Below are 72089 nucleotides of genomic sequence, written 5' to 3' on the forward strand. Positions count from 1 at the left end.
CTCAAATAAACCACAACGCGAAACAAATTTCAAACACAAAGGGTTATTGAAGAAACAATCATAAAGTTTTTTTATATATTTTAATGCGCAAACTAACAGTCTACTTGTCCTAGTATTAGAGTGAGAGGAAACTTCGTAATTAGAACTCGGCTATAAAATAACCATCAAACTTACCCGAGACGAGCGTAGTAAATCTTTTTAACATTGTAACTTTCGAGATTTAGTTCTTATCCCACAGTATTAAAGGTTATAATTCAATGATTATAAGTTTACGAAATGCATTGTACAAGGTGGTATACGTCTATAGTCCAACCGCTTCATAAATTACGTTTCGTATGACAGAGCATGTTGTTGCATGCGTTTTTACGATCGAAAACACGAGCGATATGATTAACTCGATAATTCTCTAAGGTCGTCAGGTGTTTTTTGTACCTTACTGTTACGGGTATTATTTCAAATGTGTCGCAGTTGTGTATTCAACAAATAAATAATGTACACGTGTCTTGAAGCGAACGAATGTTTTTGCTCTTGTATAAGAAAACGAACAATCGATTTCAAGGTACAATCTGATGGCCTTCAGGCTAGACTGGTCTCCATACGTCACTGGAATTAATACGATAAGAAGTTGTGAAATAAAACACAACTTTAAATAGACATAAATATTCTTTTTTATAGACCTGAGAGCACTGAGACCATAGACATCCGTAACACCAGAGCAAACTGCATATGCGTTGACAGTCTAGTGATCTAGTGTTTTCTATACTAAAATACAGTGGAACGATTTGTATTTTTGTATGTATTGAATTAAATCAAAAACTACTCGCCCGATTTTAAAAATTCTTTCACCCTTAGAAAGGTAATTTATCTGTAAGTCACATAGGCTATATTTTATTATTATATTTTTAATTTCACGCCGACGAAGTCGCGAGCAACAGCTAGTATCTTATAAACAGCATCCTTTAATATATTTTACGCTTATATATTTATGTATTTAACCCTGTAGACTTAAAAGTGTTATAAATTACAATATTATAACTTCGGCTCATTAACATGGGAGTCTTATAGCTTAAATGTAACTATGTAACATTCGTTATTAACTCTGTTGATATATAACATTTTATAAGGCACTCCATCAGAATTTACTGCCTGTGCTAAATGAAAAGATTCTTTGTAGACACTCCTTTTTGATTTTATGATCTTTTTGATGTGGTATACTTGCGTTTTCATCAATAAAAACACGCAGACTACAAGGCTTACATCTGAAGAAATTTATTGAGCCGTCTTTTTATTTCGTTCGTATAATAATGTGTGTTTATTACCTTTATACATTCCAGTATTATGAGCGTAGTTTACAAATAGATGTAATGTGTTTGTTTTATACCGCGGCTAGTTCTTGTTTATGCAAATATTATGTTGTTTCGACGATAAACAGACATTTAACATTTCTTAAATGAAATGAATAAACGGTTTATTTATCTTACATTTCTATTATGTACTAAAATTAGTGTTTTTTTAGCATTATGATTGAGAAAATTTTGTTCGAAATTCTCGCCGTTTCATCGTAGATGTAGATGGCACTACCGTATCCCCAAATTAGGTGGAAATTTACTTAGTAAAATATATTTAAGAAACCGTAGACCTTTGAGTTGATTGTTCATAAACACGTGTAAAGATTGCGCATATGCGTTAATTTATAATTACAAGTAACGTGGGTTGGCATTTTAATTCGTGGTGAGTGAAGGCGCGCCGGACACGTGCGGTGGTCACGACCATCGCACAACGCCCCTCCCCCTCCCCGACGCCCTCGGGACGTCACGATTACCGCCATCACGATTTCTCAACATCGACACACGAACCACTTATACCGACAACATAATATAAATACTATAGCACCAGCTGCTAAGTGAACACAAGTAGAGAAGTTCTATTGTTTTAAGACGTATCAAAAATTCCAATTGCTTGTGAGTTTCACCATTATCACCAGCGCACAATACGTTCCCAATGAAGGGCTCGGGGCGTACCTAAGTAAAGGGTGATCAGACCATAGTCATGAAATTGCTCGACCATAATCCCACAAGATATCATCGATAAGATGCGATATCATCAAGAACTAATTAGATGAGTTTCCGTACATCGTGACATCCAAAGCGTATTTAACCAGGCTTAAGGTACACGATGTTTGAGTAATTTGATTGTTTGTATGATACAATGTCGTGCAGGTCGGAGGTCGAGACCGGGCGAAGCAGTTTATCAACTTGCAAATTCATTCGATCGGCCAGCTGGCTGCCGAGCCGCTGTCAAAACAACCTCGGTACACGCCACGCGCCACAACCATTACTAATTCTGAATTTAATTTTCGTTTCAATCAAAACACGACGACGCACTTCGTACTTTCGAAATTGTCTACTGTCAACAAAATTTCTTTAGCATTTCTTTTGATTACGAACACCAAAGGCATAGGATCTCTATTTTATGAAGGGTGGACCTTCAACAATAGTTTCTTAGAGTCTCCATATATCTAAAGCCACATCTAACAAATTCGCTAGTCCATTCATCGCAAATAATAGACAATCGACACGAATTCTTTGAATAATGATTTAAAAATTGTCTATTGAATGCGTCGCAAACGTTGAAGACATTTCGGCGACTCGATGAGTCCCGGAAGCACGTGACCCGCTTTGCATACGTTCACAACAATGGGTCGGCGCTCATTTGGCATGCGTTATTGCGTCACCACTTGACGTCTGTCACCGCCGCGCCGCGCTGACCAATACGTGGCAAAGATGTCTACAAACATTGGACTAACAAAGACACCATTATTTCTGCGTATCACGACTGCAGCTGTGCAGTTTAATTTGAAAAATGTGTTATTTTAAGCGGAAGGATAAGCTAAAAACTAAAAAAAATGATATCAACTGGAATACTGTATTTCATACTCACAAAAGAAATTTAAACGAATATCGGTAATTTTATGTCCGTGTCATCACAACATTGTGTTTTTTCTTTAAGAAATACTTTCGCAACCTTAGCCTGATTGAAATTTGTATTCGAAACGTTTCTATTTGTACAATGAGCAAAAAGCTTTTGTCAATCCGCAAGCCGATACCGTCAGCTGAAGTGAAGTCGTCACCCATATCGCAGCATCTCAGCCGCGTGTCCATTGTCCCGCCGCTCACGGCGCGCGTGCCCTATCTGCTCGCGGTCGCGGCTCGTTACTCCCACAACGTGACGGAGATGCTCAAGATTGCAGCTTATGTAATTGTACCGTATACTAATGGCAATTACGATTACTCCATATGGAAATGTCAAATTAATTAGTACTTAATCTGCGTAATAAACCGAGTAAAATGTCTACTTAATATTTCAAACATGAAAGTTTACTAAAAAATAATGCCGTGTATTCAGTAATGATATCCGCTCTAATGAGTCGATCAAATCGTTAGCTTACCAAAAAGCTTGTTAGTACAGTGCGAGGCAGAAGTGCGAATGTGTTATATGAGCAGAGAAGCACACAGAGCACATATGTTGTAGCAATGTGCCTCGCACGTGGGGTGGTGGCAACAGTGACGCCCCTGTCGTCACCGGGCCTGCTCAATGCCAGCCTTGTCCATGCACATGATGTGCACATGCCGACGTTCCGGACCGGTTAATACCAAAATCGGTGATGTACTGAATGTCATTTCAATTTTTTGATATTTAAAATTATCAGAAACAATTCCTGAGCGTTACTTCGGTGTACTTTAATTTAGATCGAATATTCATAAGCTAATATTACGTAGTTAAAATACTTTTACTAATCAGTATAATATAGGAACAAGTAAGTTTTTCAGCAAAGCCTAAAGATAGGTACTTTTCTTAAAATAGAATGTTACGAATCGCTAAGTTCCAGAACAACAGCCCCCTCTGTATACAAATCTAACCTTTATAAGCAGCGATATTATCTGACTATTCAAATTAAGAATACACGACGATACACACACCATTGTCATTATGTAATTAAAATTGCAAACACCACTTGCTTAGCATCACCGTCCGCCGGAAACCTTGCATGATTATTATATTATATACACGATTATTTTTAGCGTCGGCGGTTCTGAAGTGTCCGCTATCCATTGATATTCGAATCATAGACGCTGCCGATATGCCGATAATATAAGTATGTGCTTCAAATTCCGTAATGTCCGTCAGAATACGACGTGCATGCATGATTTTATGACGCAAACTAAACGAAGTGTAGAGTCAAGAATGCGAAAATCTAAAAAATTATAGATTCTAAAAAGTTGAGAATAAAAGTTCATGTTTGACCAGTACTTTTTAATTTTTATTAAGATTTGTTTGGTTTTCTGATTCAAATTGCAAAAAACTTGATCTTTGTACGAAGATTCTATGTGAAACTAAAGTGTGTACTGCGCAGAACGGAAGATGAATAAGGCATGCGGAACGGTATAATCTTGAAATTTACAACTCATTTTGTAAACGGTATCGCTCATTCAATTATTCCTTGCGATCCATCAAAAACAAAAACAACTGAAATACGCCATTCCTACGTCGGCTTATATGATGTGTTTCAAAGGTGATTTATTATAAACTGCTTTACGACAAGGCACGAAAATTTGCTTAACACTCGTATCGACATGTGTACTTTCCTCCCGAAATTAATAGACAAATCTCCTGCAAATTTTGTAGATGTTAACAGAAAGCTCGCAAAGTTCCATACTAGGCACCAGATCCATCTCTCAAATTGTATATGACTACGTGATTGTAGAATAAAATAATTGGTGATAAGACTTAAAAACAATATGGATTTAAAAACATTGAATACAAAAATTAACAAGATATTATGGTACAATAAATACAGACTATAACTCGGCAGTGTATATTATATTGTAGCAGAAACCAGTTACAAAATCCAGTGTGCCGTACGTTATTTTTTATAGTATCTAGAGCATTTTAACATTTCCATGAATAAATGTTTAAAAAACAACTAGGAAACGACCTGTCGCTGTCAGAGGGGCATATCTCGAAAACAACGTCAAGTGGTGAATATTATGTAAATTTCGCAATTCAAACGCGCTGTCCGCTAGATTATGTCGGCCATGAATGTGCTGATAGAGTTACCGCGTGATAGATCGCGACGCGCGTCTATCCGTCAGTCTGTCCCGGTTAGTTGGCATACGCAAAATTTGATTCTTTTTTACATGAATTTTGAAGAGAAAAATCACACAAATCTCTGATAAAGTGTATGATATAAAAAGATTCAAATCATGTGATGCATAGTTTGCTCACATAGTCGCACGTAGATTACGGCGAAAAGCGAGTATTTGCTTCTTGCTACCCTTGTGGTAAGCTTATTGTTAAAATGCAATATTCAGATCAAAAAGAATAAAGGATAAAACAAGGGAATTATATTTTCAAACGAAGTATGAGTAAGAATTTAGTAATATGTATTTGTGGCACTGAAAACTTTGAAGAGGCCGCCGCCATCTGCCTGACAGATTGCTCCTCCGACAAGATTTCCCAAAATTCTGCAGCGCACGTGCACGTGAGAACGTTGCCTAAGAGAAAGGCTGGCAGTTATTTTTACGATAACCTCCTCAACACGTGGCTTACCTCGTTTCTGAACTTGATTGCTATCGATTGTTACTAAATTAGTTACTATTGTAAAAATTTTCAACTTTTACAACTACGCATCTGGCCAGACGATAGAATTTTTCTGGAATACTTTTTTTTGGGAATTTTCGTACAGGCATAACACCATATTGGACATCTTGATGCCAACTGCTGTAAGTAATAACTACTCATAATTGTAAATTACGATACTTTTTCTTCAAGCATACTGAGTCAATAATTAAAAATTTTTCTTTCATGAGTCTTGTTTCTTATGAAAATACATCATATTAATATTATAAATGGGAAAGTTTAGATGGATGGATGTTTGTTAGAGTTTGTTGCCTAAACGGCTGAACTGATTTCGATGAAATTTGGCATAGATGTAGAGGATAGTCTGGAAGTACACATAAACTACTTGCATTTGTTCTTTTTTTAAAGCCGCGCGGACGGAGTCGCGGGCGAAAGCTATTCCTTTATACAGCTAACTATTGTTTATTAGTATGTTTATTATGTATTTACTAATAAAAATAATAAAAGTAATTGGGTATATATGCAACGCAATTCCCGCATTACCTGGCGGCGGCGGCCGGCGCTGCACAAATCAAGGCGGGCGCACGTGCGTCGCGGCAGCTGTGTGCACGTGTGCACCAACAGATTATTCTGATGAATTTATGCGCTTTTATAACATACATTGCAGTACTATCTTATAAATTACAATATCTTTGTTCTTAGATATATATAAGACGCCATTATTCAATATGGTCCACACCTGTCCTGTCGCAGTGACCAAGTTCTTAATTTTGAGACGAGTGTTGCCGTCCATTTTCCTCTACATCGGCTACATGTGCGGAATAAAATAACAAATGAGTGTCCCAAATCTATGTTTTTAAAATAAATCCGGCATTTTGTTAGAAATTTTTGTAATTACAACATCGTAAATATATTTTTCTATTTTAGATATTTTCTTCCATAGGTAATAAACATTCAACACGGTTACTAGAGCAGAATACAATAAGTATATATGAAAAATTAACGTAGATTTACTTTCACAGCACTTTCACGCTTATCTGTTTTAATATGAATAAATGTTGAAAGCGTGAAGTGCGTGCATATGCTGTGATTGAACAGTAGTAATCTCGGTCTAGATTGCGGACTATCGCTCGCGGTCTCTCATTACGCAGATAGTGCCACCGGCCACATCTGTCCATATTACTCGTTTATTGAGCCACAACAACAATGGCCACAGTATTTGAAGTTGACTGAAATTAAAAATAAAATCACATCCCACCAGAGAGAACCTCATCTCGAGTTGGCATAAAATAGGTCAGTCATGGATTTTTTCTTATCTGTATAAATTTGTTAATTTCAACCAAGATTACTAGTGTAGTAAGCGCCCGATACTACTTCTTATTCTTAATCTATATTAGAAAATTAATGTTTAATCTAACACGTGTTTTCGGGCTGTCAATCCCGATATGGAAAAATCCCCTGTAAAATGTACAGCGCTTTTGTTAATGTACATGAACATGTGTGTAACGAACAATACCGAGATAATACCGACTCCGGAAGGTACGGGGTATGAACGTTATCAGCAAGGTGTGCCATGTGGCATGCTACTGTTGATAACTGCAGACAATCTGCCGCGCAGATTTGCGAGCAAAGTTCCCCAAGTACAGTAGCGGAACTCCGCGGTGTTCCACTTCCAGGATGTATTTTTTTCATATTTTAGCTGTCGTCTTTTTCCTTTGCAACGCGACGAACTCCGCCACAATATAATAACAGACAGCAGACACAACTAAAATCTTCATTCTATTAGTTGTAGTTCCGCATTGTCGTATCAATGTGTACTAAACCTTATAGCGACTGTAGCTTTTAGATGAGACACCGCCAGATTCCCCGAATGTACACATGTACGGTGGGAACTGTTTAACACATGTTGCCGACAATGTTTTATGTAATGTTTTACAACTAGTTCGCCGCTTTCTATAGAAAGGTGATCGCCAAATGTGGATAGCACGTTTCCGCCGACACCCGCAGATGATCGTAAACGCGCTGTTAATGACGAATCGTGTTTCCTTATTGTTCTGTAGTTTAGTGTTGCAGTATGTTGTTACATTGTTAACTTTAAATCTATTGATCTATTCTATGTTTAGTTGCGATTTAAATGTAATTAAACTGCTTGATGAGATTTTAAAGCAAACTGTAACGGTTAAAACATATAGACATTTATTGGCATACATAATGCGCATAACATTCAACTTTATTCTATTATCTAGCAATTGAATCATAAAGTGTAACGCGTCAAATAAATCTGATTAAAAATGTCGTGCACACAAAAAATTTAAAATGATATCGCAACAGTCGGCTGGTCACCTGGCAAACGGCCGCCGACAAATCATTCTGCGCAACGTATATTAGCTCCTATCATTAGATCTGCTGATTATTGCTGAGTAAAGAGCTCCGAGACACCGATCATTACTTACTCAGATCATTAGAGTTATCTATGCATGTTGTACATTCAAAGTACGGCCTGGATTCATTATTAATGTGTGATAAGAGTGGTTTCATCTTATAATAAAGGAAGATGTTTCAATTTTATTTTGTCAAATTAATTTTAATATTATATCATTATCAACATGCCCTTATTCCTACGGAGGGTCGGCACAATATGTGTTGCTTAAATTATATTGTCAATTTAACAATTTTAATTTGAATCCCAGTATAAAAAATTATACATTAACAGAAAATATGACAACAAAACTTAAGAAACGACAATAATCTCTTATTTATCCTTCCGTATTCCACATTACAGACAGTACATTAACGACGCAGTAAATAAAACGAGTGGAGACATCAATTTAAAAGTTACCGAAAATAACATGCGCTATCCTGAATCGTTACGCACGTTGAAAATAAGACGTAGATAAATGACATCTACATTGTAAAGACGCGACTTCGCCCTAATCAGGTGCTAACAAAGCAACATAGCACAGATATAGATCCGGTTCCTTTGTATTAAATGCAAGTAATAAAATCCCATTCGGTCTCCGCTGTCCGGCTCGAGTAGTAATTTTTCAAAATGTTCCCGCGTCATTTTTCACCGCGTCAATCACGAGTTCACTTGGACGAAGCGAACTTCAGGGATGGCGATTTTTGTAATAAATTTACAAGTGTAAGAAGATTTAGACTGAAATATTGTTGACTATTTAAATAAATAACATACTTCTATCTGCTAAAAAAGTAGTTAATTAAAGAAAAAGTATGTACTATTTTTTAAACTTTTTAGTTTATGACTGATGATAACTTTAATATTTCCTTAAATTTATTTTGACGTTTAAATTTTTTTTTAAAATTTCTTTGCCACGATCATTTGAAATTTTGTTCAACCTCACCTATACGGCTGTCATATTGTCTGTTAAACAGAGTGTGAACCAATGAATATTTTTATTGACGCGTCCACTGACTATCCACGACGCACTTCCACGCAAAGATTTGCCAATTTCAACCGTACCATATTATATTACAGTGGTTTATTAAAAAAAGCACGAGCGAAAATTCAAAATAACACTAATCGTAATAAAAATAAGGTTTAAAATTGTTTGTATATCATCAATCTGTAACTTAAGATTAAAGTCATCAAAGTAATGTAAGTCAGCGAGATCTGCGGCGCGATATGTTCCATTCCGGAGCGTTTCTTATGCAAATATTGACACAATGTTGGCGTCATTAATCAGCCGGAATGCCAGGGGCCCAGAGAACGACTAGCAACAAACGTCTCACGTGCACCTTTACATTTGTTAGATCAAACGCTTCAATCAAAATTGTTTATGCCCCTCTCCGCTGTTCTGATTGTCATTACGCTTACGCCTTTGAAAAACGTGATTTTAGTTGTTTTTAGGTCAATTGTACGTGTAGCATTTGAGCCGAATTGTGTTTTCACCTATAGTCATCGCGTTAGCAATAATCATTACATAATAAAACGCGGTAGATATTGAAATGGTCGAACTAGTTATATTGTTTACATCAAACATTATTATTAGATATTTGAATCATAAAATCGGAAATATAAAAATATATCGGACGAATACTTTTATAATCTCTTAATAAACCGGGTTTCGTTCGCTTACACATCGCGGTGACATGGGAAGCTAATCTTGTTTCCTCTTCCAGGAAAAAACTGCTACTTTTTGCGCATATAATGTTTAAAAATGTAAAAAGAGTAAACATTGTCTGAAAAGTTGTCACAATATTGACTAATTTAACGCTAAAAGATAACGAGCCAACCACACATGCGTCGCAGCTCGCAGCTTTGACGAAATCACATTCCGAGAAACATTGAAATCTTGTCCAAATGTACCATATAATTATTACATTAAAAGACTTGGAATAATCACTTACAAAATGTTATCTATTTAAATAAGCCAAAACATAATAGTTAAATGTTTTTAAGTAGTAGAAATTAAGCATTAAATTAAAATCTTCACGCTGTAGTGTTGGCAGGTGATATGTGTAAGGCTTTTATATCGCTAACGTGTTGAACAGTAGGTCATAGACTTTGTACATTTTAACAAATAGGTAATGATGATCTTTAACAGCTTGTAAGGGACACGTGCTGTACGGATATAGCCGTACAATCGCAGCGGCAACACAACGACGCCTTGTGCGCCGCCGCACCGCACCGCCATCTGTCAGACATCTGAAAACATTTACTTTTAGCCCAAGCTCTGCTGTTACGCACTCGTTATTAATAATTATTACTTCAGTATATGCTACTGTATGCTTTTGATGAGGGTGTTCTGTGTTAACCAAAGGTATATATGGTAAAATTCAATATAAATATTTGCAATTTCATAGGTTATGTTTATTTATGATGATGTAATGTACGGTGAATAGTTAATTATTACAAAAGAAGAAAAAACTACTTTAAAGTTTATTAAATGACTAGCTGTTCCCATGCGGCTTCATCCGCATGAAATTATGAAAATTTTATTTTATTGTTTACATTTGTCAAATTATCAATAGCAAATGTCAAAATGACATGACGTAACAAACCTTAGCGATATTTCTTTTTTGATGTTGGCAGCAACTTATGGTCTCTTTCCCACATGAGGGTTTTTTCCAAAATATTTACCCCATAAATTTAATGGCGTGAAAATATATTGCCTAAAGCATGACGTAAGTGTAGGGCTTTTTATTAAATTTTTTCAAAAATATGCTGTAATTGTTGACATCTTAGGCAACAAAGAAGTGTGTGTTTATGCTTTATTATAATAGTATAGACTAGTGATTTAAGTATTACAATTGGCCAAGTAGTTTTGCAGTTAATTAAGTACATAAACAAATATACATTTTTATAACATTAGAGTAGACTACGGTATAAGTGAAAATGGAAAAATTGAAATAGATAGGAATTTAAAAAAACTTTTAATTTACAAATTCCTTAACAGAAATTTGTTTGTGCCATTTTATTATCTTGTCATTTCATCATCATCAAGAAGTGTGTGTTTACGCTTTATTATAATAGTATAGATTTAAAACAAGCTACGAAGTCGTAAAGTAAACGAATACAGTAAGAAACAAAGTGTGGGCTTCTTTACTTAATCGACTTACGTAGCTGAGTGAAACCTTAGGAAAGATAGACTGTTAGTAAAGGCGTTTAACCGTGAAGCGGAAGATACCAAGAGTCTATAAGCGTATTCATAGTTTGTGACGTGGTTATTGGTATGTTAAGTACTGATTAACAGTTGGATTGGATACTGAGTCTTGGTGTCAGTAAGTTTGTTTAAGATTAGTTGTCGCCGTTGTCTATGAAACTGAAGTGAAATTGCGGAATTGATATCTATATACATAACAAGCTGTTATTCGCGACTTCGTCCGCGTGAAATATTAAATAATTGAACAATATAGCCTATGTCACTCATGTAAAACGTAGCTTTTTAATTGTGAAAGATTTTTTGAAATCGGCCCAGTAGTTTTTGAGTTATTTCAATACATACAAAAATACAAATATTTCCTTGTTGTTGTTGATATTAGAAGAGAAGTGTTCAAGCAATGCTAATTTGGCATCATTTGTAACATCTTACAGATTATTTATAAATACATGTTTCGGTAAGTGAACATTTAAAATGGATTAGTGTAATGTTTGCAAATTACATATTAAATTATTCTTAAAATTACTGGTCGTAAAAGTCCTTATTTTAATATCGCCAACTGAATATCGCTTTTATAGCGTGAGAACAGATCCATAAAAACTTAGAGAAACACTTTCTTGATCTCAACAAGCATTCTTCAGCGATTTCAGGCGGAGCTACCAGATATCGCTCGTAATATACGATCTATAAAACGCCCATCGCACGTTGTCGGGATTTGCGATGTTGGTAATAAAAATGTGTTAGGGAGTTTGCATACGGCAGCTGTCGGCGCAAGCGCAGCTGCGGCAGCCGCGCGGTAGTCGCCTCGACGCCGCGCCGGTGTGAAAAGTCCCGCTTTCAAATTCACATAACCAACCACTGTTAGAGACTGAGGGGCTGGATTGACATCTATGTCTGACTTATCACAGATCTGCTACACTCAGAAAGAAGAGAAACCCGACATTTCAGTAAAAATGAAATTAAAAACCATCTGCCAATCTAAACATATTAAACTACAATCTATTCAGTATCTACATATTATGAGACCATGCATTCGACAATATTAATGTTATTTAAAATGAGTCTCACTAAGTAATAAAATATTAACAGAATATTTACTGAAATTAGCTAATTTTAGTCATGAAGTAACAGAAATTGTAGCCGCTTCCATCAAATTTAAAGCTAAATGTTGTTAGCAACCGTTTTGACAGCAACAAATAAAAATAACGCTATCAGTACCCTCATATCAAACATTTACAATCGATAAGAATTGATGCAAACATCCGCGTCTACATTTCAATGCACCAACATCAGAGAAACTAACAAAGAAACACATAAAAATATAACAATAAAGAAAAAAACTTTAAAAAACAAACAACCAACGAACCAACTCAAATAAAAAAACCAACCAATAGACCAATAATGGCGTCAACTCGATCACAATGCGGTATCGCATCATCTGCAATTAGGGTCACGAATAATTGACGCTAGAGGTTTAAAGGCGTTCCATACCCGAAAAAAAACTCTTACATTCATAAAACCCTCATAAGTGAATCAAGATATCGCTCCCCATTACACGCAGCTGGCTTTCGCCCTGAGGCTGACGTATTTGACTATCGCCTTCCTGAACACACACTTCAAACCAATGCGGTAAGCATTGTTTTATTATATCCGCAACAAATGCGAAAATTCGCGAACATTTCTAGTGTTTCGACCTTGAACATTCATACATACATTTTAGAGCACGCGCACACCTTTGTTAAAACTATCGCACAACTGTATAGTCGCGCTTTGATTCCTATCAGCTTATATGGTGGTGCACACACTACTCGTTTTTTACTTGTATATCTGAACAGTTGAATTGAAAACTGTCAAACAATCGACAATCGCACAACAGTTCTGCGATAGTTTAGTCAAAGGTGTGCGCTCGCTCTTAATGAGATTAAAGCGCAAAGTTAAAGTGAAATACATAGGATCTCGTCCAGTGATGAAATAAAAAAAGCATTAATACATAAGTTTCTACTTTCAGACTCCGTCCGCTCTAATTAAAAAAAAACACCTATGTGTAGAACTATGTTCTATATCTATGCCAAATTTCATCGAAATTCGTTCAGTAATTTACGCTACAAACTCTAACCATCTATATTTATATCAGTAAAAAGCAAGAATTAGTGTTAGTAAATGGAAGAATTAGTACACTTTTAACATTTTCTTCCACATGGCTGAAAACACTAGAATTATTTAGCTGTAAATAAAACAGTACATTATGTTATCATGTAGTCTAGAGGCACGCGTCACTACAACTTGTGCAGTTAAATCAGTCGCGTATCATAATCCAATGTTCATTTATCAGCGACAACGAATGAGCAAAGCGAATCCGGCTAATGGTCCTATAGTTCCTTTATCAGAACCGAGTTAAGTGCCTCCACAATGGAGGCGGCTCCCACGCCGTGTCACAACACCCTATATAGCGGAAATCAACCAGTGTACGATGACCTCCCGTATCGCTAGACATTACATTAAAATACTCTAAAGAATTAGAACGGCTACATTGGTCGAAAGGCTTTGTTATACTGGCTAATGATTGGGGTGACGTCAGACCCACGTTCAGGGTGCTTCAATCCGCTGATCCCCGGACCCCAGCGTTCATTATTGTAACGATTGTGGGAAAATCGACACGGTTTTTGTTATAAATCTGTGGGAGTTTCGTTTTGACGTCGCAATGGGCTCTTATTTGAATGTAACTATTGGTTTATTTATTACTCTTCTAGAAACTTAATGGTATCTTTGTTTTTAATCGATTTCCAAGCTTCGATTATATTACCTATCTCTTTCTTTGGTTATCTATATCATTCTAAAGTTATTTAAAGATTAGTTAAAGTTTAAAGACTTCAAATTTTTCTAACATACTCGTACTTCCTCCTAATATCTGTCTTTACAGTATTCACTTGACTTTGTGTTATAAAAATTAATTAAAAGAACGTTTAATTTTAAAACAGAGCTCAATCATTTGTTGCAATTAGCTGAAGTAATCCCCATAAAACACAGCTACAATTTCATTAATTACTACAATGGAAGACATACATATGTACTACAGAAGCTTATAAATTCACCCCCGTCCGTTTGAAAGGAGAATGTTAATGGTGTCACGTGGCGGTCACGTGACTGCCGCCCCCTGCCGCCCTCCCGCGCCCCTCGCCTTCATTACACCGATTGCCGCGCATTTGTTTATTGGCAATGCACGTGGGCGGATGTCTGCATTATTAAATGCCTTTTAGGCTTATGATGGGATTTAATATTTTATTATGCTTTGTAAAACAATATTTTTATGAGTCTTTTGCATTGAATTCTAAGTCTAAAGTTATATTTTAGCATAAGGATAAAACAATTCTTTTATTAACATCAGTGGTTACAACAAATCTTAAAGAAAACTAGCCAGTAATAGCAATTTTTTTCCTTATACTCACATTGTATAAAATTATAATATAACTTAACAAAAAATCTTAAATAAATCGGTGAATGCAATCCGTTGCGCCCGCGCCGGTCGACGCGTCCATAATTATCCCTGCGACCTGTGACCCGCACTTTGGTTCCCAGGCCGCCTCCGCTCACACGAGAACACCGACTTTCTCATCGGAACCTCGCCCCTGACTCCGGGCCAAAGCTTACTCATTTTGATTGTTTAATCTCAGTTATACGAACACGGCGAAAAAATGAACGCACGAAAGAAAACAAAAATAATTGGCGAAGAATCAGCGCCTACATGAAATAAGATTCACATAAAATTGGAATCCAAAATAAATTTTGTAACAAGGATTTGTAACGAAAATACTGATTTAAAATCTAGAGGAGCATTAGAACAGGCGTCTTTGTAGAATTATAACAAGTCTATGACAACTGTATTCTCACAAATCTCAATATTACATAGATGTCACAACCCCTATTTATCTTTGATCGAAGCTATTGTTAGATGTGCGTGCAGGGCATTCGATCCACGGCACAAAACCCAATATAAGATCGCGGCACGCGGCGGCACGTGGCCGAATGTAATGAGTCCGCACCTGCATATCACCGAATTATGGGATTTCTCGCGCCCTCCCGTGGGACCCTGGACTCATATCGAAACCTCGAACTGTTTGCTCTGTCAATAATTGCACACGAAGGAGTAATATTGGAAAACCAATACCCGAGACTGACGGCTTCCCATCGACTTCATAATGCACAGATATATAGAGTGTTAAATATATAAGTGTAAGTGTATATACTACATTATACCATACTTGTTCACTTATGTTAAAAATGTAAAAACTTGGGTAGATTAATGGATGGATGGATGGATATTTGACATATATCTCCAAAACGGCTTAACAGAACTCGATGGAAAATCCCCAAAGAAGAACATGGTATGTTCCTTCATATCATATAGACTATTTACTTAGTTTTTTATAAGTCGCGGGCAAAAGCTAGTAATGAAATATACACAACTGCTTAATTAGCTTAGGCTACTAGAGGTCACAATGGACTTAAAAATAGTCTTAACTTTCTGATGGAACCACGAAAGCAGGGTTAGATAATAGGCCGAATAAAACTTTTGAATACCAATTAACAATCTAGTACGAATCCGTTTTAGGGCCGATTGTTGATCACGTACAAAAACAGGCAAAGAATATCAATGAGAGTCGTGAAGTTGAACAAAACACGCAATGAGGTATTGTTTTGAGTGCATTCGATAAATGTTCGGAGTGAAACGACTATAGAGGGCAGCACGCGATCGCTATGGGAGCGACACGCGCGCGGCACTCCCACGACACGCGCACGACGCCCCTCTCCCTCGCCCTGTCTTGTGTAGACCCTAATGAAATCACCATAGATTTAATTCCTATAAAAATGAAATTAGTTTCAGTAACAAAAAAAGTACCGTTTTAACTATTCGGAAGATATCAATTCAAAATCGCTATAAAAAATCAACAAATTCCGACTCATGAGGATTTGTAAATTGTAAATCGTTAAATCTACAGGAAGTGATAATAAAGTTAACAAACCAAATGTTATTCTTGTCTGTTCTTAGAAAGTGATTCTTACTTCGCTATAAATAAATAATTAACTATCTATACTTAATCTATTACGAAATTATTATCCTCATGCAAATATTAAACATACCAGTTATTATCCTTTGTAAATAAATTGTCGTTATTATTTCTACTTTATCCTTAGATAAATATGTATTTTGAAACGTGCCTAAAATTAAATCATAATTTACCTGTTCTCGACTTTACGAGACTAACCATAAACGCCGTTTATGACACCTGTGTGAAATTAAAGACAGAAGTTTTTTCTTTTGCACATCCCTAGACAAGCAATAAAAGCACCTGACGAAATGACATCCTTTATGTTTTAAGAGCTTAAGGCGAATGCACACAATGTTTATGATGAAAGGGATAGTGGTACAAGTAAATTTTATTTTGGGTTAGCCTAGTCCGAGTTATTTTCTATTTAATTAGGGGATATATTCGACTGAGCTATTAAAAATACTTTCATAAGGTTTTGTTAAATTGTTTAGATTTAGTATTACATTATCATCTAAGATGAATAAAATGTCCTAATGCTTAGTTGGAACCTGTCGATATACTTCTCATAAATTAATCAGAACCAAATAATCTCAATATACAGGACACACAAACGTAATCATACTAATATTTTAAATATGCTCTTGTGGAATCTGAGGTACCATATTACCAATATCAGCCTACACCAGTTCTGGAAAATAGCCGTATCACGATCTACTGGGACCGATCTATTATTACGGACAGGACTATTGCTGCCAATAGACCTGATATAGTAATAATAGATCGGTCTGAGAGTTGTGTAATGTTAGTCGATGTCACTATCCCACATGACGAGAATCTCGTGAAAGCCGAAAATGAAAAGCTATTAAAATATTTGGATTTGGCTCACGAGATTACCGCCATGTGGCGTATGAAATCGACTACCATTATTCCGATAGTCGTTTCGGCACACGGGCTGATAGCGAAGAGCTTCGACCAACACCTCAAGAAGCTCTCGCTAGACAGTTGGATTAAGGGCCCGATTCAAAAGGCGGTTATTTTAGAAACCGCACGACTAGTGAGGAGGTTCCTGTCTCTGCAGCCCTGACCACTGGTTGCTTGAGTCATCGGATTCCGCAGCCGGTGGACTTACTATTTTTTTATATAATATGTTTTATTTTGTTATTTTTTTAAGAAAATCATGTGAAATGTATTATATATAAAAATAAGAGAATAAAGATATGAAGTTAAATACGAAAGTTTAGATGGATGTATGGATGTTTGTTAAAGTTTGTAGCCTAAACGACTGAACGGATTTCGATGAAATTTGGCATAGAAATAGAGGTTAGTCTGGTAGAAAACATAGGCTTTTTTTTTATTCCACGCAGACGGAATCGCAGGCGAAAGCTAGTTCTAAATAAATGTTAGTAGTTTTTTGTTTCTAATCGAATCCACTGTGCATACGACTTTATATTTTGACGCCGGCGTAATATTTTTTCTCGAGAGTTTTTATAATTGTTGTCGCCTACGTAACAATGGAGGTTACCTGTCTGTTAAAAACAATATTCCTGAACAAATTGCACGGCGCGGCGCGAGGTGGGTCTCAGCGATTATACAAAGGCCGGTCAGTACGTGAGCGGACAATGTATTCACAGGTAAGGCAAATTGTCTGCGAGTGAATCTAATTGCGAAGGTAGACGTGAAAACACGTTTTGACGTGAAATGGTCAAATACATCCACACCTGGCCAATTGTCCATTACATGCATGTCTATAGTTGCAAATATTCCATCCGTTTTACCGACACGTCCACGTTATTGTTACTTTTGAAAACTATTAGGACTATTATATTTTTAAAGTAAAGAGGCACTTTTCACGTCCTTATGTTAGAGGAAATTTAAGGTTTATTACTAGACATCGACTTCGCTTGTAATTTGGTGGATGTCGTATTCTAATTGTTTTCAGGAAAAAGCTTGACAGATGTTGAAAGTCAAAATAGTGGCCACCATTCTGACCATCACAGATTAATTTTTTGGCGTATGGACTTGAGATTTTAGTAGCCGAATTTATTTCAAAATAATGTTTTTGGAAAAATGATTTTTTTTAAATAATTTCATCTTGGAAGAATATTAGTAGTCTATAGACGAAGTATCATTAGAATTGATAGTTATTCCATGTGTGACCACAAAACATGAACCATGTCCAACTATAACTTGTCACCGCGCTCGCTGTCTACACGAATACCGGATCCGTGGGAACAAGAGTTTTATAAATAAACCTAGCGAAAGCTATCGCCCGCAACTCCATCCGCGTGGTATTGGAAAAAACAAAAGTGAACAGCCTATGTGTTCTTTCAGACTATATTCTACTTCTATGTCAAATTTCATCAAGATCCGTTAAGCCGTTTAGGCTACAAACTGAAACAACTAAACTTTCATATTTATAACATTAGTAAGATTGCAGACCTTATTTCATATAAATACATACTCATGATCTACGGCACTAGTTCACCGTTCGATCCAAAGGTCCAAAGGTAAAAACTCCCTTAACATCAAAGAACCGTATGATTTAATTATATTACATTGATCGTTACAATGCTAAACTAAATAAGCCTAAAGAGGATACGGTCGACTGTGACTTTTATTTTCACGAGTCAGTCTGTGTTTTTATCAAAAATTCGTCCCTCACTCAGGACAGGACACATCGAGGACCATTAAAATTATCCGGTCCAATTTATCAAATGGGCTCAACATTAGCGGGCTTGTTTTAAGATGAAGCAATCCACTACCTGAGGTTCTTTACTCCCGTCTTCAAGGTGACTCGTGACTTTTTGCCGACTGCGCCTTTTTTACGACTAACACTTTATTATTACGATTCGGACCTCTTTGTGTGGTCGTCCTGGACCTTTGTCAGGTTTGCGAAGTAAAAATAAACATGTTATTGTACTTTTGAATATAATTGTACAATCTAAATGATAACGAAGGTACGTATAATAACGAATCCACTAACCCACTAGGAAGAAGAAGAAGAAGAAGAAGAAAACAACTAAGAAGAACGAATTTTGGTATAAATCAGTAAAGAAGTAAAAGTGGTTAACGACTTACATACGAGAAAAATTTCTGAATAAGGCTTTGTTTAAATACTATTTATTTAATTGGAACATTATACCTAGTTATTTTTATTTCTCTTCAAATAGAATATTCTTATAAAAATTAAATAAAACTAAAGAGAGACCATTTAGGTACACTAATAACAATAAGAAATGTTACTTATATCCAATTATGTTTGATCTCCCGCGGATTGAGAACAGCCTCCGGACCTGTCGCGTGGGAGCGATGCAAGTGGATGCCAGCACGTACGGCCATTGTTACCCTGCCGTACCCTGCCTCCCTTTCCCTCCCCTGACTCCCCTGCACCCGAGCCTGTCCGATTGTTCAGACACGTAGATACGCAGAGCCTAAATGGAAAAACAAGAATAGCCGTAACATGGCCAACATTTAATCTCGATTGATGAATCATCAAACTCTTTGGTGTCCGCCGCACTGATTTGTTAATGTTCTTCTGTTAAAGTGTTACTATTTAATGCAATCAAAATACACCTAAGAGTCTAAGTAGGAAGGTTAGACAGTACACATACAGTAATTCATTATGAAATTACTTGAACCATAATTATTATCCTGGAATGTTTAGTCTGACTTTCATTGACTGCTCTAAGGCCTTACATTCCTTTTTTAATTAATTTTTACTCTTTAATCATCATACATCTGTATAACATACCATGCTAAGTTTTATTCTCGTGATTTTATTGACATTTAGATTTGTTATTTAGATTTGCTATATCCAAAGATCACTTTTAAATGTGTTATAGGTTCACACAATTGTTAGTATCAATAATTTTTTAACAGTACAAGTTCATTAAGAACAAAAAAGTTTTCTTTAAGAAAACATTTAGTAGTCTCAAAACAAACAAGCTCACAGGACAAAGTGCGTGTCATGAGCGCAACGGCCTTAGCCAGGGCCGGCGGCGGGCGGGCGGCGCGGAGCGGCGCGGCGAGCGGGCCACGGGAAAATCAGGCTTCGGCGCCCCCGCCCCGCGCGCCCATTGGCCGCAGCGGACCGCCCCGCGCCCCACCCGTGCACATAAATACCGCGTCGCCGCGCGCATCTCCTCATTCCTCGCTCATTGCTCGTACGTAGCTTACGCGTTTCGTGTTACGTTATACCAGTGTACGTGTTCAGTGACCCTCGAGATGAAAGCCATAACGGCGATGTGCGCGACCGGAGCCTCGGTGCCAGCGATCGCAGGCGGTCGAGTGCAGCGGCACCGCGACGGCGAGAACGCAGAGATACAGATGTACCTTTCCAAGCTCCAGGACTTGGTGCCCTTCATGCCGAAGAACAGGCGTATCTCAAAGCTGGAGGTGATACAACACGTGATCGACTACATCTGCGACCTGCAGTCGGCGCTTGAGAACCATCCCGCCGTTGGGCAGTTCGACGCAGAGGCCGCGCTGGCGCCCTGCTCCCCAGCACCAGCTTCCGCGCCCCGGCCGCGCCGTCGCCCGCTCGGTGTGCGCTCTGCGCCTAACACAATCCTGAGGACGCAGCCCTCGCAGCACCACTCCACACATACGGTAAGTCAATCAAATTTAACTGGAACATCTTACCATCATGATTAATCATCCTTCAGATGCTCATAAATCGTATCAAAAAATCAAGAAAGTAATACACAAACACCATTAACGACTTGGCTTTGTCATTCACGATTTTTACTTGTAGGAAAATTTAATTTATATAAAGATTTGTGGCGCGACGCACGAATAGACACTATTGCATAAAAAGTAAATGAAATCGGCCGTGTCGATGTTTTTGCGGCGTGCACCTGCGCGTTTCGCAAGCACGGGAAGGTAAGAGCGGAGATGCTGAGTTTCACAACACGTGGCTACGCACAATTTTAGTTAAATCGTCACTAATTAACTTTATTATGTCTTATTAATTAAGGAAAACAAAATCTGACCTCACAAAAAACTTGTAGTATTGTTAGATTTTAAAGCAACAGTAATTTGCTTTCGCAAATGAATGCGAGTTGAAATCGGTATGATGTTCTGATTGACAATTGTTGAATATTTGATTTGTTTGTCCGATTGTGGCTTACGTCATACCGTCGTGAAATCAGCGGACTCCGGTAAACAAGCGGGCGCATTATAAACCGCTAGGCGCGCACGCGTGACGACTGCTTTGAATTTCAGCCTTGAAACGCGGCCACCTGCGCCGGCGCCGCGTAAACGACCATGTACCGACATACAATCTGAATATTCAACGACATATTTATTTTGCCTCGTTCAACATTCCGTTTCACACCTGCGTGGATTCGTTTCGTCATTCGTTCACTATTAATGTACTGTCAAAGTTCATTTCCGTGCAATCGAATATACGAGTGCACAGGCGGGCGAGGCGAGCCGAGACCGTCCGGTGTCGGCGGGCCGCGGCAGGTGCATCCCGCAGGATTTATTCGTCCACACGGTCGCCGCCGCAGCGCTCGTACTGTCTCGCCGTAAATTTTAATCACTGCCAGTTGTTGCAGCCGAGGGAAGTGTTCAGAACGGTGATTTAGGAGACGCGAGCCGCCACACTAACGTTACTTCTGCATGACTGTCGTTGCATAAATCGTATGCAATAGTAATTTTACTAACGAGCAATCAAAGTAAAGAACCGTATATAAACACATGTGTATATAATTCATGTTGTTAGTCATTCGGAACTCTTACGACTTTTTGTTAAAAACCGTTGTTACTTGCAGCTTTGTAGACGTCCGTTTCGAAGCGGCCGGCTAGTTACTGATCACGTGCAATGCAACAGCTGCCGGTAATTGTCAATTACCTTTATCCTTGTCCGATGTATTGAATTGCTACCGTTCTTACTAACGCAACAAACTACTTTAATTATCATGACTTATACATCTTTGTGGCACGGAAAACACGATTTAGTCTCCGGGCGCCTAGACTATTTACTAATACAACGCCTACACGATACAGGAACCGTTGGAATGTCGATTAATGTGACTGCATTCCAGAATACTTAACATAAAATCTCGCAAGGACGCCAGCGCTCTCGTATAATTTGATATCAGACAACGAAACGAGTTGGAAAAAAGAACAAAGCCTTGGCGCAATCGTGCCGAGCCGTCCGCGTCGTGCCTCGTGAAGCGGCGGCGAGCGGCGGTATCTCCGGGGGCATCGGCGCCCGCGCGGTCACGATACTCGACGAGTACTCTCACGACTCTGATTGCCCCCTGCACCTTCCCATATAATTCTCATACGTTGCATCGTTTAAAACATTCTCAAAGAAGGCGAAGGCATTAAGATTTCATTAAATGTCTTGCTCCATTTGACCTTTACCCTTCACGATTTCTAAATGTCAAATATACTCCCTCGAGAACTATCTTTTGCCTTTTCGTCCTTACCATAATAAGCGCTGAGTACCCACTTTAATCGACACGCTTTAGCGTTTAATCCAACCAAACACCCTTTTATTGTCAACTCCTATTGTACTGCTACCCCAATAATAATTTCGTTCTCAAAAACTCATATCGATGCGACTCGCTCGAACATGAAGCCGAAGAGTTTTTAGTTTCTCCCATCGGTCGTGCCATCTGATTCAATAGCACTGAGTCATCCAATTACTGCCCGCATGGCGCCTTTCGAAATCAATTAAGAAACCCCAAGAAACGAAGCTTCGTTTGGCCATAAATATAAGGCAATTTAATAAATAAGTTAGGCATGGTAGCGTCGGTCGCGTATAGGAACGAAGCCAGATAAATGTATCCGTGGAGCCAGTGCGCCTACGCGCGAGACCCCGCCGGCGACAGTAACGAGCCGCCAGGTGTCCGCGCCCACGCCGCCGCGCCGCTCCTCTCCACGTCTTTGTCTCCCCGTAGAGCGCATAAATCGCGCGCGTGAAAGTTTTACGATTACCTTTACGCTTCTCCGAAGTGATAAACCGTGGCAGCAGCGTAGACGTGGTTGAATTGCTCGGCGCGACCGCGGCTTTGCACACGTGCAGTGATTTCGCCGATCGCCTGGATTCCTTCGCCGATCGATTGCGGCCATTGTGCGGGTAACGGTCGCTCACAGCTGCGCTGGCGCACGTGGTGGCGGATAGCTAAGTAAATGCGACGCACCTATTCATTACACGGCCGACAATGCTCTTCTCATAAAGGGATTTCACGTGTTAGCTCTCGCAAAGTCTCGCTTTCGGGACATGTGTGTGCCCTCCCTGCGACGTGTATCCGTAAATAGGGTGTGGCCACGTGCGGCCGCGCGGCTGCGGCGCGGATGTGTGTGGACGGGAAACGGTAATCTAACACTTGCCGATACTCGGAAAGCTGCAGTGAAATTGGCAGCCGAGTACTAATCGGCCGCGGCTCCATCGCGCTGGAGTGGCTATTAGACCAATTGGTCGCGATGCCCGCACACAAATTAGGGTAGCGATCAACCAGGGCATCGTATGTACTCTAATGAATTAAAAACGGTGATGAAACAGCGCATATGCGGTGACAGATGGCCGGACGCGGACGGGCGGGATGCGTATGTGGCGTCCGATTATAGTGCCCGTCACAATCACTGACTGCGACGCTCGAGGGAATAAAACTGTAATTGGACATGATTTTATAAAATATGGCGAATTAATTTTAAACTAACTAAGCTTCAACTTTCTTTGTTACAGACTCCTGAGAAACAAGACCAGCCGGACAGGCCGATGTCGTGCTAAATGACGCTTAGGTTAATAAGGACATTATTATTTATGGTGAAACGTGAACGTCGAGGGACGAAGCGCCGAGGGCCGGGGCGGACCGGCACAGCGGCGGCCCCGCGCCACTTCCAGTGAACATCGTCTCGCGATGATATCCTAATGCGATCTCGTTACGATCAATAAACTACGTTAATTTAATTAATCTGTGGCATTACACGAAGACTTGAGCATTGCAATGCAATGACGGCGGTTGCGGCCGCTTGTTTTGTTGATAGCCTTTCTTTTTTTGTACAAAGCTTTACTAGTTCTTAGAGGGATGGACGTAAACAAATTTGTAAATATGGAGTGGTTTGTGGAACATCTACAGTTATCGCCACCTATATATCGCTATATTTTGTATCAAACAACAATGAATGTAATCTTGAGGACATATTACGAGTATTATGTACATGTTTAGTATGTTTTATTTTATTTTCTATTTAAATCACTTCTAGGTCTTTAGTTTCTAAACGATGCTTCCATTTATATCAAAGACGTGAATCGATTTAAAGTCGATTTACTTATTATATTATTTAAGTTGATTAAATTCACGAGTGTGATTTTGCATGGCGATTTTGTTGCTATTAGAGTTATAGGATTATTTGTATGCTAGTGCTGGACGCAAGAGTTCTTTTTTAACTTAAATCTTGCGCCGGGTACGAGTACTGTACATATTGTATGTAAAGTGAAGAAATTAATGATTATATAAAAAAAATTAAAGGCAAATTATCGATTTGAAACTATTATGATTTTATTTTGAATTTAAGGGAAAAATGCTTTAATTATCTTATATAATTCTTATTATGGCGTATTATGATTTTAATAGACTGTTATAGTTTTAGTTATTGAATGATGCGTAGCGTGTCGGGCAAATTGTATCGTTGAAATGGTCGGGTGTGATGAGAGTGGTAGGCTGACCTACGCCTGCCACCTCACCATCGCCTCACCACAAACACGTCACAAACTGTATATCTGTATAGACGATACTTTACGATTCGTTATCAGTAATTTCATCTTTGTTTCGATTTTGAATCTTTGCACTGATTTTTTACAAATGAAAACTACTATATTAATCAGAACATCTAAAAATAAAAAAGTATTTAAAATTATATTTATTGTTTCTATTTATGACTAAACATTTGTCAACCCTTTCCATAATTTATCCCTTCTTTATGCCGTTAACATAAAAAATTAATATTATTGATGATTAAAAATATACAGACGAATTGAGTACCTCCTTCTTTTGGGAAGTCGGTCAAAAGGAACAGAAGGTACCCATGGAGGTAGTACATACAATAATGGAGCTATGACATCTCTGAGAACACTAGTTTCCATTTAAATCTACAAAATCCTTATGCCAGAGATGACAATAAAAGGAATACAAACTTTTGAAAAAATGAACTAAGCTCTAGTACCTGCCAAGGATATATTGAATGAAAGAATTATTTAGTACTTAGAGAACATTTAGCAGAAACTTCACGTCTTGTGTCCGATCTCCGTGCAGGTCTAAGAAATGTACTTGCAATATCGGAGATAATTTAACACATTACCAAATCTAGTCTAAACTTATTGTTTAATTCTAGAATTCTTGTCTATTCGCATAAGTCTCACAACGAAATTGGGGCCTTCGTAACGGATGCGGTGATCACGCGATTGCATCACGGCCAATTATCGCGACTACAATATTTGGTCAGCTGCGAGCTTACTTTACACTTCAGTATCCCCGTTGATCTTAAATGAATTTTAAACACATGTGGAATACGGTTCAAAATAGCTTTCAACCTTAAATTGTTGATATCAAAAGATTTCAAACTTTATTGCATTGGTATAAAGTTCAAAAGCAAAAGTCAAATGATTCGCTACAACACAAATTTACTCGCCAAACATTAACTCAACGATGTTAAAACGTTCAACAATACAGCTAATTATCAAGGTGAACGGGTGAAAACAAAAAAGAAGGGGAATTAGTGGAAAAATAAGGCATTACTAGTTTAAAAAATGTATTCGCGACCCTGCCAGGATTCGAACCTGGAATCTTCTGATCCGTAGTCAGACGCGTTATCCATTGCGCCACAGGGCCTGTGGGAGCGTGGCGATATTTGCAGTACACTATGTTTTGAATACTTTGCATAAATGTTGATGTCAATTACTATAGTTTCTACTTACACATTTATAATGTCCATCAATGGTCAAATATAAATTTTGAATCAAATAACACTTTCGTGACACTTCAAGACTAATGTTTCTTTTTTTATTGAGGTTTGAATTCTTCCTTATATTTCATCTCTACTAATACAACATTTCGAATAAAGGCACTTGATTATTTTTAGATATTTTAAGCCAAAATTAGAATTATTCTTACAAATTAACAGATTTATTAACTTGAAGGGCACGCCCGAGTACCATATTTTTTTTTCTTTTGTTTTTTTGATGACGATGATTTCATAGGCTATTACAAGTGATAACTAACAGCTTATTGTTAAGACGGTGACGAATATGCTTAACGCTTTTACACCTGGATGTACTTAAATTATCAAATTGTAAATTGTATAATAGTGCTCACGCAGTTGTTAAAAATACGTTTTTTAGGTTCATTTGCAAAATAAATTAAGTGAATTGTTAATTAACTTAAATAAGAATTGTTAAACCATAGAAAATAACTTGTTAATCCAAAAAGAACTTATTTATGGTGTTTTGATTATTATGATAACTGTATAATTATTGTATCGATTGATATAAATCACCATAAATATTTTACGATTTAAAAAATATTAAGCAACTAAGACTACTTCTTGGAAACCAATTTTATTTAACTATAATCTTAGATGTATTCCATTAAATCCAAATTAAAAGGTTTTGCATCAGGTTATTTAGTGTATTTTCGTAGTTTTATCTTTTAGTAGAATGAAGGAATCTAAGATTACGCGTGGTGTACCGCAAGCCTTATCATTGTGATAAGGCTACACAGGTGTGGCCGCACCGAGCGCCGGATGCCGCGGTGCACGACTGTACATGTGTACTTGTTGTACTCATCACGTTGCATAGCATATGCAGACATTAAATAATTTTAATAAAATATATTACGTGTCAAATTTTCTTCCTAATAAATAAATAGAAAAGTTTGGATGTATGTCTGTTAAGTATTTCGTAATTCCTAAAAGAATGAAAGATTTCTACAGCAAAAGATTCCTTACCTTTATTAGGCAAAGAAAAAAATTGAAAAAAGATTTATTCAACACATTCTTTTATAAATAAAGAGGCTAGGCATTTCCTTCTTCTAAGTTACTAACTCTAAATAGCTGTTGTATTAACTAACATACGCACATTTATAATGAAAAAAATCTTACAAATCAAAACAGGTAGGTAACAGTTCTAACGGCGGCGGCACAAGGATGGTGTCGTATTTATTTATAAAGTAATTTCTTAGCAGACGATAAGGGCGCAGGTGTTCACAGGTGCGTTATCAGAGTCGCTTCGCGCCTCCGCCAAGGAATGAGTACGCTAACCAAGTTAGCGGTTCACTGTTAGTACTTGCGCACTCAAATTCTCCATCAAGCAGATTATCAAACTGCGCAAGTGATAAGTTAAACAAATATCGCCTACGTACACATAAATATTTTTACAGAAAAACTGAAACTAAATATGTACAAATTATGTATTATATGAATAATGAATGAGTTTTTTTCATATTCAAATAGTTGATTGTGAAATTTTTAAAACCGTAAATGTAAACTCTATTAAAAACTACATAAAAATGACAAGCTAGCTGGCTGTCTATAAGAAATGCAAATAAATTCATCTCTGTAATGTATACTTATAGATTTACTCACATTTGCTACGGGTACACTAACTGACCAGTACTGGTTTAGTCGATCCGGAAACTGAAGATTTTGCCTTTAACTGCTAATCACGGTTATCGCAATTAAAGGAGTCGTTCGCAAGGCGAGTGGACAGGTGGTGCGGCAGGTGTTTGCACCGGCCAGTGTGTGCGCACCGCCGCTGATAACACTGATAACAGGTAACGTAATCATAGTGCAAAACACTTCAAATGTGACTGATATCGAATTAGCGACAAGTTACGGTTCCTCCCGTTATAATTACAAGTCCATAGCTTCTTGTTACTTGCTTTGAAATAAGGCTTGAATACACATGGCTATAGTTGCATGCATAAGCATATAGTGTACATTTATATCTATACTAATCTTATAAAGAGGAAAAATTTGTATTTTTGGATTTTTGGTGTATTGATATAACTCAAAAACTACTTTGCCGATTTCAAAAATTCTTTTACCATTAACAAGCTACGTTGTCACTGGGTAACACAGGTTAGATTTTTTTATTACTTTTTAACTAAACGTGGGCGAAGTCTCGAGCAACAGCTAGTACCTTATATTAACAAGTAGATATCACGAGATTTGAATTTATGATAGTTATGAGCTTGCAAAATGACGAAGTCGTCGAAGGGATTACGAAGTTTAACACTGACGTGCTGTCGCGTAAATTTACAAGGAATTTACTGTTAAGTACTTGAAGAACAATATTACCAAGCACGCTATTTGATGATCATTTACAAACGTTCTAATCTGGTATAACTATTTATATTACCTTGACAGATTGATAATAAACTAATTAACTATACTAAAACATTTATTAATTTTAAAATACATTTAAAGTTAAGATCAATTATTGTATAACAAATGGCCTTCAACTAATTTTTTTATCAGGCTCAAATCCGGCAGCAACTGAACTTTGGCCTCAAACCGTTTCAACATTGACAAGTATGAAGTTAAACTAGCACCAAGGAATAAAAATCTTTTTAACCTATGTTATAACGTGTGTGGGCAAAAATTGTCTTGTTCAAAAGCATCATTCATACACTTTAGCTAGTCACCATTTTTTTCTCCTGTAAACAAAACAGTTTTAAACAAGACGTCCAAAATTAAAACAACTATCTAATATCAAAATAATTGCGTATAAGGTGACGGTATATGTATTTAATATTGTTAATTGTTACAAAGACAATGAGCTCCACGTTGCAAGAATTACGAAACGTTGAGCAATGTTTGTCGAAAGAATTGCAACAAGAAACCGCGAATTGTTGTAAGAAAACGCAACTAGGCAACGCGGTTATGTTAACCATAACAATGCACCGTTCTAAAGGTAAGCATTCACTAAAGAGAAGCAGCGATTAGCGGAACTATAACTGTTAATCTAATGATTCTAATGACTATGAAACAAAATAAAATTAATCTGACAGAATGTAAGTACCTATTAATTCCTTAGGAAACACTTATGACAGCATAAAAACAGTAGAATTTATGGTCTGGTTATTATTCCATTGCAATGTAAACACACCCTTAACCGCAAAACATCAGAGTGGCGACGCGACGTAATACAAGGCACGCAATCCGCGACAAACAATGGGCTCAAAGCATTTGCTCATACGTATTACGTTGCTTAATTTCTTGGAACATTTTATATCGGTTTTGATGTATAATTTACAAACACCAAAGGCCCTTCTCAACCCGTGTTGTGTCTATCTGCTCGGTTGGCGCCAATTTTATTATTTTTTAGGAACCATGAACATGAGAGGTGTACCCTTATGTTCTGTAGTTGTCTTCCTACTAATTACTTCAACTACGTGGCTATTTATCAAAACAATAACGAGGTGAAATATGACTTGTATCTTGAAACGTTAGTTTCTTCTACTATCAGACTTGTGTGAAGTTAACGCTCGGGATTAGATCTGTTGATAAGACTGCGTGAGTTTATACTTTATGTGTGTGTTCAATTTATTTTATCAGTCAGGTGTTTGCACGTAGGTTGCACCGAATGGCCCGCATCGTCAACTTACATCGTAGATCGAGTGCGATATTCATTTGTTTTTTTACGTCGCATGATAACATTTGAGATATGCGATATACGTTTAATATCGCTTTTTTATAAAAATAATCAATCTAATTAATCTATGATGTCAGTTATTGTTTTTAAACTTATTTTTATTTTTACTACCAGTTGTTTTTAAGAATGTCAAATATTAATATCAAATGTGAGCTGTTAGTAATATGTTTTTGTATAGATATAAGACAGTGAAACCTCAAAGTCAGTAAGTAATTTATAGTTCGGTAAATGAAAATAATGTCAGTAATGGCGGCTTGTTGGGGCGCGTCAACCTAGTTAACCTTTCACGCTACGTACTCTTTAATTATTCACTCGACAGTTTATTGTGTTCGATACAAAAACTTGTCAATCCGGTAATTTTCCATCGTCTGTACTATTTTAATATATAACATGAACTACATTTTTGTTTATAATTTATTACAACGCTAAATGTTTCTTTCCCAATGTAAGAGCTTTTATTTTATTTGTTACATAGATAAACCATTTTTTGGTTACCTTGTATATTTTCATCAATCCCGAAGGGTTACTTTTTATTTACCATCTTTTTATATTCAATAACAGTAAATAGCGGAAACGATATACAGAATTGTATTCAATGCAAGTCGTTCCTAAAGGTCAAAAGGCGGCAACACGAAGAAGGCTTTAAATATTCAAAGGGTGTAAAGGGCAACACTGCGCATATTTCCCCGGAGACTCCGGAACCCCTTACGTTTTATTATCAATACAACTCTCTTATTATAAATTTCTAATATGACAAAAGTTCATGGTTGTCAGTTGTATACTTTTGAATGGTTAGAAACTTACTATTGAAGTCTTTCTCCGTATTATGGAAGTATTAAAAATGTATGTCGAAGTGGCTAATTAGAATAGTATCAAACATTTGAACGTAAAATAATATAGTTAGTTAAGTTTTCCATCAAATATTCGGGAATATTCGGGCGTCTGCGACGAGCGGGACAAACTACGAACAAAATCACTACATTGAGCGAGAGAAGACCGCGCGGGGCGACGGGCGGGTGCGGCCAGCGGGCGCGGCGGGCGGCCGCGTTGCGCGTCAGGCGTCCGCGACCAGCGGCAGAGTTCAAGCGTATTCATGCAACCAGTGTTTTAATCTAAAGTTACATTTTCTGCACAATAAACATGCAAAATATCGACACGGAGACCTTCATAAATGTAATTAGAAGTTACCCTCCCATTTGGTGTTCTACAAATGCACAATATAAAAATAAAAACGTATTAAGAAAAAAGTGGGATGAAATAGTGAAGCTATTCCCAGGATCAAAAGGTATTTATTAGTGGTTTACTGAATTAATCCCTAAATGCACTAGAATACCCTGCTTATTAATCAGTTTATGTCAATATGTAGTTAAGTAGGTAGCTAGTTTACCCATTGCTTATTATTGGTATTATAAGTTATGCTACGCAGGTAAGAGCTTATACCACAGATAATAAAATACTATACTAGAATAACTGAGGCAACAATTATCAGCAACTATAGAGTTTTTTGACTGAGAAATGAGTTTAACAATGTTACATTATCAAGTTTTATTTTTACAGTGGCAGACTTAAAAAAGAAGTGGAAGAACCTACGAGACCATTATCGTAAAGAATTAAAAAGGTGTGCAGTTAGCTTATCGGGGGATCTGGAAGAAGAAAGGTACGACTCTAGTTGGAAATATTTCAACAATATGAGCTTCACTAAAGAGGAGTTAATGCCTGTAACTAACGAAATCAATATTAAACAAGAACCGGATAGTGAAGATGACAACAGTGTCAGCGCAGAGGAGGATTCCACAGAAACAAGCGTAGGGTGTAGGCAGGACGTTGACACTGAACAAACAGTAACTACAGAAAGTAGGAAACGTGCAGCACACGACCTTAGACAAGAATATTTAGAAATCGAGAAGAAAAAATTAAAACTACTCGAATATGAATCAACACGGCGTGGAACAGATGAATTATCTAAATCACAGGATTACCATTTCTTAATGAGCCTTTTGCCAGAAATTGAAAAACTACCAATTGCAAACAAATTTAGATTGCGGAACAAATTTAATGATGTGCTTCTGGAGGAGTTAAATACTATTTTTATTAGTCCACATTATCAGACTAATTAAAGGAAAATTGTTAAATTGATATTCATTCCTAAAAATGTTGTAAGAAGTATGAGATTACATTGATTATACTTAAAGTATTCGTTTTATTTTTCAAAACTTTCCTTGATATTCTCTTGATAAAAGAGTTAACAGTTACAGAGAAAAATACAAAAAGTTGATTGTTTTGCGCCACCGCACCCCTCCCCTGCTCCGCTGCCAGCCGCCGCTAGTAGCCTCCGTTATACACAGTCGCTTTATCGTAGCCAGTGCTACTGTCATAATGGGTATGTGTGACGGAAATGTTGCCGCTCACTTGGTGCATAGTGCATAAACTGCACACGTACCAGTACCGCTACTCTTATTTAAAGTTCTTGTCCCATTGTTGCCACCCAGAGACTGTCTGTCGTACACAGAATTGTTAAATGATATCGCTTAGTGTTTATTTAGTACGAGATTTCTACACTAAGGTTATCGTTAGTACATTATGTAATAGGACCCTTTATCTCTCGGACCTTATCCAACAATAATTACTGACCCGTCCAGGTTTTCTACGACCATTGGACAAGTATACGCCTCATGCACGTGCAAGTTCATACTACATACTGCTTGAAATATTACAAGATGTTACAATTTAATACGTTTTAATTTATTTAATCGCCGCTGCGTGTACACAAATCAAAGTGAGTCGCGTACCAGCTGAGCTGACACGACGTGTACGCACTGCGGACGGCCACCACAATAAAGCATACTGCAATCCTCTTGTTTCTAAATATAAAACGCTTGTTCACTCGTTTGCCATTTGTTTTGTCGACTATTAACCGCAGCGCTGACGAAGAGGTTATTTTTTTCGTAAATACACTTACTTCAAGAAATCCTTTGTGACCTTTTCATGTCGACAACCAATTGCGTATCATCGTATCTATTAAACAACTTCTAATTAGAATTTTGTATTTCAAATTTTACAAACGTATGGTTATGCAATTTGGTTAGTATCCTTCACTCCATTAGATAAATAGTTTAGAATAATTAAATTTCGAACACATTTTTATAACTAATTATTTTACGGCTATAGGGAAACTTTCGGTGCCGTCACCAAAAAATAGACGTGAGTAATAGCCGTAAAATAATTAGTTAGTTTAGTATATTTACCCAATAATATTATTACTCCCAAATCAGTACGTATGATTGGCAGTATTAATTTCGAATCAGCAATAATCGTCTGCACATCACATAAAAGTAAGTTGTTATTTCTTAGCGAATTTCTCAGTAAAAATTCTTAGACGTGTAATAAATGTTCGCTACGGTCATTAGCGGCCGCCCCGCACCTGTCACTTCAGATCCGAAACGAATTTAAAGTGACCGCCTTAAGAATTCACCACTTCACAACCAACTAAAATAGATAAGGCCATTGCTTACGAGCGGTGATTAATTTCGCAGTTAAACACACGCGCGTGCGTATCTCATAATCATAAAACAGCACTTGCCGGTCAGCCACGCCGCGAGGATTTCTCGCTCCATTTATTTTGTTTTACGTCGAATTGCAGACTAGTAAATGACCTTACGTCTCATCTATTATTCGACTAAAGATAGAGCATACATATTCTTTTTTTGTAAAGGTCAACAACTTACCTGTTTACAAGCAAAACAAGTGATTGGTGTAAAGTTGTTAAAAGATTGTTTGGACACAAGCTCGTGTAGCAGTCGTGGCCGAGCGGTTAAGGCGTCTGACTAGAAATCAGATTCCCTCTGGGAGCGTAGGTTCGAATCCTACCGACTGCGAATTTCCTTTTATTTTAATTTTTTTTCGTAAAATAAGCATAATGGCACTTTTAAGTTTTATATTAAAATATGTTTTACTCCAACAACAATGAAGCATATTTCATTTGTATTTTTGTTAATGTTTTTTAAAAGTGTAGACCTTCAAGGCTGGTCAGTTGTAACAGCAAGACGCCAGTTAAATAAAGAACAACAAAAGCCGTCGTCCCACGCAATGATCGGCGGGAAGATGGCCGCTCATTACGGCGAGTGCACGTGCGTTGCCTCCGGCATCCGACGCTTTTATCTGCACCACTTAGGGTTGCTCAAAAATATAGAATTCTTTATATTTCGCCTCCGTTATTTTTTTTTTCTACCAAATGTATTTCAAGATTTGACAACAACTGCGATAAATTAAATACTGAAATTGGATAAGAATAAATGGAATATTAAAGTATAGAACGATTAATTGACAGGATAGACATTGCAAGTAATATTTCATCGCTGATATAAATTAAAAAAAATTGCACTAAATCAACAACACAAATCAAATTTACACCTAATTGGATGAAGCGATGAGGAAAAGGAATAACAATGTATTTGTATATGAACACAATTTGTGCTCGAAACGAAACACTAAACCGCATTAGCTTCGGCCAACTGGCACCCCTGAGGAACGACTTGCCGTCATGGGATTCAGAGTCCGTACCAGGGATTTAAGGTTTCATTACTTTGGTGAAAAGACCCTCCGTATACCCTTCTCGGAGCCCCTACTATTTCCCGGTACAAGATAAACTTCGTACGCTCGCATTACATAATGCAAATTCGAGTAATTGTTTCACAATTTGCATTTAAATCTTGATTTTATGCGGTAGATGTTATGTATACTTTTTATATTTTAAATGAAGAGAGATTTAAGATATAACGACTAACATACTTTACTCAAAAGTTTCTATCAGTAGATATAATATAAAATTTTAAAAGATCTTCACGACTAGTGTATGGTGTATTACGAATAAAATATCTGAATTACCTAAGGTGTTCTTAAAAACGTGCTTATTGACTTCAAACATTTTGTATCTTAAAAGTAATTGTTTTTATTTTTTTTTTTGTTTTCAAATAGATTATTTCAGTACTGGATGAATTGATAAACCTTATCGACATATTAATCAAGTTCCTTGCAATACCAGTTTTAATGTACGGACATCGTAAACAAAATAATTAAAAGCCGATTTATTTCACAGATAGCAAGGTATATAAAATAATAAATAATGATAAGCTTTTATTCTTGATAAATATACTGGTAAAATTTCTTACTAATAATTAATTATAAATGCAAAAATGTACGAAGTAATCGGGATGGGAGAGATTACTGCTTGAAATAGGCTAAGTTTTTAATTCCTCGCAGTAAAGTATAGGTAAACGCTAAATAAATTAAATTTTTTTTATTTGAACAGAATAATTTCACTTTCACTGATAACGTATATTCATACAAATCGCCAGTTATTTTGTTATTTAATTTAAGTGGCATGTAAAATTTTATAAACAAAAGCATGCATGTAAGCATATTATATAACTAAGTGAAACGAAAATCAAATAGGCTAACATAGTTAATTTACTTTCGAGTTATTTGTGAGATAAGAAAAGCTATCGTGATTCCGTAGTACTGCGGCGTTTTCCCCAACAGGGAAATAAAAGCTATGGAGTCAAATGCGGAGGCTGGGGGGAGGGTAGCGAGGCGAGACCTCTAATGTACAAATATTGCGGACCAAATGAATATATTCGCCTCCCCTGTAACATAGGGCGAAACAAGTGTACATTTTGATTAAGTCACCAAGCGATATGAATTTATTGGAATCGTAAAGCGACACGACAAGATAATTAAGAAAAATGCACTGACATTTTCTTATTTTTGCGTAATTTTTTAGATAAACATTTTATAGAGAAAGTAAAAACTGAAACCTGTGAAACTTTTCTTTTATGTAACTTTAATCTTCTTATATAAGTTTTAAATGCCAAAGAATGTATTATTTGTACTAATGAAGATACTTAGTGTATATTTCGTAGTGATACTTGTTTCTGAGTCCAAATTATTTGTGTGACAATAAATCACATATTCTGTGAACATAAACGAGTTAGTCGTGAAGAGATCTAATTTAGGTAAAAAGTCATGTGCGTTTGTAAGTCGACAGTTGTTCGTTTTCGAGGCAATCCCGTATCCAGCCACGTCCCAAGTGTCCCGCTAATACTCCATATGGCGCAATATAAAGCGCGATGTACAAACCATACCATAAACAACCAATACAGAATGACCTGTGTAATCCGTAGTTAGAGATCCCCTAATTCCGGTTTACCGAAGATTGCGGGGGGAGCGGTAGATCATGTTGCACTGGTCTATTATTCATAGTGCTGGAAGGGCGGAAAAGTTGATGCAACGACATGTGCATGCATTAGGGACGATGCGACAACCAGACACCAACAGCTCGGTTCTATTAACATTAACAACTGGCCCGCGCCTGTACCCGTATTCCAGTTATTATAACTGATCACTGTAATAAAAAGGGCTTATTTGGACATAGATAACCAACAATTTATATTTAGTACAACAGTACTGCTACGCTTTAATAAATTTTGAGCCAAAAACTTAGTAACTACTGAACAAGGTTAAATAAAAGGTTAGTATTTACTAAAATATGTTTCATTGCCATAACTTCGAGTAGGATTTTGATCAGTCTAATCAAGAAACTTATTTTGAAATTACACAACTAAATAAACACCGGTAAGATGTTGGCTCCTGTTGAATTTCTTACCACGTAAATTGCTTGCTCTTTTACTTCACTGCAACACTTTAATATTCACACATTTAAGACTACATAACAATCAAATCTCTGCTTACATTCACAGACAATATTGTATACAATTGTCGAAGCAATGCAATGGGAACAGCCGATCGCCGGTGTTTGCGTTTCTCACGGACTGCCCACGCAATTCTCACCTCCTTTGCTCACTAAACATAGCTTATAAAAAGCAATTCGTAGTCTTCTTCGCTTCCTTATATGTTTGACATCTACAAGATAAAAGTTCAAACAAACATTCGTGAAGGAAGTAAAACAAGGTAACAGACATGGCCGAAAATCTCTCAACTTTTTCAGTTAAATCGACATTTAACGCAGAATTAATAAAAATTGGGTATCTTTTTGCAAGATTGTGTAGATGGAGATTATAATTCTTTAGTAGAATATTTATATATCGTTATTCGTATCTAAATAGCTAAATAGAAACTTATCTAAAGGTCTGTACACTTGACATCTTAACGGAGTGTTAAACGTTTTAGCGTTTCAACACTTCGAAAGATTTTGATAAACATAACGCGAAACTTAACTAAAGATAAGACGGGTCACGACTTCTTACGCACTCGGTAACTTGCCTGTCGAAATCACCACTCGAAGCGCGTCTCACTCAAGCGCACTTCCAAAACAAATATCCGATTCCTAATGTGAAAGTGTGTTGAAAACATCTCATAACAATCTTACACGTTGATAAAATGGATACTAAAAAATCTTTGAAGTAGAAAAGTGTGAAGCTACTTTTAAGATTTAGTGGTGATGTAATTTACAATTCAATGTGTCGAATTCTAACTCATGTCTTCATTGCATTCCAAACGACATAACCACGTACATTTCGTTTGATATGTACAGGTCTAACCTTTTTTAGTTAAAATCATTTATAAGTATTCGAAACACAATCGTAATCGTCTACTCAATAGCATCACAGCTGACCTGATACTCTTCTATTACTCAGACAAAACAAACTTCTGCGGCGTTAGCATAGCATAGATGAAGGACTTCTTCGATATGTCGACGAAGAGTTTACGAAAGGCATGTAATTAAACATTAAATAAACACTAAGTTAAATACATTACATTTAGAACTATTTTATCAGTTGTGTTGTGTATAAAAACCGCAATAAAAGCGTATTTTTATGATGGCAGCGGCAACGCATGCTGATGTGTTGATAGGCGGAGGTGACTAGTCGCACTAATTTACGGCCCATAGCAGTCACGATAGCGCTTCCAGCTAAAAAATAACCAAGCAATAGAGTACACGATATATTAACGGAAGATAAATGTTTATTAGAATTTGTAACAGATGTTGAGATTTGTCAACATTACACAGATATAAAGGTGAATGCGACACGAGCTTGTTTATTTTTATATCTAAATGTCATAATGAGAAACGTAGGAGATTTTTGCCTTATACTTTAATAAATCAATAAATAAATAATAAACTAATCATCGCACAACACAACATTGGCAATAGCCTCGATTTTACGAATTGTAAATAATTAAGACATATAGTTACGACTTGTAGTTTATAACAATTTTTTAGTAAGTTTTGCTCAGTGGCGCCTCCCTCGGCTACAATACGTACTAACAAGGTCACGCGGCGCGCACGCGGCCTTTGAAAGCAATTTAATGATTGTTTTAATGTACACTATCATTAGGGTAAAAACTAACTATAGATCTATAAATAATTAATACGTAGTGTACATTTATTGTTTAAATGTAGATGACGTCATTTTCTAAAATCAATATATTCATATTAACATATTAGGCTATCGTTTGAGTTATTTGATTTTAAATTTTGTGTCACGAAAATTTTATAAAGTATACTAAAAATACATTCAAATAGCAACTTTTTAATTACGCAACGCGTTTAGATTAATGTTTTAAAATTTTCAATATTACATCATAGGCCCTGTGGCGCAACGGATAACGCGTCTGACTACGGATCAGAAGATTCCAGGTTCGAATCCTGGCAGGGTCGCATAGGCTTTTTTTTTTACTTTTGCTGTCTTTACAGCTCTTTATTTATTTAGTGTTTAGTATTTTTTTTTCATGTTAATTAATATAGCGTTAAAGAAACAAGTATGCAAACATTTTTTTTTTAATTATTTATAATGTTAACAAAAAGTATACATAATTTTAGTATGTTAGCAATCAATGGCATATTTCCACTTTATATCTTATCTTAAAGCTTGTAAGGTGACAAAATATTTGAAGCATCCCGTAACAACCTTGAGAGTAACTTTAACCATTTTTTCTGTTAAAGATAAAATGCTAAACTTGCACAGTTTTTTTAAGTAATTGAAGATAATGCGTAAAGTTTAATAATATTTCGTATTGTTATATTTGATACGTTTTAATTAATCGTAGAAATGTTTAAAGATTTGCCTTAGTAAATTATAATTTCAAATATACGATAGTTTACGTAGGAGCCTTAAAAATATGTTTTCTCTTTAAACCATGTACAAAAAGAACTGATTTCAATGACTATACAATAGGCAATATGTAATATAAAGCAATATTCTTCGTATACAAAGCGACAAAATCAGCTGCTTTGAATCCCGGTATCAGTTGGGGGTCAAGAGCGCGGCTTCCGCTGATAAGGCGGCTGATAGCGTCCGCAGCCGCAGCATCCAGAACCGGGACAATGTTATTTATAGAACGAAATAAAGTGTCATTACAAAATACAACCGACAAAAACTGTGTAAGATAACCCGGCTGTGTCAAAAGAACTTTTTGCTGCAATGTTTACCGGTAGTGATAACGCTCGTTTGAAATGGTTTAGTGTTGCCATAAAATTATTTGTTTCTAGGATATTCTCACAAAACTTAATTGAAAAATGATGTAAACAAACTATTCTATAGACTTAAAACGCTCTTGTCACTATTACTTGAAGTACGTAAGGTGCATTGCGTCATAATAATATTAGAATGCACTTCCACACGTAAACAATACTTTCTACTATCGTCCAGTCTAATTTGATAAATCAATCCATAATACTTTAAAATACACTGTTATCTAAAATACATAATTTGTTTATGCAAATATCAAATTGTGTGTTTAAAAACTTTCTTAAAATACAGACACACACATTCTGTTTTCCACGATAAAAAGCAGAGAAAGTCAGACAATTTTAGTTCTCCGTTGATTTATGGTAACCCTATGACGATAGGAGTCATCTTCTAGCTGCATTCATACATCTGTCTCGATAATCAGGATTTTTTCCCTGTTTACTGGAGAGGGTTTCGATTTTAAATATTTTCTTAGCTTTTAGTCCCTTAGCATTGCAGGGCCGGCAAACATCCTGTCCGGGAACAAACACTGGCACGGTCACGCGACGAGACCCGGACATCGCGGACCAGCGCTAAACATCTATGTACATTACACTTATCTCTTCGATTTGTTATGTAACTTAGAACACGTTCTTGCTCGTTCTTCTAGTTTTTTCTTATATAGACTCACAATGTGGTATTCATTCATCCCTTTTTAACTGGACGTATTTTATCTGTAGTTGAGTTGAATTAGTTAGCAATTGCTCTTGTATATATTATATGTAATCGTATACATGCGTAGTTTCTTATTAATAATTGTCCGATATACGCAAGAGCTTCGAGTAAGCAGTCACATAAATTATAACATGTTAGAAAACAACAAAAAGTTGTCAAACAAGTCATTCTCCATTTTAAAGTGTAATAAGTACTTAGGATAAACGTAGACTTCTTATAAGTGTGCAATGTTAAAATTCTCCTGAACAACGCCGGGTTCTAACATTTAGTGATGTAATGATAAAACTGTAGGGCCCTCGTTACTAAAGTTGCTGACAGGCGCGGCTTTCGTCGACGTCGAGTGCCCTCCGCTCGAGTGATGCGGACCATCATTCGATTACAATCGGTATGAGCCAAGACCCTTAACTAATAAATCGCTAAGTCAAAATTTTACATTCAACGCCTGATGAAATTTATACATGCTAATGAGTTAAAAATTTCTAAAAACTCTCATGCAAACATGTCAAATTTATCTTAATTTGTTTCAATAGTTTGATACTGTTTTTTGAAGATTTTTTACACAAATATGTAGTCTTCCAAGCTATTATGTGAATGTTATGGTAAATTCTGTTTTTACTTCATATTTTACTTTCATAATATCAAATAGACAATCCAATCCCCACCATTGTTAAGCATAGCGCCAATGATTTTCCCATAACAGGGTACACAACACCCCAGTAACATTTATCTGCATGTAACTTTAAAAGGGTATCGATTAAGCTATGCAGCGTTTACACCGTGACCCCCGCCCAGTGCCCTGTGCCCGGCGCGTGGCGGTGTGTATGGCGGCCGCGTGGCCCGCCGCCTTTATCACTACGGAGATAAATCATTAAAATGCATTAAAATGCGTTACTATGCACGATTTCCTATTATTTTCTCTAATGCTGGTGATTGATTTTGCATTTCCATAACAAACATATTTTGTTGAACAATCTCTAAATACTTCTATAACAATATGTAATTTCATATCTGAAATGTATTTAAGGCCCTCTAATGTATGTGAATTGTACCCCTATGTAATATTCCTTCGCCCATTTACAATGAGTCAACGAAAATTTTTACTAGCTTCCGGTTCGACACGTGGTCTGACATCCGGCCGCGCACCGGAAATAAACAGTACGGAAACGATAAGCAAGTAACGCACTACTGTGGGAAAACTGTATCGATTTTCTGTGTTCACATTTCAAATATTTTAACAATATGGGTACACCTATATACTTCGCGAGGCGTAAAAAAATATTTTTCGTTAATAAAGCGTTACTCAAAATTACACAAACAGTGTAAAAAGGTAGTACCCTATTTTTGGTTACAGGGAAAAGGGTCCATTTTTTCTGTCAAGCATCAAGCCAATGATGCAATCGATCGGGTGTGGCAGTATTCCCTTGATATATTCTGTAGAAAGGGTTTGTATGTAATGGTGCCATTGTAGATAGACTTCATCTACAGTATATAAAGGATATATAAATATTTTAGTATAGAAGTATCAGACTTGTCTGATTGGCTAAGATTAAAAAATATAAATGTTTCTTGTTTAATCTGTGCCGTGTAATAATACTGCCTTGTTTTATAATACTTCAGCCAATAATCATACTTCCTCGTTCAAAAATACAGTAAAATCAGTTTCATTATTGAAAATCTAAAACAAACATATTATTGGTGTTACAAAGAATTTATTAAGGCACATTTACGCGCGGATTTCTATAATCTTAAAATAAAACAAACCATTAAAAGATACATTTAAAACTTTACCATTTTATACAATTTCGCAACATTGTAACAGAATATGCGATGGCTTAGCTTAAGTAAATAAAGCTATTTTATATCGACAGTCGCGATATCTCCAAAGGGACCCGGACACGGTTTTCCACTCGGCGCTACGTCGCCTGAATTACGCGATACGTGCCCGCAATATAAAGACATCCCCCTCTCACATAGTAATATGTTTATAGACTCACTGATAAATGAAATATATCGCAAATGTTAGAAGCAATCTACGAAACTGAGTAGATATTGATATTGATACATTCTTAATAGATATTGCTCCAGTATTGCGTATTTAAATAGATATCTTTTTCAATGTATGTAGAATCGAGGATCATTTTATGGAAAATCATGATACAAGTTTATATTTTTAAAGGGATCTGTACGATACTGTAAAAACCTGTTAATAAATAACTGATATTAGTAAATTATAAAAATTACTCATATTCTTTGCATCCAGATTGACTATTGTTTGCAACAACAAAGGGAATATGAACAAAATGAATGTATAAGTTTTCTTTCACCCTTACATTGTGGACCGAAGCGACCCGCAACATTTAATCAAATTAATCTATTTTAAGTAAATGTGAAATCATACGGGCGAGCCCGTACAAGTAAGGCGCGCCCCACTATGCAATTTAATAAAAAGGTTTCCCATAGAGATTAGAGCGCGCACTAGTAGTTTGTCGGTAATGAATCCACAACGCCCGCCGCTCCCACCGCCCTCACCGCCCCCGACGGTCGCGCCCTCTGTCGCGCACGTGTCCACCAATTTGTTGATTACGATCGATTCGTCTCTTTGGTTTCTTGAGAACACACGTTTTAGTCTCGGAATAGATTATAAGAACGAACTAATTGTCGCTTTTAGAAAAAAATATACACCTAAACATGCGTAAAACAATATAACTTCTATTTAATTTTTCGATATGTACTAAAATCAACATTATGTATATGTACTATAGCACGTCGAAGGGTTCTAATTAAGTTAGCAGACATGCATCTGCCAATTTGTATCGCCCTTGATACGAGCAACAAAATTCAATTATAACTCCTAATTAAATAGTTCTTGGCTTATCTTCAATGTATTTTCTTTGTTGATTATGTTTATTTATGTACAATTGTCCAAAACTTGGTAACATCACAAAAATGGTGCAACTTGATATTGCATTTTTATTCTGTGACAGATTTTTATAGTTTTTCCTCACAATAGAGGCAGCTTAGTCCAACATTTTATATAAATTTTATATTTTTACAATACAATAAGTACCAAAATTAAACGTTGCCAACACTAATGATAAATTCGAATAATTCATACACGACAAATTGTACGAGAAAGATTAAATCAATAAAATTGAAAACACATTAAAAATCCATTAAATGTAGAATATAAAGTACACTCAATTTAATAATATGACACACGAGGCAAAATTATACTATATCATAAACATGAAAAATATAATCGAATCATCTAGATAATATTTTAAAGTCGTTGCCCCACTTGCTGAACTAAAAGCTTCCATCAACAAGCTCGCAGCCACTTATGAGCTTCATATTATAAACAATAACATCGGAATCTTTTTAACACGTCATTCGGTTTATATACTTTGTATTAGAGCAAACGCAAACGAGGCGAATAATTCGACTTGTTAAGAAAATACGCGCACGTGCGGAGATGAGTGTGGCGCAAGAGTCGCGAGTTGCTAACCAATAATTATGAAACATACATATGTAATTCTATACATAATAAACATACATGCCCTAAAACCAAATTAACTAAACAACACCATACACAGGAGATATGGTAAGTAAAGCGATTGATAACCATATACATATTAATTAAATCTAGAATTAATTAGGCACATTTCCAAATCCATTGTCCAATTGTGATTCTGTTCCACTATAATTGAAGTGAAGGACTGAAGTTACACATACTAAAATATCACGTATGAACTCTTTGTAGAAGTCATGTTACGAGGTTCCAAAGACGCGCAATTTGGTACGGGAGTGCCTTAATCGTCACTAGTTCATTAATACGCAGAAATACTAATAAATACATTTTTGATTGATCAAAACATTAAAAATTAAAGTTGGTATGTGGCTTGTTTAACTTGCGCCAAGCCCTTAAACAAACAAGGCGGCGCCGACGCTGCAGATTATGAGAGCGCGTGATTAACGCACTAGCGCCTTCAACGCAACTACGACGCGCCTCTGCAGCGCCTACGCCGCGCCGGGCCGAACTGCCGGGACTTATCGCCGGATCAAACTTCTCGCAAAACTATCTAACAAAGTCTTCCAAACATAAACAACTCTAAGCCATACAACTTCGTATCGGAATGTACAGATTCTTGTTATTAATATTATCTATTGCTATTATTTTTCAACGCTTCGAGTTCGTTAAGCAGATTTAAGTACTCTTTATTGATTACAAATATAAATCAGCTTATTAGTTGTTACTTTTTCTTCCTCGTTTTTCTGTTACATTAATAAAGAATTATGAAATAAAATATACAGTTGATAATTTTTACATTTATAAGTCTTTCGCTCCTAGCTACACTAGGTAACTATTGTGTTTGTTGCCCGACTGATAAATAGGGTTGATTTACTTGTTTTTTAAACACTCGACACTGGCCCAATCCGCTAAGGGAGTGCCATAGACAAGAAACTGAATTGAACTACTTGTTGTTTTATTGCTATATCTTTATTCATGTTTTCGGGTATATTTCAAACTAACAAATTGTTACATAAAATTACCAATGTTCATATTGATTAACTCTCTAAGTAATGATGACGATTCTTCGCAGCTGCTCATTAAGAACTCGACGATAGTACTCGTAATAAGTGGTATAAATCTGAAATAGATTATTATCGCGAGTGCTTAGTGCGAATAAAACTGCGCATGTGTAGAAACCGGCTCTTGTAAATAAATCACTGCGCGCGCACGTTGTTGCTATGACTACGCGACTGTACTTCCACTGACTCATGTGAAAACTTTTCAGATATAAACGTCTGGTGACGAACATAAACAAAATCTTCTATTTAAAATCATTATCCATTAATTACAAAACTTTAATTGCAATTTTTATGATTTTAGATTTCCAAATTAAACTTGCATGAATATGATTTAAACGACTTTAGTAATGACTAGCTTTCGCCCGCGACTCCATCCGCGTAGAATTAAAAAAAAACAAAAGCGAGTAGCCTATATGTTGTTCCAGAGTACTTATACGTCTATACCAAATTTCATCGAAATCCGTTTAGCCATTCAGGCTACAAACTCTAACAAATATATGGATGGCAATCCATCTATCCATCCATCTAAACTATTATAGTCCTAGTTTTCGCCTGCGATTCCATCTGCTTAGAATTTAAAAATTAAAAAGCTAAGTAACCTACGTGTTCTTCCAGACGATCCTCTAAATCTATCCCAAATTTGGTAAAGATCCGCTCAGCAGTTTAGGCTACAAACTCTAACGAACATCCATCCATCTATCTAAACTTTCGCATTTATGATATCAGAAAGATTAGTATGATTAGTTGTAATGCAAGAATTTTGCTTTTACTCTTAACGAAAGTAACAATTGCTATCTACCAATGATGTAGCTTGTAATTACCTAATGATTAATATGGAATATAATAACGGTTATCATCGTTTAGAATTATTAAGGTACTAATATAGATTAAATTAATCAATATGTCCAGGACATAAGGTTTAATTTATTTGTGTACATTCGTGGCCGCAAGTGGCTTGCAGCTGTCACTTTGTTGAGACAACAGTTGCGAGTGTCGACTTGCGACCACCATTGCCGAGATTTATTGTGTATTATTTTTTCTCATTTTCATGTACGATTACTCACACTTTAATCCAAGCTAGAGTTTATTCTGATTCAAGTAGACGTCAAGTTGGCATAAGTAGAGCTGTTTCAATCGTGTCGCGCCGGTATTGCTATGTCTCTAATTTCAAGCTATTTTATTTTCTGTCAACTTCTCAGAAGAATATTAAATGAGTCTGATTTATATATTTGTTAACAGCAATGTACTGTTTTCTCGTTACAAAAGGTTGAGTACTTTAATGCCATTACGTTAATTAGGAATTAATACGTCTTAAATAACTATTTTTTCCCAAAACATCGTCCGCGTAGATTTAAAAAAAAATAATTAGCCTATGTTCTTTTACATAGGGAAGTGAAATACGTAACTAATATTCGTCCAAACTTTTGAATTTATAATATTAGTAAGTAGTGTAATTAATTGCACATTTTACTATTTATTACATAAAAATAATAATTAATTATTTTTCGCTTATTCATAGACGTATATTAGTTACAATAAAAACTTTATGATATCCGTAGCTAAGAAGTAACGTGATAATGGCGGGCATAAATTTTATTTTCCCTGCGTTTTGAAATACCATGGCGCCTTCCTGATTTAATACTCCGTTTGATGTTAATATACACTGCTGAAAGACAAACGCCACTTAATAATTCTACGTATCAATAAATAAAACATATGTTATGACGTGTTATGTATCAAGATTTTCATATATTCTACAAATAGTAAAAAAAACAGCTCAAACATCGCAAACAAATGTAGCGTGACAAGTAAGACAGTAAGTGGTATAATGGCAAAGCCTACATAATATCTGTTTATTGTTTTTGATTAGGGGCTTGACCTGTTTAGTCTGTGTTGTCTAACACATGGTCAGATTAAATTACTTCAAGCGTTGATCGTGAATCTTTTTCGTTGGCCTCCAAATAGAGACTTGCCAAAGGAAGTCCGCTCCGTGCATCCTCGTCCGTTATAAAGGCACCAACTGGCGTGATTTTTAAAGGAAAAGCATCCAGATGAGCGCAGTATCTTGTGACATGAACGAAAATAATTTGAGGCAGCCGTTGCTCGGGCGACATACGGGGACACGTGGCCGCGATATATTACACGCGAGCCGCGCACTAAAAATATTGTGTTGGCAAATTAATGGGCATTCCCGACGGTGGCTTGTGGGATGAAAGGAAGTGCCTTTTATATGTGAAACGTTGGTTTTGTATGAAAACGCGCGGCAGCCGCGCGCACCTGTCCGCGCGCATTGGACAGCGCCGCACGCGCAGGGCTGTGGTCTCACATAGACATAGGAAATGTCCTAGCTAAATTAATCTAATACGTTGATACTTCTAGCCAATCTTACACCTTGTAGACTAAAGGACCTGACGAAACCATTATACTTTCCAAAAAACAATGATGCAAGGTCAATAAGAATTTAGGTAAAAGAAACATACGGCTACAAAAATTGTAAAATATTATCTTCACACTTTAAGTGCATATAGATTACGAGTTTTAAGAAATATTTTGATTTTATCGAGTTTAATTGAATTTTTTTGGACACTTTCTGTCAGACAGCCCTGGTGGAAGCGGATGCGACAAAGCAGACATGTGTCAGAGTGTGCGTCAGTTTCGTAATAATTGAGCAGATTAATAACCCTACAGGGTGTTCATATTTCGCCGTCCGGCTGTCGCCGTCGCGGCCCCTTCCGCAACGACACCTTCTTTCATCTTTCAAATCATTCCTACCTAATAACAAAATGAAAAAGTTCCTACATTTTGAGGTATCTAAAGAAATGAAAAACCGGTACTAATATTACTGCTTTGGATATATTTAATACAATTAGAATTAAGAAAAATATTTCTTACAAGCTAATAACATGATGTATGTAACGAGAGAATGTAACTTAGGGCGGGCGGTGTAGCCTCCGAAGCTTTTACTAGTTTTTATATAAAAGCTTTGTTTACTAGGAAATAGATTTATCATAACCAAACATTATTCAAATAAATCAATAATTATTAGAAAATTAGTAGAAGAGAGCCAGTGATTTAAGCGACTTATCCCTGTTATGCAAACCAACTACAAAACTCCAATCATATATCAACTTATTTCATTACTAAGTTAGTGGTACCATCTTAACCAAACTTTCATGTAAATGCATGTTTAAGAATAAGTAACAGAGTGGTGTCTTAGGGCGGGCGGCGCGGAGTCGGCGCCGGCGCAGTATAAATACGCAGCACGTGCGGCGCGGCGCAGCTGCCGGCCACGTGGCTGCCTCTTTACGCGCTAAACGAAAATAGATCATTGTCTCGACACGACACGCCCACCCCGAACATAAAACACCACATCAAACAATATATAAGATACTAAAATCGCGCGTTTATTTGCTCAGCGGTACTATCAAAACACCTGCTGACTGTTAAAATTGCTGCGTTTAAACATAAACGAATATGTATGACGGCTTCCGATTCTCTATACTGGTGGTAGCACTATGTTGATTTCTATAACGTAGCTCAAAGCTTCGTTCCAATCAAGACGAAATCGCTATATCAAAACCAGAACCAAATGAGTAAAAGAAGTTATATATTAGCCAGTATGTAGATACTCATATTTTACAGTAAAAACGAAATAAGTCTAGGAAATAAGAAAATAATGCTGCAAATGAAACACCATGTACCCTCTTCAATTTTCAATTGTACTATGCAATGTGTCCTGATCCTCGAGTAAGAGGTAAAAAGACGACCGACTTTACTTCCGAAAGGAAACACTTCCGCTAGTGATGAGCTTCCTTCTTACCTTTTGTTGATCGCTCTTGTTGTTAAAAAGTATTGTGTCAAGTACTCGCACTTTTGTTATAAAAACAAAGCTAGTATAATATTTCAAAGACTTGAAATGTGCAATGTGACAGAATGATCTGAAATCCTACGTAATTAGACCAAACATTCTACCGTTTAATCGTACCTTTAGCTCTGTAACATGACACAATATATCAGTGCCAAAAATTCAAGAAATTTATCTGCAGTCTTTTAACGGATCTATTAAGAAGCATCGAATGGTAAAGAGCAAGTGCATTCCACAGTTTATTGTTTACAGATTCAGTCAGCGGCCGACAACTGGCCGAGTCCAGCGCCAAGTCAAAATACACGCGCCACAGCGGTTTGTTCTTTTTATTTTTTACGCCTACAAGGCTATTATTATAACAAGTCATTAGATAAGCATCGGTGACATTTTCAAATATATTTTAGGACTAACGACTTGTAGCCAGTTTTTTATAAACTTCACTCAATGGTATTAACATAGAAGGTAGGTTCTATGTTAGCTCGAAATGCTTCAATCAATTTTTGTAAATAATCGGAGGCCAAAATTATTGTATTATTGAACAGAACTATCTTTACTAATATTATAAACAGGAAAGATTAGCATTTTTGTGTTTTTTCATGTATTGAAATAACTCCAAAACTAATGGAAGTTCTTTCATTGCTAGAAAGGTAATTTATCTGTGAGTAGGCTATATTTTTTTATTTTTCCCGCAGGCGAAGTCGCGAGCATCAACTAGTCGCTAAATATGATGAAAAATTAAGTATAAAATCTTAACAAAAACTTCTGTTGATATAACTTTAGTTAATTACTTTGGACTAAGAAAGGATTACATAAAATGTGATGTTTTTTCTCCAAGAAATGATTTTATTAGAGCACGAAACTTTCCGAGCGATTTATTACAATTTCGCTAGCAAGCACAATTTTGCTCGGCTCGGAGCTCCGGAAACTCTCCCCTGCGATCGATAAGCGGCCGCCATTTTGAATTTTCCGACCAATGCGTAGCAATGGAAAGCCATCGTCATGGCAACGGGGCGCCGCCGCCACTACTCGAAGGGGAAAGTGCTATGGGGAAGGCTTTATTGTTCCTTTACGTTTTCACGTACATACATCTACATATAAATATAGTACGTCAGGCTGTACCTACACAGCCCGTTGATTAATTGTGCTTATTTATTACGTAGTAAGTACATTATTAGATGTCACGTCATGTTTAGTAAACGAAAAATCATTTTACATACCTTTTGATATGTTTTTATGATACATGTAAAACAGTTAAACAATTAAATGAAAAAAAATTAAGTCATATTCTATCTAATAATTTGAATCAAAATGATTTATCTAATTGTTTACTATAACTACTATCGTAATACTTACTAACATTATAAATTCGGAAGTTTAGATGGATGGATGGATGTTTGCTAGAGTTTGTAGCCTAAACAGCTGAACGAATCTCCATGAAATTTGGCACAGGTTTAGAGCATAGTCTGGAAGAACACATAGGCTACTTTTTATCCCGGTAATAGTTACGGTTCTCGTGGGATTAATTAATTTAGTTTTTTAATGTTTACTCGATCATTCTGCAACGGTTCAACATATCTTATTGAAATTTAGCACAGAGGTAAAACAGAGTCTGGAGTACACATGGGATAAGGTTCATTCCCGAGAAATATCCGGTTCCCGAGGGATAAGTAGCTTTTTGTTTTTTATATACATAGTTTTAATGTTTTCTAATACCACGCGGACGAAGCCACGTGCATCAGCTAGTAATGTAATAATGTAACAACTAAAATTTCATTGTAATACTTCGGGATTTTTATACCTAAATGTTTCTCAACAAATGGACAAATATTAACAGCTATTGAAGTACCATTTATGTTTTCCGTTTCTAATTGTTTAGTACGTCCTCATCCTGGTTGCTTGACATTACAATTGCATTGTTTCCTTACGTTTGAATTCATAGAAATTCTTCACAGCCGCATAATAGACAATAAAATTGTTCACTATTCAACCGCGAAGTATTTCGTTATATTGTGCCAACACCGGTATCGCAGGCACAATGCATTGACGCGCTAATTCCTTACAAACAGTAAACGGTATGAACATCTTCCTTCATTCATAATACTAAAACCGCTTTGAAGACACTTTGTGGAGTACTCTATACTGTTTATGGCCTTGTTTACAGGCTCTCTAACAAAGAATAGACACACCTGCGACCTACCTGTTTCTAAGAGCGATTGTCTATAATCACATGTTCGGCATTATCACCTTTATTCAGTTAAATTAAGGTAGCAAATAGCTTATCGAAGTTGCCGAGCGGTCATTCTCAATTGATCGTTCGGCGAAATCTTGAAGAGAGCGCTTTCGTGCAGTTTCCTGTGTTTGTTGAGGAACAATGGGCTATAAGGCGGGCGGAGAGAACGCCGCATCGACAGTCGACGCAGTATTCAGAACGTAACGTTATAGCAAAACTATTCACAACAGAACGACTATTCAATTGGTGAGCTCAAACCGCGCTCTGTTGTCAGAACGTAGCGCATTTAGTCAACATTGAATATTCAACACATGCAAATTATCTATGCCTTATCTGTATTTCCTTTCAGCTGTTCGTTTTTTAACGTCTGAGATTTATTTAGTTGCAGAGGAGCGTTCTGTTTAGATCGTTCTAACTATTAAATATACGAAAAACATACTTAATACATCCAGTCATTCAAAATACAATACATAATATAAATATGAACTACGTCAATGCCAATTACATACGAATGGTCAATGAACCGAAATACAGAAAGCAACAAACTGTATAGAATGTTGGTAACAATGCGACAAACATGCAAGAGCGAGCTGACGGGGGGGAGGGGGAGGGGCATTGACTCACAGATTGCAGGTGCAGGCTGTGTCGTCACTGAGGCATTGTCCCCGCACCCCGCACCCCGCATGAGCCGCCTTGATGCCTTCGCTATGACCACAACAATACTTGTAATTTCGTAAATTCTAGTATTAACAATAACTTTAGAAGATGGACTTAAGAAGGACTTGAAAGCATCCATTGAAAGTTTTAATTACTGACAATACATAGACATATACATAATGTAATAGAATGAGGCGCCCGCGCATTCTGCACATTCTGAACATAAATATATACATATAATTAAACTCATTAGACTTCGGTAAATGATAAATTAAACAAAATAATAAGTAGTATTTCATTGTGAATATAAAATTCCTTGCCATCGATAGAAATCCGCAAACTCAATATCAACGTATCAAAACTAAAATAACATAAAATGTTCCTAGAAAGATGCCGTCCTTTACTGAAACCTTTTAGCTGACAGACAAAAAGAAACGAGGCAAAATTTATCATATCTTTTGAAATACAAAATGATGTCGAAGAAATTTCTTTAACCAAAATAAGATATGGCCAACCTGGGTATCGAATACATCGCATTTCTGGTAACCATATCGGGGGACTATTACCGTAAATCTGCTCCCAGATCGCAGATGTTTTTTTCTAACTCCGAAAGGAAAGCTGACATCGCCTTATACCCTATGAACATACTTAAAGACCTCGTTACTAAAAGAAATCTCTGCCTTCCTCAAGACATATCGCATACCATATTTGGCCTAAAAATGTACATATTGTGGGGAGAGATTTATATGGAGTTGCTCGCAAGCAGGTGAACCGAGACACGGCGTTTTCTTATTATTATAATGAACAAGAAACCAATGATTTATAGTATTTGAAATACAAAACATAAGAAATTGAATTAAATTATTTTTATACATGTATACAGACTATTTAAATAAATATCCTTTTTGTGCCCAAGAAAAATTTCCATTTAAGTTAAATCATATTATCGACGTTAACTGTTAAAACATTGTTATAAAACAAGTCTTAATATTTTTACTTAAATATTTTTTCAGAGAACTTAGTACTTACAGGTTAATACTTCATCAACAACTACCGTATAAACATCATACGTTTTATGTACTCTTCGAGTACAAAACAGTATCTATCAATATATGGTTATTATTGGAAATCTTTTGAAAAATTGCGAAGCTGTGTAACGATAACATCAAAATTCCTTAAGAACGGCTTGTTCGCAAGCCCGCGTAGGCGACTGGTCACAGGTTATCTGTCGCCGTCAGCGTGGCGCCTTCTTATCAACCTGCAAGCCACATACACCAACCATTAGTCAGCGTCGACATCCGTACCGAACAATAACCGCCTAACTTTTTATCGTCTACACTTCCCAGTGAGTTATGGACCGAGACATTAGCGGACAATACGCCTCTGTGTGGCCTAAGCCTTTGTTTTCGGTCAATCAATTATAAGGTCTGTTGCACAGACTGCTTAATTTTAAACCCTTCGTAACTGATTTTCTTGACTACCAGTTTAGTGTGTTCGATGACGTAGTTTGACGTTAACTTTTAAGTCCGCGTCACGTTGCTACCTGCAGCTTAGATCCTACTTATTAATATTTCTTAAAATAATTCTAGAAATTTCTTTCTTCTTGATAGATACCCATGCTTATGCTTATTTAACTGTTAAAAACATACTAACTAACACAAGGTTAGATGCTTAAATCATATTATTTCGCAATAAATAAATTATAATAAATTATCAACAGAGCTTCCGCTGGTCAAAAACATAATTGATCAAAGAATTCCGAATCAATTTATTAGTGAGTGACGCGTTATTAAAAACATCTAAACCGATTCTAATTTAAATTCCAAAATAACCTCGAAATGTAAGGGCACCAAATGACTAATCAAAAATTCTACGAGCAAGAAACTTTAACCCAAAAGAAGGGTACCGTATATATTTAGACGGACAACATGACACCCATTTTAAGAAGGTTTTAATTCATTATACATAGAGGAAGCGGCACGCTTTGTTAGGCCCATTCACTTAATATTCTGATGGGTACTACTGGCGCTACAATAGTTAAAATTTGTTAGCTGTATTCTATGTTGCAAATTCTATATACTTACCTCAGTACTTGTAGGTTAATATAATCTTTTTCATTTAATTTCAACCCCTTTAAAGCATAACTATTACTAAAGGAGATTTTAATGATGATTGGTTGTCGACAATACAGACTATCGAGATAGTTTTTGTTCCACAAAAGTAATTAGGCTGTAGAGAAAAGGCTAAAAAACTCCCTTTGTTGTTGGCCATTACAAAAGTCTCGAAATAGACATCTATTGGCTTATAGTGACGATAGTAAAATATTGTAAAGAATGCGTTAATTTCCAGTTTTGTAAATAAATCCCTGGTGAAATAGTGTTAGTATAGAAGATTGTATTCAGATAAAAAAATAAAGTCTTCTATTTATCCAATACGTTAAGGATCACTAAATCCACGTTATTACAATCCTTGGGAAACCTCTTGACATTGTGAACACTTACAAAACACAACAAAAAAACACAAACGCTCTTTCAATACAAAAATGCACCTGAGAATGAAGGCGGGACTACTTGACTAATACCTCGATTAGTATAAATCATCGAATTATGTATAATAGGCTACGTTCGTAAACTATTGCTGGGTTTTTACTCAGAATACATCGAGCTTTTGGTTGAAAGCAGCAATGTAAACGTTTTAATACGAAAGAAATCACGACACGAAGAAGGAAGTCTCAGGTAGTGGTTAATAATTCGTTTAGTAGAGGTTGCGCCCACATTTTTTTCTAGCGTCGGCCACACAGGTGCACTCGTCGCCTAATTTCTTATTCCCGATACGATACCGGTGCTGTGGGACAAAGATTTGTTTTAATGGCTCTTTGTACTCATGAATAGATTTTAGATAGATAAACATTTAAATTGACGAAAGAAATTGAACAGAGTTTTTCATAAAAGTCAGTTTAAGATTTTTCAAAAGTAAAGTTTATAGTAATTTAATATTGCATTTCAGAAATAAATAATATTTGTAAAGTACTAGTAAAAATCAGAAAGAAAAAGGTACCTTAGGCCAATCATCAACAACCTTTGATAGATTGTTTGTTGGCAATGAATCTTGTTGGTTATTTCTTAATCACAGTTAAGCTTCAAGCAATGCGAAAGCGATGCATTTCAAAAAACATAAAGTTAAGCCTCCGAGTCTCATATATCAAAGAGCATATTATACATTTACTATGTAGGGTCATAAACTCATTATACATAGATATCCAAATCTCTACAATTAATATTTAGGACGTGTTGATCACGACAAAAGCTAATCACAACACGTAAGCAACGGGAAGTAGTCGTAGCTGAGGTTTAAACTGAATGGCGTCGTTTTACTGCCACCGTACGACTAGGAAATTCGACAGTTTGTAATTAAACAATTGACACCATTATAAACTAAAGAGATAGTAAACTATCCGTGTTGTTCTTTGTTAACAGTTTGTAAATTGTCGAAGTCGAATAGTCAAATTGTAAACTGGCATTTGGTTATATTATTATGTATGAATGCTAGAATCAAAAGATTTCTTCGTAGGATTCGTTATGAATGCTTGTATAAAAGGTTTATCGCGTTTGATTTTTTCGGCTTACAATTTGCTTTCAATTTGAAACGATGGTCAGATTACAAACTGACGATGTTCACAATGAATCTGTGACAGTTATAAAGCGAGGCGCCATTTTGAATTCGTGTCGACGCAGGTTATGCATTCGTATTGTCACTGGTAGCTGGGAGGTCCGCATCCGGCGCCGGACATTTGCATCGAACGAGACTCGAATCGATTATTTCATTTAAATCATGGCAGTATTTTATTACAATAAATTCTATTTCACCGTCAATACGATTTATACACCCGATCTTTATAGCTTTTACTTGTTGGAATACTAAATGAAGTTAAAGATAAGAGAGAACAAATATATCTTGAAAGGAAACGTTTTATGTCAATTCTAAATAGCAGTTTTATACGTGTAATTCATGCCTTTCTATCCACCAAGGTAGGGACAGCGCCTGCATTCACTTCTAAATATTCTAATCACGTTATACCAACTGGTATAATATAAGACGATCTTTCCTCATTTTATTGCATAGTATTGGATTTCATCTATCAAATATAATGCGGATATTTACATTCTTAACGCATATAAAAACACAGCTAACCTTCGTAAAAATGTATATCACGATCGATCGTAGATTTGAATTCAATAAAATGCACAGTTACCAGCGAAATGAAAACTTAAACCTCGTTAATGACATCAACACGCTTTTTATACATGAATAACATCTAATAAAATATGAAGAATAAGAGAAAAGAAAAAGTGAAGTGGGAAAATAAAAGAGAATTGGAATCCTAACTCTTCCAACAAGTACAATGCCATCACGATATTTACTAGTACTAAATCTAAACATGACACTTTAGTATTTTTTCCCAAAAAATAGACACTTTCGTAATTGCATTGCAAGACCTCTAAGTGCAAAATCAACGACAGGTGGCCCCGCACGTGCCGCCTTGAATGAAACGCAATGAATGTCAAACTATACCGCGTTTACTGACATGTACCAATCATCCGCAACTTCTACGCCTTGAAAAAACATTGTTATATGTAAAGAAATAAAGTTCATTTTAAAATAAACTACTAAAACTCTTGAAACCTTGTTTAGTGAGCGAAACGCGAAGATACTTTCTGATTCCATATCATTAAGATATTTATTGCAAATGTGTGTCGTATCGTTTAATTTTAGCGACTCTTACCAGGGTCGTAAAATTTAGTTTCGCGTGATTCCGCGCACCCCGGGACCGAGGGTTAATTCGCCACCCTCTATGACTGTCTGACTTTTCATTATCGAGATGTTTTATTAAAGAAGGGATGGGGACTGAATTGGAGGGTGGAAATAGGGCTTCCGATTTTGGCCGTTTCCTTATAAAAAAACATGAAAAAACAACATAAGATTATTTCTTGAAAACAAAGCAAATGCAAATTATCATTATTTCTAAAATATCTTGATTCAAAGTTATTTATCTTAGGAATATGAACAACACATGTAATGTAACAACACCAACACACTATTTATTTGTTTAAAATTGCAAAATAATACAAATTAAATGTAAAGTGGCAACCCTATAGTACATTGGCGTCCCCTCCCGCGCGCCCCCTTTGGGTGGAATGTTTACACTGGGATTTAGGGTTGGCCATATTGCATTCCTATAGACACAAAACAAAATAACATGCACTTACTTGTGATTAATCCCTATCGTGTCTCCAATATATTTAAATATTAACCAACGAAATTAATAAAATTTAGAGATTCATAACCAGTTGTGTCGTCGCTTGACATAAAGTAAAAGTTACCTTACCATAAGAAATATATTTTTAAGTGCAACAAACTCTAATGAACCTGAATCTTATAACTTAATATTGCAAAATAGGTTAAGCTGTCTTCTGAAAATAATTTATATTTTCGAAATATAGTAAAATTTGATAAAAATCAAAAAAATATTTATATAACCTGTAATCTGACTGTAAGTATATAAATCAGAACACTACCCCATCGTCAGTTAATTGATAAAACACAATATAACCTTTGAATTAATAACATCATTCAAAATTCAATGACACGTGTTGTAACCTAAATATTATTCTCAGTCAATGCAAATATTATAACGTTCTAATATTAGTTATACTGATTTCAACCTTCTTATACATGATTATCTAATTATTATTAAAAATAGATTAAAGTTTAATACATAAAACTGAGCTTTTCAACAAATTAAAATTATTAATTTTTCATTCGTTACATGGAAAAATTCTTATTTAATTGCACGTATCATCATCATCACCAGCTCACTAGACGTCCCCACTGAGGGGAACCTACCCTAAATAAGGGGTGACTAGACCCATAGTCAACCACGCTGGCCCACTGCGGGTTGACTTCCCACATGTCTTTGAATTTCTCCGATATGTCCAAATGAAAATTCGAAAATAGATAATCACATTGGTACAGCGGGATTCGTTCCCAGGACCTGTAGATTACAAGTCAAGTGTTTAAACCCCTCTGCCACCGACGCTAGAATTGCATGTGTAATAATCATGTTATAAAAAAGGTAAATATATCAAAATTACTTACAAACTGCGGTAGGACACATCATTGATACTCTTAAACTTATCTCTTCACATTTTTTCTATAGTCGTCTATATCATTGGCACATGTGATTATTCATTTAACTATTTTTATAAAGCTAGCTATACAAAAAAATATTGGTTCACCGCCAGTTTACAAACATTGTCCAACACAATACTATATAATTGACATTAGTATATCGCATTGACGGTCAATTCAACAAACACGGTCACGGTATATGTTATGCTTGTAGTTCCTCGAAACTCTAACAAAACACACGAGACAATGACACGTGCCGGAACCAAACATTCGTGAATCAGGCAACACTTCATGCTTGTAGTCAATTGTTGCTCTTTTATCTCTACATAACACTATTTGTTTATTGAAAAACGAAAAACTCTGCTGACGGTGGATTATTATCGGAGATACTCGTAAATTAAAATTTAACAAAATTGTTTTCGCCGTGTAAGCCAGAAGGTGACTATGGAATTATTATACATGTAGATTATCCAGAACTTACCCTCGCCATGTTGCGGAAAATGAAACATGTATAAACAACATGATATAATTGAAAAAAACAAAGACAATTGAAGCACACCCAGGCTAGGGTTTTTAAATTTGCAAAAATCACAAAAAACATTGCCCTACTGTCTTCGAGTGTAAACCTATACTAATACTATAGAGAGAAAAGATTTGTGTTTTTGTATGCATTGAAATAACTTAAAAACTACTAGTCCGATTTCAAAAATTCTTTCATTATCAAAAATCCGCGATATCAGAGAGTAACATAGGCTAAATTTATTAATTTCACGCGGGCGAAGCCGCTAGCAACAGCTAGTAAACAATATATTTAATCACATAATACTACCTCAAGGTACATTCTACAAACGCAATTGGTATGTAAATTGCTTTCAAGATATAATTGAAGATATAAATATAACTCAATTATTTACGTGGTCGCTGGCATTTTAAAATCAGTCGTATAATATAGAGAATATTCACAATATTAAAATATATGCAGCGCATAGCACAGGTATGCATAAGAGTGGATTGGTCTAAAATGTGACAGGCTATAAGCTTGTAGCTACACTCTAATACTAAGAAAAGACGACAGTATCAAACATTTTTTACTAGTGTATCCGTGTGACTTTTTTCAAAATAAATATCGCAAAATAAATTGTTCAAATAAAAACACATTTATTTATATACAAAATAACAGAACAGTTTACAGTATACTGGCACACAAGGTAACCGTTGGACAATAATAAAATACGCATTGAATTTCTTGTTGACGGATGATCCAATAAAGAACGCGGCGTCTCAAAGTGAAATGGGTCCGAATACTCAGGTGTGCCCTCGCGTCCCCCGCGCCCGCCGCCCCCGCCGCCCCGCCGACCCCAGCCAGGCCCGCCGGAGAACAGATACATTGTGAAGCCGCGCCGACACAAAATAGAATTAAAAGACCGACCACAATGGACCAAAGACCTCTTTCAAAATATACCCAATACTTATTTGGAACTGTTAAATTCCGTCGAGATTAAATCCTCAGGTGTTCTCACATTAAACATTTATGAGAAACATTTAGTATTGAATAAGTTTTTAAGTACGTCTAAATTAAAAAAAAATCAACACATAGTTATAATACTTTATATAATTCAAATAAATTCCACCTACGCGACGATATTTTTCTCAAACGTTGTCGATTGTTATTTGTAAATTTAATAGTGCGATATCGTTAATTTTTAGGACTCATTTTACCTACTTTTGGGAATTTAACGTTAGTGGTAAATCCAAGTAAATTGAAAAAAATTAACGTTATGTCTTTCCGATTAGGAATGGTCAGCAGTCTCATTTCTTTGATTACCATATCAGGCTAAAGTAGGTAAAACTAATCTCAGGATCCTACATGCATAACGCCATCTGTGAGAGTATTCAATTGTCCACATGGGTGAGCTTATGGCCAATAGATGTCGCCCCATACCAAACAACGCCATCTAGCATCCAGTAGCTTGCTAACCTATTTGATACTAGATGGTCTTGTTACATAATTATCAAAAAATATATATAATGGCAACCCCAAGGTTATAAAAGTCGCCGCCATATTTCAATCTGGCCCATTTTGATTGGTCTATTCCGTTGGCGTCTGCTCTTTGCGGCGCTTATTCGTGAATTCAAGCATGGAGCCAATACTTTGCGAGGCGTCGGTCACCGGTGCGGCAGCCATTTTGCGGTGGCTTACTTATGAAATTTTAAGAAGTGAAATATATCGTGCTGAATTGCTGCAATCACATTTGTTTTTAACTAAGGTAAGTGTCTATTTTACTCACAAACTAAAATGCTTTATGTATTTGAGAATATTTGCACTAGGTATCTCCATGATAGATTCTCTCATCTATCGTGGTCGTTTTTACAGTGCAATAGTAATTTGATGCTCACCCATTCGAAAGCACAAGGAACTCTCTGCTTTCGTCAGTTACGAGCCTTACATTTTCAATAATGTTATATTTCAGAATTTATTCTTGACCGGCAATGTATTGACTATAAAATATTTTCTAGGATTGATGTACAATTGAAAATGTACCTTTACAATTTGACTCTGCAAGGCTCTACAGCCATTACTCATGCGGTGCATGGTAATTTTTCTGGTACAAAACAACAAGAAATAGTGATATCACGTGGAAAAACTTTAGAGCTGCTTCGACCGGATCCTAACACAGGAAAAGTACACACATTGATGAAAGTGGAGATATTTGGCATCATACGATCTATGATGTCATTTCGTCTTACCGGCGGCACTAAAGGTGAGTGACCTTTTAGCACGTGTTTTGATAACCTATGCACCCATGTGGTTACTGCATTATCTTGCTCCATGCGCCTGTTGCAAACAGGCGTGTGGTATAACTTAAATGCACAGATTATATCCAACGCGTCGCTCTTGGCGATTTATTTTAATTGTTGGGATGTATGTAGTGATGGTACAAATTTTTAAAAAAAAATTTATTTGTAATTTGACATACTAGTACGATACTAAGGTTTTTATTGTTTGCAGATTATATTGTGATTGGCTCAGATTCGGGCAGAATTGTTATTCTTGAATATATCGCAAACAAGAACATTCTAGAGAAGGTACATCAAGAAACATTTGGGAAGTCTGGTTGCAGACGCATTGTTCCCGGACAATATTTGGCCATTGACCCCAAAGGAAGAGCGGTTATGATTGGTAAGTAATACCTTGGGAGAGGTAAATAACTTAACAGTAGACCTGTATTATTGTAATGAATTAAATCTACTACTCCGACTAGTGCAGACTTTTTCCAAGATTTTTTCATATGAATGAACTTGCTGTGTGGCTTTGATACAAATTTTGTCATTTCTTAGGTGCAATAGAAAAGCAAAAGTTGGTGTACATTCTGAACAGAGATGCGGAGGCTAGATTGACAATTTCATCACCGCTAGAGGCTCATAAATCTAACACATTGGTTTACCACATGGTGGGAGTGGATGTTGGTTTTGAAAACCCAATGTTTGCATGTTTGGAAATTGATTATGAAGAAGCTGATTCTGATCCTACTGGTAAGTTTTGTCAACTTTTTTTTTTTTTTTTCACTTGTAATCCACAAAACACTTATCAGCACAAGAACTAAAACTTTAATGTTAATCTTTTCCTACTTGACCTACAATTTTATTCACTATTACAAAGTATTGCTCCCAGTTTTGTTGAATTTAATAAAAAATTTTAATGATTATTTTGAGGTCCGTGTTTCCGACTGCCCATGACGTTAAACCCTCACACATATGAACACAATAAAAATATTGTCTCAAATCAAAAGTTATAAATGAGTGTGTTTATAATTATTTTTCTTTACAGGTGAAGCTGCTCAAAAAACACAACAGACATTAACATTCTACGAATTAGATTTGGGCTTGAACCATGTAGTGAGAAAATATTCCGAACCATTGGAGGAGCATGCAAACTTTCTTATAACAGTTCCTGGAGGCAATGATGGTCCTTCTGGAGTGCTTATATGTTCAGAAAACTACCTAACATACAAAAACTTGGGTGATCAACATGACATCCGTTGTCCTATACCAAGAAGACGTAATGATTTGGATGATCCTGAAAGAGGAATGATATTTGTATGCTCTGCTACACACAAAACTAAATCCATGTTTTTCTTCCTGGCACAAACTGAACAGGGTGATATATTTAAAATTACAATTGAAACTGATGATGATATGGTAACTGAAATAAAACTCAAATATTTTGATACTGTGCCTGTCGCAACATCCATGTGTGTATTGAAAACTGGATTTCTCTTTGTCGCCTGTGAATTTGGTAACCAGTAAGTATTATAATCCCTTCTAAATGTTTTTTTTCATTAAAGTTTAAATTAAAGCAGCATATTGACATGTGAGGATAGTATTTTCCTATTCTGACCTTTTTTTTAATATGCTAGATTAATTTATCTCTGAACCAAGGTCCTACCTTACGTATGAGGTATGTGCACACTGATTTGAGATATACACTTTTTATTATTATAAAAAATTTAATTCTTTCCAATAGGAATCTGGCAATAGTCAGAATTTTAATTGAAGTTTTGTTTTTTAGCTACTTGTACCAAATTGCACATTTGGGAGATGAAGATGATGAACCGGAATTCAGTTCTGCAATGCCTTTAGAGGAAGGAGATACATTCTTCTTTGCTCCCAGACCTCTAAGGAATTTAGTTTTGGTTGATGAATTGGACTCACTATCACCTATATTAGGTAAAAACCCATTAAATCAGTTTAATATTTAAATAAAAAATTGGAATCAAATATTTCAAATTTTAATGGAATTAATGCTCCATTAACATTTGGATAGAATATATTTGAAAAAAAAAAGTAGAGAACTTTTCCATTAAAATGTAAATTGATAATTTCAACAAATTTTTTTGTAAATTCTGTAATACATTATTTATTTGTAGCATGTCGCGTGGCGGATTTGACTGGCGAAGATACACCTCAAGTATACTTAGCATGTGGTCGAGGACCTAGATCTTCTTTAAGAGCTTTAAGACATGGTTTAGAAGTAGCAGAAATGGCGGTCTCTGAACTGCCAGGCTCTCCCAATGCTGTATGGACAGTCAGAAGACACAAAGATGGTGAGTATTTAAGTAAAAAATTGTAATTATCTCCTAATTTAACACTATACACATTTTTAAAATAGCCTTATCAAGTTGTCCAGCAAATCTGTGGAAGATGCAATAATTCAGAAATTTTGTTACAAAATTCAAGACTAAATGTAAAAAGGATTAAATCACACAAAGGAGCTTAATGATTAAAAAAATTGGTCCGTGTTACTGAAATGCCGTGACGTTACCAATAACCACATATGAATGCTCCTCTTTATCAACAATTACTAATAAAACCCTGGTTGTTTGTCAGACATAAACACCAGTGGTTTTTATTTTCAGAATCTACTATCCGGCGATGATCAGATGCTCCCATCAATGACAAAGGTAGGCATCAGAAACTCCATTATTCATCACTGGAGGCTGCAACGGCAAAGAAGAGTCTACATTCACTGACAATTAGTAAAATTTCAAATTTTGCATTATTTTGTTTCTTTGGTTACAGAGGAATATGACTCTTACATCATAGTGTCGTTCGTGAACGCGACTCTTGTGCTGTCTATTGGGGAAACTGTTGAAGAAGTGACGGACTCTGGTTTCTTGGGGACCACGCCGACGCTGTGCTGCCACGCGCTGGGCAGCGATGCTTTAGTGCAAGTGTACCCGGACGGTATAAGACACATAAGAGCAGACAAACGTGTCAATGAATGGAAGGCTCCGGGCAAGAAGTCCATCGTGAAATGCGCCGTCAATCAAAGACAAGTCGTTATTGCACTTACTGGAGGAGAACTTGTGTACTTTGAAATGGATCCTGTAAGTTCATTATTTTAAACTAACTATATTCAATATTAATGATTGCACACATACATATGTGTGCGCGGGATAAAAAAAAAATCGTCACTCACTTGTATTTTTTGAGTTTATTACATACAAAAATACAATCTTTCCTATTTATACCATCGGATTAATTTTTACCAATTCATTGTGAACTAAATCAAATTACAATATGAGTATCGCAAGTAACAACCGACGTGTTTGCATGTGCACGCCCCCGGGTGTGTGCATGCGAGAGTGGAGCGTAGCTGTCAGTGCAGTGATGTGCCCACAACGTCGCAGATAATGTCTGTCTCCCGCTCGCGGTAGAGACAGGCACTCGGCATATTCCATAGCCTAACTGGAGTCGTTCAGACTGTGAAGGAGGCAAAACCATGCTGTGGACAAAAAAAAATTAAATGTTAACCTCAAGATGACCTCGATTGCAAATTCTTGACTAATATTTCCTATTTCTTATAGACTGGGCAGTTAAATGAATATACAGAAAGAAAAAAACTATCATCAGATGTGTCTTGTATGGCGCTAGGATCTGTAGCGACCGGGGAACAACGGGCTTGGTTCTTGGCTGTTGGATTAAATGACAACACTGTCAGGATTATTTCATTAGACCCATCGGTAAGTTACATTTGAACTGTTTTTTTTTCAGATATTTGTTTAATATGATGACACCAGGACACCACTGAGTATCATTGATTATAAAAACCTAAATGCGTTATTCTCTATACTGCTGATTGAATTTTTTATGCATATAAAATAAATGATTTATTGTTTCAATACTAAACATTCCTTATTGATTGCAGGATTGTCTAGCACCTCGTTCTATGCAAGCTCTTCCCGCTGGTGCAGAGTCTCTCTGCATTGTTGAACAGCCATTTGAATCTGGTGCAAAATCTGCACTACATTTAAACATAGGTTTAAGCAATGGTGTACTTCTGAGAACAACTTTAGATTCTGTCAGTGGGGATTTAGCTGATACAAGGACTAGGTAATGGACTTTAATTTTGTGTCCTAAATATATTAATTTTCACCAATGATGTCAACCTTATTCGCTCCGTGTTTCATCTGAAAAACATTGACGATTAATTAACCAGATCTGAGGTTACTTACAAAAATTAAATTATTTCATCTGACCAAGGAGAATATTACAAAAATTTGTAAAATTTCAGATACTTAGGTTCAAGACCAGTGAAGTTATTCAAAGTGAGAGTGCATGGTGCGGAGGCAGTTTTGGCTGTGTCGTCTAGGACTTGGCTGGGATACCATTATCAAAATCGCTTCCATTTAACACCTCTCTCATATGAATGCTTGGAGTATGCGGCCGGTTTTAGTTCAGGTAAATATTAAATTAACCATATTGAGTTACGTAACAACCGACGTGTTTGCATGTGCATGCCCCCGGGCGTGTGCATGCGAGAGTGGAGCGTAGCTGTCAGTGCAGTGATGTGCCCACAACGTCGCAGATAATGTCTGTCTCCCGCTCGCGGTAGAGACAGGCACTCGGCATATTCCATAGCCTAACTGGCGTCGTTCAGACTATGAAGGAGGCAAAACCATGCCGTGGACAAACACTTTATTATTTCTTTTTATTTTGTAAAGGAAATGTCAAGTTATAATTAAAATTAAATGGTTTTTTTTTTTGTACTTTTTAATTTAACACAATTAACACTGTTCCTTTTTGACAGAACAATGTGCGGAAGGTATTGTCGCCATTTCGTCGAATACTCTAAGGATTCTTGCATTGGAGAAGCTGGGAGCTGTGTTCAACCAAACTTACCTGCCCTTAGACTATACACCTCGCAAATTCGTTATTAACTCTGACAGCAATCATATTATAGTATTGGAGACTGATCACAATGCATACACTGAGGAAATGAAAAAGCTAAGAAGGTAAGTTTTGGAATTGATTTTCAGTTACTCATATTTTACTTTGTTCAGAAATTTAAATTTCTTCTAATGATGACAACTTTACACACAAAACCTGAATTCGATGTTGATACTCCTGCAGTACTGATCTTTCCTAAAAAAATATATTATTAAAGATATAGTTTAGTGTTTTCCTAAATGAAGTTAATTATTCCAGAGTTCAAATGGCACAGGAGATGAGGGAAGCTGCGACGGGCGGAGGGCCGGAAGAACAACAGTTGGCCAATGAAATGGCAGATGCCTTCCTATCTGATGTGCTGCCAGAAAATGTATTCTCTTCACCGAAAGCAGGAGCGGGTGAGTTGAATTTTTAAACATCAAAGCTAGCTAGCTCTTTCACACACTAAGCATGAGTTTGTAAACTCTTGGGTTGCTCAACACTTGCTAACAATCGTTCGTTTTAACTAAACAATCCAACTGTTCAGTTATAATTGAAGGTGTGTAGCAGGTTTAATTTAGCCACATTCTCTGGGCAAGAGTGTATTATGTCGACGAACATGCTCGCTCTAATCGATTGTGGCGATAACAATTCCTTGCGTTAATCCCAGATGACTTGTGTAAGTCATTTGATTCAAGCATAGGATACATATGTTATAATCAACTAGGCATTGTTCATAACTTGGTTTTCGAATTTTAAGAATAATATTACTATGATTTTGTAGCTTTCTAACAACAAATGGTTTTTAAATTAGTTTAGTAGTTTAGCAAATCCAAATTTTACTCTATGCAATATTAATGTAGATCTATACTAATATTATAAAGAGGATAGATTTGTAGTTTTGCATGTATTGAAACAACTCAAAAACTACTTGGCCAATTTCAAAAATTCTTTCACCATTAGAAAGTTACTTAGTCAGTGACTAACATAGGCCATTTTTTTTTGTTTTACGCGGGCGAAGTCGCGAGCAACAGCTAGTATACAAAATTTGGTAGTTTAATCCACCGTTTTTATTAAAACAGCTGATTATTTTAAAATTTCATCTATAAGAAGCTCGTAGAGGCCTAGGTGTTTCTAGTATTTTACCAGTATATAGTAGGGATGTTGGGAATATCCGCATCCGCAAATGCGGAACTTCCGCATAAATTTGGACATCCGCATCCGCATTAATCAGTGCGGTTGTTCATGCGGATGCGAATATCATACAAGTAGCCGGGCAGTGTTTCTAGCGAACAATTATTTAGTAGCCCCTATATGCAATATCCAAAAGTTAACCGTTTTCGAGTAATCTTCATTTTTCGATTTTTTCAAAATAAGTCGAAATTGCAACTTCAAAAATTTATTTAAAAAAACTATCAATGAAAACTTATTTTTTTCTTCAGATTTATAAAAACCATTAAACACTGATTATTTTACAATATAAAAACATCATTTATCTGTCCAAATTAAAAAATGCGAGCCAAAGAAACATTTTACCTCAATATTTTTCGAGATTCTCATCCAGTGAAATGCCTTAAAAACAAAGAAAATAATTATGGAACTTAGTCTGCAGATTTTTTTAAAAACATGCCCGTTTCCTAAGCTCTCCAAAAATGCATAATAACCAGGAACTTGTCCTCACTGTAATAAACACATGATTTCAAAGGAATCCGGCGGTATTTATACTCGAATTAAAGTTACGGTTGGTTTTGAAAACTCCCATAAAAGTATTTAAAAACAATAACAAACGTAAAACAAACTAAGGGTGAGTTGCACCATATCGCCGGTTACCGTTAAAGTTAAAATTATTTGTAACGGTAATATTTGGAATAACCTTAAAATTTACTAAGGGTGAGTTACATTAACTAACTATAAACCTTAACCAGCACATTCCCGATGGTTACGTCTACGGATGTTCATGATATTCGCTACACCAGTTTTGCGCTGGTCAAAATGACGTCATATTTGACACTAATCATAACCGCCCGATTTTGGGCGGTTATAGTTAGCGTTACGGTTAGTGTCAGTTCGGTAGTGTCAACTGTCACAAGCTCTTATCTTCAAAAGCACAAATAATGGAAAAAGTAATGGAAAAAGAAAATCTCTACTATTATCCTATACGTAATCCAGAAGAATAAAGTCTTGCGTGCTCGGAAATAATGGATTTCCAAGATGGAACTCGAAATTTGGCCAAACATTCAGTTTGGACAAATTTCGAGTGTCTAAGGCCATAGCAACAGCGCTTGTCCCTTTTCTCTTATTTAAAAAAATGTCCTCCATAAAAGGTCAATTTATAATATGCATTGACAGGACAATTTATAATATGGAAAATAAATAAGATGCATTTATATTTGTATAATTTTATTGCTTCATTTTTGCTACATATTTGAGTAGTAAAGTAAATACAGTTTCAATAATGGACCAAACTAGTTTATTTTCACAAGAGTTTGCCATTTTCTCCATCTTCGTGGGCAAAAAGTTTATTTCACTATAAAATACCATGCGTATGATACATAAATATAATCGGCGAAACATGAATTTCCAAACATTTTAATTTACGTAAATGTCATTCTTGACACCAACTTGACACTTTAGTGACATTCAGGTTTAAATGTTTCCATTTTAAAAACGAAAAACACATAAAACCTCTGTGAGAATATGTTTTTGCACTTGTAAAACCCTATTATAACTTTTACGATAACCAGCGATTTGATGCAACTCACCCTAAAAATACAAGTTTAAGTAAATTGAATTAATTTGAAAAAATCGAAAGATCAAGATTACTCGAAAACGGTTAACTTTTGGATATTGCATATAGGGGTCAAAATTATCACAAATGATCCCCTCTATTACCTCCTAACGGGAATACGTCTAATCAATAACCCTGTATACTAATGTTTGATTAATTACAATAAAAACATTATTAATTAAGTTAATATTACAATACAAATATAAATATTAATAATAAAGGCTGAAATCATGATGATGATGATGACGGTTTACATATTATCTTAACATCCGCATCCGCGGATGTGAGCCCTCAAAACTCCGCATCCGCATTCGCATCCGCGGATGTGAAAAAATCAACATCCGCAACATCCCTGGTATATAGTATAAGAATGTGTGTGGCAGGTATGTGGGCGTCTCAGATCCGCGTGGTGGAGATGGGCGGCGGCGCGGGCGGCGCGCAGGCCAGCACGCTGTACAAGCTGCCGCTGGAGCAGAACGAGGCGGCCGTGTCCATGTGCATCGTGTACTGGACTGCGCACGCGCACCTCGGCCTGCCGCACCTCGTCGTCGGCGTCGCCAAGGACATGGTGCTCTCGCCCAGGTCCTGCAGCGAGGGCAGTCTGCATGTGTACAAGGTACCTATCTCGTACGTCATGGGGGTTGCTAGCCGATGATTAGGTCTAGTATGGGCAGCTGCTATATGGTCGTACATTTTTTTTTGTATTAAAATAACTCTAAGCTACTGGGCCGATTTCTAAAATTCTTTCACTATTAAAAAGCTATTTTATAGTGCTGAGCAATAGAGGGGCTATATTTAAAAAAAAGACGAAGTTGAGAGCAACAGCTGGTATTTATATATCTGCAACATATTTTATTCTTTATCTCACTGATACTGTCCTGGCGACGCCCAAAGTTACAGTTATAGTCTGCGGTCCGCAAGGCCATTCTGGCTAATCTCTATTTATAGTATTGAACAATAGAATGTTTGTTCTAGATATTCTCCAGTACTGGCAAACTGGAACTAGTCCATAAAACACCAATAGACGACTACCCCGGCGCACTGGCCGCCTTCAACGGCAGGCTGATGGCGGGCGTCGGCCGCATGCTCAGGATGTACGACATCGGCCGCCGCAAGCTGCTCAGGAAATGCGAAAACAGACACATTCCAAATCTAATCGCCGACATTAAAACTATAGGCCAGAGAATTTTTGTCGCCGACGTACAAGAATCAGTATTCTGCGTTAAGTATAAGAAGAGAGAGAATCAATTGATTATATTCGCCGATGATACAAATCCGAGATGGATAACGAACACTTGTGTACTGGATTACGACACAGTCGCGATGTCCGACAAGTTCGGCAACGTGGCCGTCATGAGGCTGCCGCACTCCGTCAGCGACGACGTCGACGAGGACCCCACCGGCAACAAGGCGCTCTGGGATAGAGGTGAGTGTCCTAAAGCTAACAGCTTCTCAAATTATTTAAAACATTGTTTTATACAACTAATTTAACATTTGATTTTACTATTCAGATTCTAATGATGATACCACAAATTAACACATGCTAGACTAATGAAAATAAATGATTATTTTAAAGTTCTGAACCCATTCTCCACATATTAATACACCTTATATCTTGACAATTGAGTAATGACTGTTTACTATTAGGTTTACTGAACGGAGCGTCTCAAAAGGGCGAGGTGGTGGTGAACTTCCACGTGGGCGAGACGGTGACGTCACTGCAGCGCGCCACGCTGATCCCGGGCGGCAGCGAGGCGCTGCTGTACGCCACGGCGGGCGGCGCGCTCGGCGCGCTGCTGCCCTTCACCTCGCGCGAGGACCACGACTTCTTCCAGCACCTCGAGATGCACATGCGCAGCGAGAACGCGCCCCTCTGCGGCAGGGACCACCTCTCCTTTAGGAGCTACTACTATCCGGTCAAAGTAAGTTCAACGCGACTACCGTTTCTTATGCGCGGTTTGCACTTGCCCAGTACAGGTGGTTCTGCTCTGTCTGGCATAGTGTGAATGCTGAGGCCATACTTTATACCTGGCCAAGATTCAAACCGGGCATTCAACAACCACGTGATCGGATGTCTTAGCTCTTAACTTAGCGAGTCTCGCAGATTTTTTTAAATTGAGACGCAGCAGTAGAATATAGTTGAAAGGTATAGTATCCACAGTAAGTCAACAGCTGCGTGTTATATCGTGCAGTTGTGTTAGACTGGTGGCAGAGCAGGGCGGGGCGGCGCGGCGCGCGGCGGCCGTGCTGGCGGCCGCGCTCCCCGCGCCTCCACCGACCACTTCCTGAGAGTCGGCCACGCGGCGCATCCGCCTGTCCGTAGTATTTGGAATGTACATTTATATTACAACAAACTAAAGTCGAGGAAGTTTATTTCATACCTATTTTATAAAATTGTTTAAATGTTCACATTTTCACGGTCCAACTAGTGTGTGAATATGTGCATCTGAGCCGACCTTGAGAGAGTAAATGCTATTGTTTCAGAACGTGATAGACGGCGACTTGTGCGAGCAGTTCAACTCGCTGGAGCCGGCCAAGCAGAAGGCCATCGCCGGCGACCTCGAGCGCACGCCCGCTGAGGTCTCCAAAAAACTGGAAGACATTAGAACCAGATATGCATTCTAAAGTGATTACCTCTTAATAACATTAAGTAATAAAATAAGTTTAGTTCCTAACCTTTGTCTTATTTCTAAAAAACCTGTATGTCCTATACGTATTGAAAGCAAGAGTATCCCTTATCTCAAAATTTATCTTTATACGATTGAAATTAAATTCAAGTTTTCAACAGCAAACCTTAAAACATTAAAATGAAACCTTGTTTAAATTTTAATTTGAGATGTTTTGAATTTCTGGAAGGACTAAATCTAATTTAGTTTTTTGCCGACAAACGCTGTGTCGCGTCCTTGCGTTACGAAACGTCAAATTGCCGCCTACACTACATACAATTTTTTTATCAGAATGGTGTCTGATAAATTATGAAATACGGAAACTAGTGAAAAATCAGCTAAAAACGACTACTAAACCGAACCCGTATAGGTCAATCTACTTACATATTCTGTTAAACATTTTTTTTCGTCGTGTATAAAAATAGCTAAATGCCGCATACGACTTGAGATGGTGACGTGGCTCTGGCAGCCTAGGGTCGTTGTTTTCTCTGACCCACTTCGTAAGGTAGGTATGTGGAACTACACCCCTGCCACAAGTCGACGGAAACGTCAGCCTGTGTCGTTTTAGCATAAATCACTACGGATACCTTATGAAAACAACAAGCACTCGGCAAATATATTTTACACGTCTTTATGTACCTGGAAAAACTAACTTTCGACTACAATGTATAGTGTGCCGAAATATTACTGGGGGTGAAAAAGTAGTCATAACCATTTAGATTTTTTATCGTACAATTTAGTTTTCGTATGTAAATTTCTAGTAACTAGGTTTGTGAAACTGGATTTTTTTGGAGATTTGCTATCTAGTAATGGGCTATACAAAATATTTGCAACGAACAACTGTTTTGCTATAGGTGCTAAGGAATATGATGGTCTCATTTTGAGAATTGTCAGTAATTTATCAACTAAAACAATCAAATACTTGATCTTTTTTAATAAGTTTACTAGTCATCAGTGGCATCACCATATCACCAAGGCCATAGCATATTGATTTGGTATTTATTAATGGATGTGATTCTAGGGAACAAATATTGCCGCGGCAGGTAGATATAGATACAATGTGACAGCGTGACGTCATCAAGCTCTGCGTCATTTGTAGAAACTCCGAACGAATATTATAATAATCTAACCCTAATTGTTAACAAACTTCATACATTAATGTGAAAGTGTTCTGAATTTTTAAATAGGATGATTTATACAAAAATGTTGTACGCTCT

At 36.5% G+C, this 72089-nt stretch overlaps 3 protein-coding genes and 3 non-coding genes across 6 annotated transcripts; 5 read left to right on the forward strand and 1 right to left on the reverse strand.

Annotated features, from left to right (window-relative positions):
* The first annotated feature begins 20446 nt into the window (after positions 1-20446).
* Positions 20447-25183, forward strand: LOC106104643 (protein extra-macrochaetae). The gene is made up of 2 exons (XM_013284747.1): positions 20447-20917; positions 24009-25183. Exons 1-2 carry the CDS (start codon positions 20534-20536, stop codon positions 24051-24053), a joined length of 429 nt encoding a protein of 142 aa, XP_013140201.1. The 5' UTR covers positions 20447-20533; the 3' UTR covers positions 24054-25183.
* An 898-nt stretch (positions 25184-26081) lies between these two features.
* On the reverse strand, positions 26082-26154 carry Trnar-acg. Its single transcript has one exon. It is a non-coding gene; the product is annotated as a tRNA-Arg (tRNA).
* Positions 26155-31019: 4865 nt separating this feature from the next.
* Positions 31020-32136, forward strand: LOC106104572. Its single transcript, XM_013284648.1, has 2 exons — positions 31020-31260; positions 31533-32136. Exons 1-2 carry the CDS (start codon positions 31116-31118, stop codon positions 32090-32092), a joined length of 705 nt encoding a protein of 234 aa, XP_013140102.1. The 5' UTR covers positions 31020-31115; the 3' UTR covers positions 32093-32136.
* Positions 32137-33768: 1632 nt separating this feature from the next.
* Trnas-aga lies at positions 33769-33850 on the forward strand. Its single transcript has one exon. It is a non-coding gene; the product is annotated as a tRNA-Ser (tRNA).
* Positions 33851-38579: 4729 nt separating this feature from the next.
* On the forward strand, positions 38580-38652 carry Trnar-acg. The gene has a single exon. It is a non-coding gene; the product is annotated as a tRNA-Arg (tRNA).
* Positions 38653-59782: 21130 nt separating this feature from the next.
* Positions 59783-70881, forward strand: LOC106104625 (splicing factor 3B subunit 3). The gene is made up of 17 exons (XM_013284721.1): positions 59783-59975; positions 60226-60470; positions 60719-60889; positions 61048-61242; positions 61538-62012; positions 62279-62436; positions 62637-62813; positions 63289-63596; positions 64077-64232; positions 64418-64602; positions 64784-64950; positions 65300-65504; positions 65698-65837; positions 68590-68822; positions 69182-69632; positions 69854-70128; positions 70691-70881. Exons 2-17 carry the CDS (start codon positions 60245-60247, stop codon positions 70829-70831), a joined length of 3663 nt encoding a protein of 1220 aa, XP_013140175.1. The 5' UTR covers positions 59783-59975; positions 60226-60244; the 3' UTR covers positions 70832-70881.
* Positions 70882-72089: the final 1208 nt, after the last annotated feature.

The sequence above is a fragment of the Papilio polytes genome, unplaced genomic scaffold (assembly GCF_000836215.1).
Source record: "Papilio polytes unplaced genomic scaffold, Ppol_1.0 DF823510.1, whole genome shotgun sequence".
Classification (NCBI taxonomy): domain Eukaryota; kingdom Metazoa; phylum Arthropoda; class Insecta; order Lepidoptera; family Papilionidae; genus Papilio; species Papilio polytes.

Coding starts and splice junctions, on each gene's coding strand:
- LOC106104643 (XM_013284747.1), top strand. CDS start 20,534: ATGAAAGCCATAACGGCGATGTGCGCGACCGGAGCCTCGGTGCCAGCG. Junction 20,918..24,008: donor AGCACCACTCCACACATACG/GTAAGTCAATCA, acceptor TCTTTGTTACAG/ACTCCTGAGAAACAAGACCA.
- LOC106104572 (XM_013284648.1), top strand. CDS start 31,116: ATGCAAAATATCGACACGGAGACCTTCATAAATGTAATTAGAAGTTAC. Junction 31,261..31,532: donor GCTATTCCCAGGATCAAAAG/GTATTTATTAGT, acceptor TTATTTTTACAG/TGGCAGACTTAAAAAAGAAG.
- LOC106104625 (XM_013284721.1), top strand. CDS start 60,245: ATGTACCTTTACAATTTGACTCTGCAAGGCTCTACAGCCATTACTCAT. Junction 64,603..64,783: donor TTAGCTGATACAAGGACTAG/GTAATGGACTTT, acceptor GTAAAATTTCAG/ATACTTAGGTTCAAGACCAG. Junction 65,838..68,589: donor TTCACCGAAAGCAGGAGCGG/GTGAGTTGAATT, acceptor TGTGTGTGGCAG/GTATGTGGGCGTCTCAGATC.